Source organism: Triticum aestivum, chromosome 7A (genome assembly GCF_018294505.1).
Source record: "Triticum aestivum cultivar Chinese Spring chromosome 7A, IWGSC CS RefSeq v2.1, whole genome shotgun sequence".
NCBI lineage: Eukaryota > Viridiplantae > Streptophyta > Magnoliopsida > Poales > Poaceae > Triticum > Triticum aestivum.
In genome coordinates this window covers 596684926-596755750 of record NC_057812.1, presented here as the reverse complement: position 1 = coordinate 596755750, position 70825 = coordinate 596684926, and the positions used below count along the sequence as shown (strand labels likewise).

The window sequence follows — 70825 nt, the reverse complement described above, 5'->3', positions numbered from 1 at the left end:
GCGAAGGGGTGGAAATATTGCTTGTCACAACGGATTGGACGAGCGTGGGGGAGGAGAGTCATGCATGCAGATTTTTTCACACGGGGTGGAGTGGTGGGACCGCCGGAGGGAGAAGGAGAGTTTGGCAAGCATATTTTTTCATACATGGAGAGGAAAAAATTTGGAGACGAACGGGCTTCCTGCAGGTATGGGGAACGGTGCATAATAAGTCATCTTGCATGCCGGCTAGGTATAGTCTCAAGTCATTAAAAACAAACACGCCCCACACATGTTCATATTTCAAGGTGCACTAAATTATTGCATGCGATGATTAAGGCTGGCCATAATGGTGGTATCTTAGCTGGTATCATGCACACGGGAATAGCAAACATGCTGATGTGGCAAAGAATTAAAGAAGAGAGGGGGGTTAGAGTAACTAGAGTTCATGCATGCATTGGTAAACACATTTTTTGTGGAGAACGACAGCACTAGTTGAGTACTTTTGCAGACTTCAAAAACTATTCCACAATGTGTCAACATTCACAATGTCAAATCAATATTTTTACACTCATTATAAAATGTAGTTCTTATACTAGTACTAGTTGAGTACTCATTATAATCAGTACTCCCTCCGTCTAGGTGAGCAAGTCATCTTAGATTGTGCACTATGACCAAGGAGGAGGGGAAAACAAGAGATCTTAATGTTTATAATCAGTACTCCCTCCGTCTAGGTGAGCAAGTCGTCTTAGATTGTGCACTGTGACCAAGGAGGAGGGGAAAACGAGAGATCTTAATGTTTATTTGCTAATTAATAGCATTGCATGCAATGAACTAACCACTGCATGTCGTGTTTGGTAGTCTCAGGTCATTAAAAGCATGCACACCCACATCTCCTATTGGTTGATATGTCAAGAAACAATAAACGAGGTAGAAGTTAATGCACCGCGCCTAAGTGTTTTGGGAGTATTGTAGATATTGATATTTTTAGTATAAATTTGGTCGTGGGATTTCATTGATGCCTGTCAAAGCGTTGACAGGTCTGCTATGCGTGACCTGAAGATGAAAGTGTTGAGCATCTCGAAGTTGATCAACAATCTTCAATTGTCAAAGATTAGCCGTTCGGCCAATAAGGTGGCACACTTAATCGCCAACTATAGCTTTGACAATAGATTAGATGGTATTCTTGTAAATAACATACCGCCCTGTGTGGTGAATATTGTATCGAATGAGTGTACTAGTGTGGCTGGTTAATTAATATAAGGTGGTGTTCAAAAAAAAGTATAAATTTGGTCAAGCACTTTGCAAACGGTTGACGGGAGTAAAAAGGACCAGAGGGAGTATCATGCACGCGGAGTAGGCAAAAAAATTGCATGTCTAAAAAAAGGCAAAAAAAAGTGCTCATTTATAGCCGGTCGAAGTCTCAAAGGGCGCGACCGCGCGAGGGAGGCGAAGGTCGTGGGAGGCGCGACGTTTGACGGAATTAAGTGAAGTTACATCCACGCGCCGGCATGGCATGCGAATAGGCAGAAGCTATACCGTCAGGCCTACGATATAGGTCTAGTAGACATTACATCTAGTGGGTCCCGCATAGTTCTCGAGAACTCTTTGGGGGCTTGGGCCGTTTATCCACCGGGCAAGCCAGCAACCCCACGCCGTTCGCACGCCCTACACATCCCCGTCTTCTACCTTACAACAGTTCGCTCCCAGTCATCCCGTCCTTTCACATTAGTTCGCTCCCAGTTTTTTTTGCGGGGTACAACAGTTCAACTTCTCCTAACCCTCCTCCAAAATCCATGGCCTCCCAAATCTCCATGGTCGCCGCTGAGTACCAGGTTAGAGCCATCACCGGCAATCAGTTCATCGTCATCTACACACGTGGATCCGAGACGGTGAAAGCATGGCTTGCTCACTTCCTACGCATGTTCAAACAGTTCAACGGATGAGTGGGTCGCTGGGCTAGATGTTGAGTACACCACAGTCTTGGGACGAGAGAAGGATCTAAAGGACGAAGAGAGGAAGAAACCCGTCGTGATCCAGGTTTGCGTACATAACGTTTGCTTGGTCTACCACATATGCCATGCCGACGTTGAGTGCCAGGATTTTAAGAACTTCCTCAAGGACAAAAGAGTGAAATTCATTACTGTAGGCTTTAAGAACGACAGTGACGTCCTGCGTCGGATAGGTCTCGTTGTAGGCCAGCCCTTCGATCTCCAGAAGGCAAGCCTGGTGTCCTCCTCTCAACCTTCAATGCTGACCCTAGCAGCAGCCATGATTGATCCTTCGTACGCTAAACTGAAGAAACCTCATCACGAGTTTCATCATGCATGGGAGTTGAAGACATTAGATGAAGATCACATCCTGTACGCAGCAATGGATGCCTACCTTTGTTTAAATATCTACAATGGTTGGATGAAGAAGCAGAGCCCAGTGTCCGGTTCAAGCAAAGAAGCATCGGCGAAGAGGAAGAGGAAGAGGGACGAGGACGAAGTCGAGGACGTGGACTCGGACTCCAAGTAGGTGGCAGTGCCGTCGCTCATGCTGGTTCTACTGTAGTGTCAAGCGGACTAGTTGCTTATTAGTTTATTTTCAAGCATGTGTTGTGCTGAGGCCCCAGCAGAACTATGGGGCTGTTTGGATTGTGACTATCTTTGCCATATGTTGCCACATGATTTTTCCCACATTTGTCACACTTGCCTTACTTGAGTTGCTCAAATTGTTAGCCATACTTTGGCTTGCCTAAGGGAATCTTGCCACACTTTTTGTGTCTATGACATGTGGGGTTCACTGCTCATAAAAAATTCCTTGTCTCAAGTGTGGCTAGAACCAAATACCTACCTAACTTGGTCAAACTTGCCTAAGGTTAGGTGTGGCAAAGTGTGGCAATGTGTGGCTAGGAACCAAACAGCCCCTATGTTTATGTTCTTTCTCGTTATTTGAACTCTTTAGTACGTACAGTAGTACTAGTACTATGTCTTACTACTGTTCTTCTTGCAGTTGGTACTACTGCTCGTATCTTCGTGTTCCTACTATACTTAATATGTTCGTACTAGTACTATAATTTGGGTCAGTCGATTTGTGAAAGAAATTCGACGGAGCGAAGGAAGAAGACGGCAGAAGAGGTGGAAGAAGCCCTTCTAGCCATCCATGTTGCATCAAATGGCTCACATGAGTCGACTGACCCAAATGCTCCTTCAGATTGCAGGATCCACGTGGCATTCAAGGTCTTGAAGGTAGATTCCGCGTCTGCACCCGGTTTGCGGGCTCAACGCGCGCGCGACCGGCTTCCGCCGTGACAGCCACCATATGCGCCTCCTCTGCACGGGCGGAGACGACAATGACACGCTAGTTCCTCCTCGCCAGCGTGTTGGAGCACGCGCTCATCCTCCTCTTCATACGCTGCATGCACAGACGCGGCTCCACCAGCTGCTCGCGTGCTTGGCAGCGCGGCAGCATCGCGAGGAGGGACTGCAGACGACGTGAGCGGGCGAGCCTTCGGCTTCATGGCACAGGGATGGCGGCGACATGGCAGTGATGGGCGAGAAATTGTTGGCCGGAGCAGGCGGGCGCCGGCATGCGCAACGGCGGCGGCGGCATATTGATGAGTGCGCGTGTGGGAGCTTACTTTAGTTTTATATATAAGGTTGGTCAAACTTAAAAGAAAACCGTACTAGTACACGTAAACATTAGACTTAGGCAGCGCTTTTATTAGTTACTAGCTTATGTTCTTGCCCATTGTGACCAGCCTTAGTACCACGGCCATGATACGGAATCCTGTGCAAGTGCGTGAACCGCGGCCGCGTGGTCGATCGAACAGTGCATCACCGTGTCGCGCTCGAAGGACATCCACCGAACCTTTTTGTGTGTGTGAAAACAATCCTCGAATATTACTCAACTTTTTTTCCTGTGAAAGTTCTTGACGCTGTGATATTTCCATATATTTGAATTTAGCTCCAGTTCGTGTTTATTTGGATTTGGACGTTTTTGGTGCGCCCTAGTTTTTTTAATACTGATATTGTGTGTGTGACTGAGAGAGAGCGTGTGTGTGTGTGTGTCCATATGTGTGTTGTGGCGGAAGGGCAATGTGGAGACGGTGTGCGTGTGATACAGACATAGAGAGGTGTGAATGTGCAAATGATCGTGCATGAGTGAGACATAGATAGATGCCGATATGTTGTGTATACATGAGAGAACGGTCTTCTAGTTTACTTGTGTGTGAGAGAGAGAGAGGGGGGGAGAGAGAGACAGAGAGAGGAGCATCCATAACACAACAACCATCTCTCTCGATTTGTCCGTCCCTCGCACGGTCGCATGCAACACATGCATCAACGCGCACATTTTGACACCCTCACCCGGCCCCTGCCCACCTCAAGGCCCGTACAATCTCTTCGTGAATACCCATTTCTCTCATTAGGTTTGTTTTCTCTCAATATATGACACACACACACGCATGCACACACACACACACACAGAGAGAGAGAGAGAGAGACGCAGCACAACACACACACACACACACACTCCCCCGAGCACACAATTCATCCCCATCCAAGGTTATACGGCGACCACTCTCGCTTGTGCTTCTTTGCACCCCAACATGCACAACACCTCAATCTTCAAAGAGGGCGACGAGCAGATCGAAGACGGCGACCACACCACGCTAGAGAATGCGGGATCATTTGGAAGCAGGGTGATGTGACGACGGCTGACTGACTCCTCCCCCCACCCTCTCTCTCTCTTGCACAAAATTACCAATCCATCTCTCCCCCGCACAAAATTTTCAATCCCTCAACCCACGAGATCCTTCCCCTCTCGTCCATGTTTTTCCTGCTCTCTCATCAAACATGTTGTCTCTTCTCCTTCCACGTATACAGAATCCAGATGCACACGCATCTCATGTATATTACATGTATGCATCTTTCTCACAGACCTAACTTCTTCCTCTCTCTTTCTCTCTCTATCTCTCTCTCTGTCTTGTTAGGTTTGTCTCCTACTCTCTCGTCCACATACATACAATCTTTCCCTCCCTATCTGCTCCATCTCCAAAAGCTCTCTTTGCACGTTTCATTCACACATTGGGATATGTCAAAATGTTGCTTCTATAATGGCTGATGTAGAGTTATGGTTGTTCTTGTTGCATCCTACAAAGTAATAACTATGAAATGCATTTAGATTCTCATTTGACTCGGATTATGTGAGTTTGAGCATGTTGTGAAGTACTATAGACCTTGTATACATCTTGGATTCGACAATGATTGTAACTATTGAATTGTATAGACCATTACATTCGAAGTCAATAGCCTAATATATTTATTTCACAATTTCAACAAATGATTAGTTCACTACAAACTAAGAAAACAAATGTGTACTCCCTCCGTTTTTATTTAAGTCCGCGTATTATCATTGGTCAAAGTCAAGTTTTGTAAACTCTCAGAAAACTTATAACAAAAAATATTAACATATACAATAACAAATAAATACCATTAGATTCATTATTGAATGTACTTTCACATCATACATATTTGTTATGGTAAATGTTTATATTTTTCTATAAACTTGGTCAAACTTTAGGAAGTTTGACTTCGGTCAAACCTAATACGCAGAGTTTACTACTACTACTCGCTAGTTGCTTAGCCGAATCACTCAACACGCCACACGGGGAGTCCAGTGTCACAAAATTTTGAGGTCAACGGGAAAATCTCCCGCGACCCTGATTCGAGCATTGGGAAGTTACCATCATAGCCTTCGAAATAGGCCTATGGATGACGCTTGGTAGGGGGCTGTTTTTGTAACTTCAGGTTCACCCTACCCAGCCAACCCCACCCCGGCACCCAGAGTAGTACACCTGAATAATCCCCAATTTCTATCCCCACCGCAAAATAGACTTCTCCACGGCACCGCAGCCTTTGTGCTCCTCCCCTTTACATCGGCGCACTCGTCCACCGTAGCGCATCTGCCTAATCGACGACCTCGTACGCTGCACTAGAGCCGGTCCACCGTCGTCGTTGTACATGGAGCCTCTTCCCCGGCATCGTCTTCCACGGTCTCGTATCTGCTTCCCGGAAGCTGACGCCAAGCGCAGAAGTACCACCGTCATGGACAATGAACTGACTCCCGTTGCCGACCATGACTCATAGAGGCCGTCGCGACCATCGTTCTCCTCCTCGATTGGTAATGTGTGTATTGAATCACTTAGCAGTACATGTGCAGTTCCAATTTTGTTCATACCTACCCTTCAAATTTCCTGGGTGCTATTGTTCCCGTAAAAGTAATTGGTTATAGCCTCCATTGTCTAACAGAATATCAACTTGTAATTGTGCGTCGCTCCTGTAAAGCGTTGTGCTTGGGTAGGTTTTTCATCTGCAACCAGTAGTGTGGCAAATGATGGAAAGGTTTTTAGAACTAGCAAAATGCCCATGCGTTGCACGCATCAAGATGCATTTGTATGAGTAGTTTATCTGGTTGGAGATGCTCTAACATGGCAGACGAGTGCTTTAATGTTGCCCACAAGATGCGCGAGTATTACTAGTAGTATATTTTTCTTGCCATGTTGAGATTTTAAAACCACTAGTGCGAACATGCAGAGGAGCAATGAAGATCAAACACGGGATATTCGGGACATCTTCAATGAGCGTGGCAAGTTAAAGAGGAGTTTCACCGAACCTGTAAAACGAGCTTTGGTAAGTAACACCCTTTCAATTACTCCCGTGTAGCCTCGTGTTCTTCGATGTGTATATGTTGTAGTTTTTATTTCTCTTAAGTGTGGTGTTCTTCGATGTGTAATAAGAAGAGTCTTAATCGTCCTAATGCTTTCGCTTTTTAGCTTGATGTAGGAAGTGGGTGTTCTCACCTTGTAGTCTGTTTTTATTTATTTATTCCTTTTGAATTCACTTCTCTGAGTTCTGTTTATCTGGCTTCTACTAAATGGATCTAGGTTGCTCTGAGTATTAATCTAAAAAAGAAGTAACTTCATGTCAGGATGCAGTTCCTGCGAGGAGGGAAGTATGGTCAACCTCGAGACCACGTTTCCAAAATGAGGCTGGATTACACACAAGGTGCCAGTTCCCTAATGATGCTGGATTAGACACAAGGTGCAAATTCCCAGATGATGCTGGATTACACACAAGCCAGGTGGAGTCGTCAGCTGTTCGTGTCCTCGTGGCATTAGTAAAGGCTGAAAGAAAGCGTGCAGCAGCCCTTGAGAATGTAGCTGAGTTCCTGAAGAAGCGAAAAGAGCAATCAGATGCTCTCTTCACCCAAGCCAAAGAAGAGATGGAAGAAGCCAGAAATAAGCTAGCAGAGGCAGAGCAGGCTAGGCGTCTCCTGCTATCTAAAACTGTTGTCAATACAAAATTTCCTTCATAATAGCTAGGTTCAAATGTTTATCCAGTCAGCATGCCTGTTGTGATGTCCGTGCATCTACTGATGTGGCACAAAATGTTTTTTTCGGGTCATGTAATAACAGCAATTACTTTCCAAACAATAACAGACGAAGCATTGGACATGGTATAGTTCACGCGCAAGCCCGACATTCCAAGTTCAACTTCCACATCAAACTCATGTTCACAGATATCTGCACATTCATACATAATGTCCACAACCATGATTCACTTCAAAGCCAAAAAAATGTGAGGAGAGTTATAAATAAAGAAAATCCTCTACTAGTTCCTGCTACCAGTGCGAGCACAACAAGTCAAGACCATGCGTAAATTAATTATATTGTAGTCATTTTTTGTGTTCTAAAATGCCTGCCGGCTCGCGGAAGGACGTGTTGCCGGCACACGCGCGGATTCAATGAAGGCAGGCGGGGCAGTCTTAAGCTGGTTGCACGCGGCGAGGAGGCGTGCTCAGCCGGGCCTGCAGCGAGTGCGGCCCTCTTGGCCGGCGCGCCGGTTCAATGCCTGCGCTATGAGAGGTCGCGTCCGTGTCAGAGCAATCACTCCCTCCAGTCCTTTTTTGTTTGGGTATAACAAAATCTCGTTTTCCATTCACATTTTAGTGGTAGGAGTTGTGCGTGTGTGTCTGTGAGAGAGAGAGAGGAGACGGTAGTCGGGGTTGTCTGATCGGTAAACAAATGAATAATGTCAGTCTGGGATGGAGACGAAAAGGAGACCGCAACAAATGTTGTGTCTACAGGAGAGATAGAGAGAGTAATTTTAGTGGTATGAGTCATATGTAGAGACATATAGGGTGTGTGAGAGAATCCCATAGAGAGAAAGACAAAGTGAAAGACGAGTGGAGACTGTGTGTTTGGCGGTGAAAAAGAAAGCTTAGGTACCGAGTGATACCAGAGAACAGTAGAGACGTGAGAGATAATGAAAACCGTGTAATTTATAATGATAGGGAGAGTGTGACACTTCTCAAGGGAGACGTCGAGAGACCATGTTTGCGAGGATAGGAGCAACATGAAGTGAGCGTGCGGGTGAGCTGGAGAAAAGAGAGTGATAGCTACCTGAAGGAGCATGCATGCGAGAGAGATGGGCGTGAAAGGAGTGAACAAAAAAGGGATTCAAATATTTGAATTCGAGATGATGATACATGTAATCCATACTCGAACCAAAATTGATCTATCAAACATGCATACTCATATGAATTCACGCACATCTATGTTATTTAATATGTAGATATTACTGATCCATACATTTTAGTAGAACATAATTTGGTTAAAAATTTTCGAATTCAACCTTAAGATTTCGAGATCGTTGTATTTGTAGATCATATTATACATATAAAGGAGCAGAATTCTTTGTTGTGCTTTTGAAAGTATATATATAAAAAATGATGTATATAGAATGTAATTCCAATTGAAAATGGATCCCGCCCGAAAAAAATAGAATACAAACGGGATTCGAATTGAGTTGGCACGGTAAACGTGCACTCTGCAAAATTTGAACGAAGCGGGGAAAGTCGCAGTAACCGCCCGAAACCAAAATCTGCGAGATGGAAATCACTACTGCCTATCCCTGCCACGCAAAGCCTATATGCTGGATTTCTATAGGTTTCGATAGGGGTAGGTTTGTAATTTCACCCAAACGTGACGTAACCGCCTCTCACCCGGATTCATACACGGTGGGCGCCAAAACACAGTGTGTCCTCGGCCGAAATCGACTCCCTCCCCGATTCATATTCATACACGGTGGGCGCCAAAAACAAACTCTCGTCGGCAAATATTCGGTGTATGCGAGATTACCGTCCTATCCCCGACCGACTAGTGTTGCTGTGATGTAGTAGAAATTTGAAACGGGGGCTAAGTTTGTAAATTTCCTCGCATTTGAGACAAGCGCGCCCTGAATACATGGTTCCCCCTTCCTCTCTACCTCCCTTTTCCCCATTCGTACTCCGTGGGCGCCAAAACACCCTCTCCACCCCACCCTCCTCCGTCCGCCGCCGTCCGCCACCCCATCCACCGCCGTCCTCCTCCACCATGCCGGAGCTGATACCCCGACGCCGCCGTCCATTACAAGAGATCGACCTCTCTCATCCACGGCTTCGGACCGGGATCCTTGCATCCCGTCCTCTCGCTTCATCCCCGCCGTCGTCCACCTTGCCGGCGCCGCTCCTACGACCGTCTCGTCCACCGCGCCCCGCCGCCACCGTCTACCCTCCTAGATCTGCTTCCACGCCGCCGACAGCCATCGCTACCGCAGCACCGTCAAATTCTCAGCAGATGCCTACACGGCGCCGCACCAGAGGCGGTACTCTTTCGTATCTGCTCAACTTATTTATCGCAGCAAGAAAATAGATCGCCACTGCTTTACTCTGATTTCTTGTCTTGGTTGCGAAGTTGCCTTTGTCCGGTTTGCACCTTCAGATCCGCCATGGCACGCTCAACACCATACTCGCAATGCTTATGGTTTTCCCCTTTTATATTCCACACTAGTTAAATCACAGTAGACTAAATTTCAAAATTGGGTCAGTCGATTTTTCAGAGCTCGCCGGAGTTCGCCGGTGCGATCGAAGGGGCTCGGGTGGTTGTGGGGCCTCGCCGAACGAAGAAAACTCGACGCGGGTGGGGGTTGGGGTGGGGTGGGGTGGGGTGGCGGAGGAACACAGGCGGTGGGGGCCGGTGGTCCGGCCGGCGGCCCGTGCGGTGTTCTGTATGGGAAGAATCAGAGACGAGGAAGAAGAAGGGTTAGGAGACGTAGGATCTTCATCCAACCGCCTGAAATGGTCGAGAGACAGCTAGGAGTTGCATTCTTAATGCGCTCTGGTTCATCATGTGTGGGCACTGCGCAACCAACATTTTATTATCCAAAATCTGCTTGCTCTTCTTTACCATGTTCCTCTTCCGTTCTTCTTTAATATGTACTCTCTCCGTTCCTAAATACAAGTCTTTGTATAGATTCCACCATGGACTACATATGGAGCAAAATGAGTGAATCTACACTCTAAAATGTACCTGGATACATCTGTATGTGATCCATAGTGGAAATCTCTACCAAGACTTATATTTTGGAACGGAGGGAGTATGATAGTAGTACAGTATGTTCCTTGTACTGAAGATGAGCAGGGACATTTGCAGTGTAGAGGTCTATACGGTCGGTTGTGATGGACACTTTGAGCCTCTTTGATTCGTAGGATCTTGTAAACATAGGAATAGGATTTGTAGTGGCCTGCCCACTTGAATCCTATAAGAATAGCAAGGAAATGCGGGGAGCTGTGTCGCCTTTGAGAGTTACATTGATATTAACAGTACCGCACCTTCACTTGAAGAGAGCTGGTATCCGAAGCCTTTCTAGCCGTACCGGCAATACTAGCACATATATTCCAGCAAGTTCTACTTTGCTGATTTTACTCTGATGCTTAAGGTTTTCCTGTTATATCTACATTATGATCTGTGTAGCTGCTTTGTGTCGCACTAGCAGCAGTCCACTCTTGAAGCTAAACACTGCAATGACTTACAAAATTGGCACCAAGGCATTGAGTGCCATTCTGGATGCAATGAAACTCATACGCTCCCCACCTGTTGATTCTTGTTCAGAATATCATCCTAATGACTATTCTAACCTCGAGGAGTCAAAGGCAGATGGCTTGTCTTGTTCACCCATGAAGGTGCCTGTTCTAATTTGGCAATGTTTATTGATTGCGGGTATCTTGCATATGTTGTCTTGCATTTCTTCTACTTTGTTGCACCGCCATCTGCTTAGTTTACTCATCATATATGTCGAGATGCCATGCCCATCCATTATCAATACATATTCCATCTGTCATCATACCATGTTTTTCCACTCAAATGTTGTTCTTGTGCATCAGACATCAAAAAGGAAGAGGGTGATTGCCGAACCTGAAGGAGCACCAGCAAAGTCCTTGAAAAACGTGGTGGTGCCGGAGAAATCAGACAGCACCCCACTTATATTGGCTGTACAACCAGTGACACAAAATGTAGGACCGACTCCAGCAGACTGTACCCATACTTCACTGGCCACACCACTAGCCCCACCACACAGGACCTGCACTCCAGCAAAAGGTATACCGATTTCATTTGCCATAGCACCAGCTGTACCACAGAAAAATCCCACTCCAGCAAAAAGTACAGCAAGTCCACCGGCCGAAGACCTATCCCAACTGCAGAGACGGCCAATTCCTGCAGATTGGAACCCCATTCCATTTATTCCCAGTTTAAAAGACAATGCTTTCAATGTTGTTAGGGACTACGTGCATATATTCCCATCATGGGAAGATTATTGTGAAGACAAACACCATTTTCACATCTTCCTGTCCAACTTACGTGTAAGTGCTATTATTCATGGCTATTATTTTCCTGTTTTCTGCTGATTGAACACATCAATGATTTACATTACATTGTTGTAACTAGGCGAGGGTCAATCTGGATAGTCATGACGAGCAAAGCTTGCTTGTGCTTTTCAAGGAAGCATTGCAGCAGTATCGGTGTTACCTGAGGAAATCACACTTTGATGGCAAGTCTATAAACGAATTCCTGGTGAAGTCTCCTGTGCTAAATTTAGAAGACATTGAATGGAAAAACCTTGTTATGCACTGGTCTCGTTCCCAGGATGAGGTACTGTCTATGAAATCACATGACAATTTGAACTTCTACTTTTCCGCATGTGCCTTACGGATCTTTTTTGCAGGAAATCTGCTCGAAGAAGAATTCCGGTTTGACAAGAACGACAGGATATCTCAAATATGTTGCCCGCTGCTTTGCTCTTGTTAGTACCTGTTGTCCTGTATCACTGTACTTGCATACATACCTGGTTCATTATGTGACAGCAGTATGCATGATAGCTTGCTTATCAATTGTTCGCTCCAAATTATCTGATCTGTATGAATGGTTACATTAGTGTAGAATATATCCAATGCCAATGTTTTTTTAGCTCTGCATTGTTCTTGTAAGTACATGCTGTCCTTTATCAGTGTACTTATAATGACAGGTAGTTGTTCATGTACCATCACTCTGCAGCTTATTTTCCTTTGCCCTCCATTTTCTACACATCAGATCTATATTTACTCTTACCATAAGGTTGGTACTGAAGAAGTTTAGCTGTGCATTGCTCTTGGCTGTACCTTTTGCCTGTATCGCTGCACTTACATTTATAGCTACTTGGTTATGTAGCATCACTCTTCATCTTATCTTAAATATTCTCCATTTTTTCGTATATTATCACATCTATATTTACTCTTAACAAAATGTAGAATAAAGGCAATGCTTTTGAAGAAGATTCTGTGGTAAACTTCTTGAATTGCCCCCCCCCCATCAGCATGGACAAGGCCTTTATAGAGCCTGTCTTCACCAATAATGTAAGTTTGTCCATCTCAAGCCTTCAAACTTTGTTGTATATATTTGGTTAGGCATGACTGCAACAGCTGTTTATTTTTGGTGTTTGCATCAAATTGCTTGTTTAAAGTTTATTATATGTAGTTCATAAACAAAAGTTCGTCCTTTCTCAATTTAAGTTTTCAGTTGTACAACCAAGTTCCTTCTTCATACCATGTAAATTAAACTATACAGAGCAAGTGATCTTCTTTTGCACTGCATGTATGCTTCTGTTCTTCATCTGTAATCCAGTGGTGTGGTGAACCTACCCACTACAGCACAATGTCATATTCTGCAATGTCTTAACTATGAAAAATGTCATATCATTCTACTATTATTTAAACCGTCTCTTTATTTGCCAATCTGAAATGGTATAAATTGACAGCACACTAACCATTGATACTTATGAGTTCTTGATCTGTAATCCAGTGGTGTCGTGAAGCTGCCAACTCCTTCACAATGTCATTTCCTGCCATGTCTTGACCTGAACAATACCATATTGTGTTAATGCAAATTTAAACTGTGTCACTTTATTCGTCAGTAAGAAATGTGATGAATTGTCAGCACTGATACTTTTATGTGCAAAACCTGTCATCTGTCTGCTTGTTTATCTTTCAGAGTGAGGAAGATATAAGTGTTGAACAAGCGCAGTCTCATCATCTTGCTCAGCTGCTTGCGCTGCAGCTCCCCAGCAGGGCTAACCTTTCTTGAACTCTATTGAAGTGCTGTCGGTTTTGTATATTATTTTGTCGGCGTGTTTATTTGCACTGGTGGCGATCTTTGATGCCCAGTGTATGTAATCTGCTGTCTGCTTGTGCTTTATTATCATAGTGGCGAACTTTGATGCCCAGTGGATGTAATATGCCGTAATTTCTTTATTGTATAGTATAGGTTTTTTCTTATTCACGATGCTGCAGTTATTTTACTGTATATATATCCTGTCTTCGCAGTAAACCGGCCAAACCGTAAAATTACGGTACATAATCGGGCCGTCATGCAATCACGATGTAGGTTGGGCCTGAAACGTGCCGATCAGCTCACGGGCCGGCAGCAGCCCGAAATGAACCCCGGCCCATGATTGTGCGAATCAAATCACGGGCTTTTAACAGGCCGAAAAATTGTCTCGGTCCTTGTTTGGCCCAATCAGATATCGGCTGCGAGCAGGCCGGATGCAAACCGGGCCGTAGTTAGGCCCAACTATATGACGGGCTTTTAACAGGCTGAAATTAATATAGGGCCGAAATGTTAAACGGGCCCTTAACAGGCCAAAACTAATATCAGGCCGAATTACTAAGTGGGCCTTTAGCAAGTGGGCCCAAAAGCATAGTGTCCAGTTGACGGGCCGAATCTGATATGGGCCATAATTAGGCCCAAAACCTCTTAAAGGGCCGGACCTGATCTGGGCCGTAATTTGGCCCAGAACGTGGTAGGCTTTTAACGGGCCGGATCTCATATGGGCCACTATTAGGCCCGAAGCGTGGCAGACTATTAATAGACCGTATCAAATATGGGCCGGCATTTGGCCCAAAACATGGCAGCCAGTTAACGAGCCGACCTACTAGGGTCCTCAAAATCTTGTGGGCCTACAGCTGGGCCGGCCCATTAATGTTGGCGAAATCTCGTGGGCCTTTAGCTGGGCCGGCCCATTATGATCCGCAAGAATTTTGTGGGCCTTTACCTGGGCCGGCCTATTATGGCACACAAAAATCTTGTGGGCCTATACCTGGGCCGGCCCATTATGGCCCGCGAAATGTTGTGGGCCTTTAGCTGGGCCAGCCCATTATGGTCCACAAAATCTCGTGGGCCTTTAGCTGGGTCGGCCCATTATGGTCTGCAAAATCTTGTGCGCCTTTAGTTGGGCCGTGCCACATGTCGACATATCATAGGCGCCTTCTGTCCGGTGAGTGGATGACATCTGTCCCGACGATGAGCCGACACGTGTTTCCTCTAGCCAATGATGATTTTACACGTGGAAAATCCCCATTGGTCGGGACTGTTAACGGGTTATCGGATCCAAAACCCGACCCAATAGCTTAACGGCGTTCCGTTACGGTGGATGCCACGTATCGGTCACCCTTGACGAAAGCACTTCTGTGACGTGCGATTTATCATCATGGAAGTGGACACTTCCGTGATGATAATCTTGGTAATGTCATGGAACACTTCTATGACAGCACAGGTATGACTATCTTGATTCTGTCATAAATTTGTCATGGATGTACATGCATGACAAAAAAAGGGACCTACTGTGACAAACACGTATCATCACGGAAGTGTATTTTTTGTAGTGCTAGGGGCTGTTTGTGGATTCCTCCATCTTTCCGTCTTGCCATCTAGGTGACAACAGGGGGAGATGTTGTGGTGCTTGGTAGGGCTTATCATTTATCCTTATTTATCTGCCTATTTACCGTTGTCGTTGATCCTTGAACCCTTGCTTTTATTTGCCTCCATTTGGATCTGAGCTTGCTATTTGAACCTATTTATGTTCCGTTAATTAATCTATCTATGTGTGAGAAACTTATGGCAAGGAGGTTACATGGCATATTCTATTTGCTCATATTGTAAGAGATATCTATCAGGTATGATTATATCTATATATGTACCCTCACTATGAAGAACAAAGATTAGTAAAGTGTGCTATGTCTATATATCATTCTTGTGTGGGTATGCACAGTGATAGGGGGAGAATCCTCTAACCATGTCATTTCATTTCAAATGCAATCTTAAAATAAGGCATGGGTTGTGTGGGAGTACCTTCCTGTCATTAAAGTTGCTTAATTATGTATATACTTTATGAGTTTACCCTCTCAAGCATTGTTGTCATCTATGTCAAAAGGGGGAGATTGAAAGTGCAATATTGCACTAAAGTGTTTTTGACATTAATGGCAACTTCATTTGTGTTTCTAACCACATGCTCTAAGTGTTAACAGCCCTGATTAAGCTAAAAGTGAAGCATGGATGGTTATTTCCTCTCTTATTGGAAAAAGGAAAAGAGGTGTGTTCAAGAAAAGAAGAGTACCTTAAAGTGTTCTTATTTCTTGAGTCCTTAGGGCAGCCGCACTATTAAGAGGGGGTGCATCATAAAAACATCCGGGGAATCAACTTACCTTCTCACATTGATCTAAATATCCTAGTGCCAAGTCTCTGTTCAGGCCAGAACCTCCGGGACGGCCGGAACTTTCGGGGACCGGAATGTCCGGGCGGGGTCCGGGAAGCTTCCGGGGTACCCAGAGAAACTGCACTTTTTCGTGCAATCTCTCTGTGTAGCCCGGAACCTCGCCGGACCCTGGTTGGAACTTCCATCACCCGGAACTTCCGGGGCGGCCGGAACTTCCGTCCCCTGTGTCAGCAGCTTCTGGGGTACTACTGAGTGGTGCAAACCTTATGTGTAGCCCGGAACCTGTCCGGAACTTGGCCGGAACTTCCGGGGTCCGGAACTTCCGGGCTACGCAGAAATCTGCCTCCAACGGCCAAATTTCATCCCCACCTATAAATAGTCTTCTTCTTCCTCACGAAGGGGTGGACGACTCCATTTCTCTCACCTCCATTTTCAGACCTCGATTTCTTGGAGATCTCCCTCCTTAGCCAACCAAAGCTCTTGATCTTTTGAGAAGCGAAGGAGAAGTGCTCGATCTACACATTCACCAAAGCGAAAGTTGATTCCCCCTTGTTCTTGTGGTGCTTCTTGTTACTCTTGGAGGTTGGAGACTCCTAGGCGGTAGGAGTGCTCCGGCGAGGAATCGACCATTGTGATTTCCCTCGGAAAGTTTGTGAGGGTTTGGAGACCACCCCAAGGTCTACCACTAGTGGTTGAGAAACGCCTTCGTGGTGTTGTCTCAAGGAGAGAATAGGGTGAGCCTTCGTGGCGTTGGTGTGCCTTCGTGGTAACATCCACCTCTCTAAACGGTGACGTAGCTTCCCTCCAAGGAAGTGAACATCGGCATACATCCTCGTCTCTCGGAGTTGCGGTTATTCCTAACCCTAACTCTCTACTTGTGGTTACTTGTCTCTTAGCACTTACTTATATCATCTTGTGCTTGCTTACTCATATATATTTGTGTCACTTGTTTATCTTGCTTAGCTCATTAGTATCATACTTGCAATTGTTAGGCTCACTTTCATTTTCCGCATTATTGCCTAAAATTGCTTAGTAACAATTAAAATTTGTAATTGTACCTATTCACCCCCCGCCTCTAGGTCCATCTCGATCCTTTCACTTGCAGAGTGGGTTGGGTGTCTCGAAATAGTCCTTCTAGAGAAGCAAATGGCCGCTCTCTCGGTTGCGATTCAACGTCGGAGTGTGCCCCGGGGTCGAGCCCTGGAACAACGATCGTTGCCTACTCAGGTAGTCATGGACGACCAACACAACAACCACCATCTCGTCATCGTCCGATGAAGAATCATCCGAGCCGCAAATGAAATTGTGGAAAAAGAACTCGTCGGCGGAGTCCATTTGTACCTTGCGGGCAAACCGTCGAACAACTTGCGGGTGGCGTTGAAGAAGCAGGTCGGCGAAGAGCCGCACACTTCCCTTGGACTAGGTAGCTGGCATGGCGTCGTCGTCGAAGGAGCTGGCCGGGGCACGGGGGGCGAGGTGGTGCTGGTGGCGACATCGGAGGAAGCTGCGGTGGTCCGGTGGCGAGAAGGTGGTGACAGCGACATTGGAAGGTGCGTGTTGTGGGGGTATATGTGGGTACAGACGGCTGGCTAGGACACTGGAACGGGGCGACGGCGGCGACGGGGTTGGGTAGCCGGGTGCTTGCTATGGATGGGAGGAAGAGAATGACGTATGTGCCACTGACTGGAGGGCCTGGGGGGGGGGGGGTAGGCGGGTGTTGCGCACGTCTGCCTCGTGTCTGCGTCGACGCAAATGAGGCCCGAATTTAGGCTTGGAATGGGTCGTCGAGCGGACGAAAAGCGAACACGTGACCGTTTGAGTTGGCACGTTGGGTCGACTTTTGTCTTCGTTTTGATCCAAACGGACACGCGCGAGCAGAATGGGTCGGTGCCTTGGAGTTGCTCTAAGTTTTATGATCAAACATGACTAGATCAGGTAAAATGCTTACCAAGTAAGAAGTCCCATTTCAAATATCATGCTTACCGTGTGAACAGTAAAATCAAAATAAATAATAAAAAATTCAAACAAATCTGATTTTTTTTTACATGAAAGATGCTTGAGTGCGCCAGGTGAGTGCAAAAATTCGTTGGCAAACGACATTCGAGGAGTTCATGCCAGAGAAGACAAAATCGGCTATGAGCAGCTAATTTTTTTTCAAACTTTCTCACATGCCTAAAATTTGTCTTCGTAAGTTTCTCGGCATTTTTTTGGAGATATTTTGATGAGACGTGTTATGGTGGGCCATGCGGTCCGACCGTACTGGCACGTGCGATAAGGGGGTCATGCCTAAGTCAGGGAGAGCGGAATTTCTTATTTGCCGCTCGTTGCCGCAAGTTGCCGGAGAAACGCACAGGCAAGCAGCCGATCAACGCGACTGGGCCGGCTCATTTGAGTAGATCGCATTGGCACTACCCCTTCGGGTTTTTTTTTCTTTCTCTCCGTTTTTTTATTTTTCTTTGTGGTCGGGTTTTTTTTAATTTTATAATTTTCATTTTTCTTTTTCCAGAAATGTTCAATATTCTAAAAGAAGTTCAAATTTTGAAAAATGTTTCTGTTTTCAAATTTTTTTCCTAAATCTAAAAATGTTCCTTATTTTGAAAATGTTCTTGTTTTATCGTTTCAAAAAATGTTTATCAATTGCAAAAAATATTTGTGGTTTCAAAATTTTGTTCACAATTTCAAAAAATGTTCTCGTTTTCAAAATTTGTTTACAAATTCGAAAATTGTTCGGGGAGTTTCATATAATGTTCGGGCTTACAAAATTTGTTCAGAAATTTAAACATGTTCTGCTTTTTTTTTAATTGTTCACAAATTCAAAATACTTTCGTGGTTTCTAATTTTTGTTCGTCTTTTTTAAAATTGTTTGAAATTCCAAATTTTGTTCGTCTTTTTAGAGATGTTTGGATGTTCAAATATTGTTGTTTATTTTACAAAAAATGTTTCAAAATCTAAAACTAATAGAATTTTAAATTGTAAAAATGTTTGCATGTTATGTTTTTTTTTGCAAATTCAGAAAATGTTTACAATTTTCAAAAAATGTCCCTATGTTGAAAATTTGTCCACAAATTCATAAATGTTCATGTTCTTGAAATTTTGTTTGCAAATTCAAAAACTGTTTGGGAATATGAAAAAAATCACATTTTTTTAGTTTTGTTCACAAACTCAAAAAAAATGTTCGGGAATTTCAGAAAACGTGCAAGCTTTTCCAAATTGTTCTCATTTCCAAAAAAAATCAGGGTTTTCCATTGGTTCTCACTTTATAATTTTTGTTCTGAACCTAAAATGTTGTCCCTGTTTTCAAACTTTGTTCACCAATTCAAAAAATGTTCATGTTTTCAGAGCATGTTCTGGAATTTTGAAAAATGTTCACATTCTCAAAAATGTTTTGAAAATTTTAAAAATGTTAATGTTTTAAATAAATTGTTTATAATTGCAAACTAAGTTCCACTTTTTGAGTTTTGTTTACAAATTCAAAAAACATTCACATTTACGAAAAATGTTCGGGAAGTTGAAAATTTTATCATAGCTTTCAAAAGATGATGAGAAATTTTTAAATTCGTTCGCGTGTGTTAAAAAATATTCCTAACTTAATTAAAGTGTTCTAAATTTGAAGCATTGTCTGCAAGGTTTTAAGTAATGTTCCGTTTACGCCACTAAATGTAGTACTTTCGAGATTTAGAATCTCTTTCCGACCAGGCCAGGCCGAATCGGGCCACCACTTGGGATGGGAATGGCTCAGCCACTAAATGTAGTACTTTATGGTTCACTCTGCTAGTTTCATCAACAATGGTCAATAGGTGGACTGGTTAGCCTGACCCATATGCTAGCAGCATGTCTCTAGTTTGAATCCGAGCTCGCGCGACGCATTGTTTTTGCGATTTTTTTTCGCCAGACAGCTTGGTTTGTTCAACTCAAAATGGGCCGTCCCAGTCGGCGCGCCCTGTGCGAAGGGAGGTCTGTTTGCCGCATAATGCGGTGGCTAGGAGCTCCCAGGGAGCGTAACGCATATGCCTGCCCGAAATGACCCGTGCACCTATTGTCCAAGAGATTTGTGCTAGTAAACTAGATTTTTTGGAGTATAAGAAAAGGTCTCAAGACTTCTTTTTTTTTTGCGGGGGAAAGGTCTCAAAACTTTGAGGCTAGCTAAATTTGCTTGGTCTTTAGATGTTGGAAGGCATGTGTGGTTTCTTCAATCACATGAAATTGCAACGATTCCTTTGAACTAGCTTGAATGAAGAATCGTTATACAGCCTCAAAAATAAAAAGATGGCGTGCCTGGGTGGGCCGTGCTGTGCCTGGCACGTATAGCCCAGGTCGGGCCGTGCCGGCCCATTTGGCTAGGTTGTGTTTGGAATATTCCCCGGTCCATTACTCTTCTCCCATTTCTCAAGAAAAAACACTCGTCTCCCCGGTCGGCTCCAAGCCTCCAACCCAACCACAGCGGGAGCGAGCACACGCGCGCGCTCCAATATCCATGGATGCCTGCTGCCTCGTCCGCCGGCATCTTCACCCTCCGCTGCAGCTTCCGCCCCTCCAGCGTCTGACTCTAGGCCGCCGCGGCTTCACCATCGCCGTCGCCTGCTGCTCGACCGCGCCGGACCACCACCGGGAGCGGCCGTGGGAGTCCTACGACCGCTCCATCCAGCCCCACGCGGGCTCCGACCTCGCCCGCTCGCTCCAACTCCTCGCGGACATGCAGGCCGCCGGGATGCGCCCCAGCGCCGCCGCCTACGCGCGCCTCATCCGTGCGCTGGCCCGCGCCGGCCGCGCGCTCGAGGCGGAGGCGCTCCTCCTCGAGATGCGCCACCTCGGGCTCCGCCCGGACGCCGCGCACTACAACGCGCTCCTCGAGGGCCTCCTCGCTCGGGCGCACCTCCGCCTCGCCGACCGCCTCCTCCTCCAGATGGCCGACGACGGGGTCGCGCGGGACCGGCGCACCTACACGCTCCTGCTGGACGCCTACGCCCGCGCCGGCCGCCTCGAGGACTCGTGGTGGGTCCTCGGCGAGATGAAGCGCCGGGGGATCCGGCTGGGCACCGCCGGGTACAGCACGCTGGTGCGGCTTTACAGGGACAGCGGCATGTGGAAGAAGGCCACCGACCTCATCATGGAGATGCAGGAGCTCGGGGTGGAGCTCGACGTCAAGATTTACAACGGCTTGATCGATACGTTCGGCAAGTACGGGCAGCTCGCCGACGCGCGCAGGGTGTTTGAGAAAATGCGTGGGGAGGGGATCAAGCCGGACATCGCTACGTGGAACGCTTTGATTCGATGGCACTGTCGGGTTGGGAACATGAAGCGTGCCCTGCGATTCCTTGCTGCTATGCAGGAGGAAGGGATGTACCCGGACCCGAAGATCTTCATTACGATCATCAGCAGGCTGGGGGAGCAAGGGAAGTGGGATGAGCTCAAAGAGCTGTTTGATAAAATGAGGAATCGAGGGTTCAAGGAGAGTGGTGCAATATATGCAGTTTTGGTTGACATTTACGGTCAGTATGGCCACTCTCGCGATGCCCAGGAATGTGTAGCTGCTCTTAAAGCTGAAAACCTGCAGCTTTCTCCTAGTATCTTCTGCGTCCTGGCGAACGCTTATGCTCAACAGGTTAGTGCCACTGGAAATGGAGCAAACCAATTTCATAGTGGAATGATATGTTCTTTAATATCTCCCAGTGCATGCTAAGATTTCCTGTCAAAACAATGATGTTAAGTCTCCAGAAGAATTAATAACACAAACCGTAGTTCTGGTCCTAGAATAGTGATCGGCTATAAATAATTCACTGGAAATCCAACTTTTTTCTGCTTAAATCGGTTACATCAAACAATAAGATTGCCATGGCAAATAATTACATCTGTTGGGTAGATTTTGTATTTTGTGTTATGCAGAAACATAAGTGAGCCGACTTGCAACTTCTTTTTTGCCATGTGGTACATTAGCTTATCCAAAACAGTATGCCCCAAGAGCGAGTAGTTTGGCATTACTTGCTACTATATGGTTGTAATAGTATAAAAATCTTGAAATATAGCCATTGTAGTTGTTTTCTCCTTCAAAAGAAGCTTAATTAGTACCGTTAACATCAATATATATCTGCCTCTTAGCACTTGAAACTCTGAAAGTTACATCGAGAAATTACAGTACCATTACAGGCAACTATATTTGCTAGGTAGATTTTGCATTTTGTGTTACCTTGAGCTGATTTACATGAACTATTTTCCATCTAATTTAGCGATTTAGCTGATTCAGGGTTGCCTGTGAGTGAGTACTTTGGCATAGCTTGCTACTGTGCATGAATAATTATTTTGACTGAAACTTTGCATGAATATTGAGTTTTGTCAGTTTAGTCGCCTTTTCGCTGATCTCAAAACCATCAGTTCCTGTCTGTCCTTTTCTTCTTGTGCACATCATATTGCTTTGGCTTTCCCATTTCAGGGTTTGTGTGAACAAACTGTAAGTGTTCTTCAATTGATGGAGGAAGAAGGAATTGAACCAAATCTCGTTATGTTGAATTTGTTAATCAATGCTTTTAGTACGGCTGGAAGGCACTTGGAGGCACTAGCTGTATTTCAGCATATCAAGGACAGTGTATGTACTTTCTCCTGAATGAGAATGCTGTTATTTTTTTGGTTCTTGTTTGGGTGCCATGATTTTACTTTCTTCGCACTCTCTCTTACCATGGCTTATTCTTTCTCAGGGTATGAGCCCAGATGTTGTCACTTACACTACTCTAATGAAGGCTTTCATGAGAGTAAAAAGATATGAGAAGGTCCGCCTGCTGTATTTGTAGTTTTGATTACTTCAGTTGCTTAAATATCCATATGCTTTGTTGCCGACAGAAAACCTTGGTAAAAACAATGGGATTTTTTCAGCTATTAACTCTTAACTATAGAAGAGTTCTTTCTGGGTGACATGCAATTGCAACTCTCTCCTTAGCTAATGAAGATTTAATTTTCTTGATACGGTGCCAATTATGATTATATATACTATTGAGATTTTGAACCATTAGAGAAATCTACGTGCCTGGATAATTTGACGAGCTTGAAATAGTTTTCTCATTTTCTTGAACAGGTTTCAGAAGTATATAGTGAAATGGAGCGTGCTGGCTGTACCCCAGATAGAAAAGCTAGGGAAATGTTGCATGATGCGTCTGTTACACTGGAACAAATGGGATGTAAGTGTTTCATTTGCACTTTTGCAGCTGTTTTCTTGTGGTTTTCAAGGATGTATTGGTTGACGCATGCTTTGCCAGATTATTGAAATTGGAACCCCAGCAGCTCTGAAGTGGCTCTTATGTTAATGTCTATAACTACAAGAACCCCTACTTTGCTAGCACATGCTTGATGGATCTCTTGTAAAGTAAAATGTAAGTGCGCTGATTGTATTTACTCTGAAATTTGCATATAAATGGTTCTCCGGCTCTCCTAATCTCGTAACACTTATGATGTCCTTTTGCATGAAGTTGCCCCTTTATATATTTTTTATTTTCTTATATAAGTTTTTTGGGGTAATAGTTTGGATTGCTTACCACATGTGTCACGTGGTTATTTTCTTATCAGTTTTGCTAAAGCACATCTAGATATGCTGAATGAGATGAAAACAACTTAAATAGTACCTTGATTAGGACAAGGAAGGTTAGGCCTCAACTTAATATTATCTTCCAAATTGAGGAGCTCCTGCGCTCCTGATTTCTTTGAATTGAAACAAAAAGTGTTCGAACGGCTTCAACTTCTATGAAGTATAATAAGTGTTGTGCAGATGTTCATTTATCACCTACCCATTTCATATTTGAAGGTATGGTTCTCACACTTTGGCCCTTTTTAAAATGGCAGAACATGAGACAGCAATTACTTTTCACACAGAAAGGTTCTAGTCCACGTGCTGTGTTTCGTGGAATCTGGAGAATCTCCCTCTGGCATTTTCTCCAATGGAGGTCGTTTGTTGTGGAGTAATAATGGGGCCAGCAATCACAAGATTCAGAACAACCGTGATTCTTCCTCAGTTTTAGTTAGACTGGAGCTCTGAGGTCGAGCATAAGTTCAAATCATCCGGCGCCTGCATATTTCTGGCTCCACAATGCAGGTATGCAAACAAACAAACAGCCCATCGCTATTACCTTCATTTACGACGTAGGATCACCTGATATGTGCTTGCCTTTGTACTGGAGTTCAGATTTCATAGTCGAGGAAACAGTTAAAGGAGACTTTCGGGGATCTGGACAGGAAAAAGATGGTGAAGTGTATCATAAGTTTGAAATTCCATTCGTTGCCCTCTTCCTGAACCACACTGCATCGTGGTTTTCAGAATATTAGGTGTACTGAGCTTTGACTTGTATATCATCAGGATAGCTTATGAAAACAATCATCTTTGGAAGTAGACAACTCAGATGATTCTCTGTAACCATTTTCATAGGGCTACTTTTTTTTGTCTTCACTTTACATTCCCTCTGCCTCCGCCAATAGGCTGTGAACTCGAAATAGGATCAAATAATTAGGTTAAGTGTCACTGTCCCTGTGTTTGTCTGTGTGCCGCAATCTCTAGTATTATTCTCTCGCCCAACTTGTATTTGTACTGAATTTACTAATAGGCAGATTATATCTTTGTCAAGTTCTGTACCTTGGTGCATGTAATGGTGGTTATGGTTTGTGATTTTAGACATAACTCGTAGTAAGAATATAAGAAACAAGAACAGAAGATCCAACATTTCCATACACCTCTCTTCGTCTAAAACAGCAGAATTTATATCCCTCTTTCTGAAGTCCAACTCATATATAGCTAGTACTACTATGCATTGCAACCTAAACATCTTCATATATATAGTTTGTGTGTCCAAGCCAGGGAAATTTTCCGAAAAGATGAAGCAGAAGCTTTGGAACACAAGGAAAGCAGAGCAGACATCTCTTCACTTGAGCTCGTCGTCGTCGTCGTCGATGTCGCTGAGCAGGTCGTCAATGGCGTCCGTGTGCGTCATGCGCGCGGAGGCCTGCTTGACCCACCGCGCCATCTTGGCCGTCTCCCTGCTGACTTTGACCTGCTCCTCGAGCGCCTTCTTGAGCTTGCGCTGCTGCTCCTTGAGCTCCGTGACCATCCTCCTGTTCTCGTCGCCCCACTCGCCGGCGTCGATGCCGAGGACGTCGTCGCCCGGCGCTCCTCCGACGCGGTCCTTCCTGCTCCTCGCCGCCGGGGCCCTCTGCGGGGCCTTCTTGGGCGAGAAGGGGAAGCAGCACGCCTGGCGCGGCGGCGGCGGCGACAGGGAGCCGTCCTCGTCCCTGCCCCTGTTCCGCTCCCTCAGCGTCGGCCGGCCGCGCCCTGCCCCGAAGAGCCGCTCCATGTCCTCCTCCTCCTCGCCATCTTCTCGGACCGCGGGGACACTCTTCTTAGGAGGATCAGACTGCGGCTGCGGCGGAGGGCTCTGCTCCTTTTGCTGGCTCGCCGGGGCGACCGGAGCGGGGGAGAGAGGGTCCGCGTGCGGTTGCGGGAGCGGGTCGGCGGGAGGATCGTCGCGGCGCTGCGGCGGCGCGGTGGCGCTCCGGCCCAGGGTCTTGGCGGGCGGCGCGGGGGCGGTGGGGAGGGACTTGAGCTTGCGGAAGCGGGACTCGAGGCTGGACGGGAGCGCCGAGTCGTCGAGGCCGGCTAGGTGCGCGGTGTTGAGCCTGGCGATCTGCTCCAGCGCGACCAGGTCGGCCGCCTCCGCGAGGATGGCGTCCACCGCCGACATCCCGCCGCCGCCAGCTCCCTTGGAGTACGCCATGGCCGGACCCGACGGCGCCGCGAGGTGGGGATCAGGAGTTCAGGACTGAGCTCTCCAGGAGTGTGAAAGAAAAAGAGTGTGGGGTGCGGCCGGTTTGGGCGTGGGCGCGGCCGGTCAGTGTCCGGGCCGGAGAACTTGGTGGGCGAGGGAGGAGGAGGGGGCGCGGAGCCGTTTTGTCACGTCCGGCGCGTGGTGGAGCCCCGGACCACCTTTCCCCGCTCCGCTCCACCTCGGATGCCTCTGGGGGCTTTTGACCGTTGTGTGCCCCGGGCTGTCTACGCGCTGGCTGCGTGGAAAGGCGCCCACCGCCTTCTCCGCCACCGGCAGGGCGCGCTGCTCCGGCGGCCGTGGAGACTCGGTCGGTCTCGTCGCGTGACCCGGCGCCAGCACTCCGGCTTATATGGGCACGATCAGAAGGTCCTTTCCTCGTTCCAAAAAAGAAACTGTTCTTTCCTGTTCAGCGAAGATGAAAATTGGCAGGCTCTCGATACATGCATGGACACATTGATCCACCGTTTCCATGCAATGAAGAGCGAATCAGGCTGCAATTCATCGCGAATTACTGCGCAGGGATTCGGGGCTTCGGGCACGTTTTTATGGGGGAAACATACGTTCTGTTTTTTTTTTTTTGAGTTGGAACATGATCGACATTTGAGAGGACATTTACAACTTTCATATTCATATAAGCCCCCTTTTCAAAGAAGAGAGAAGAGATAATGAGGGGAGAAGGAAAAGTGGGCTTGTGATGAGGTCTAAGCCTCTTTTTTTTTGCGAATAATGAGGTCTAAGGCTGAGTTGGCGCCGTAGACACGTCCGGACTCCCCTATTCTCCCATTAATTTTGGACAAACTAGAAAATTTTCGAGGTCCGAGTATATATGTGGACATTTGAGGGTTAACGTTGGAGGTAGCGAATAGCGTTGGAGATGCCCTTACACAACGACTTGGTAAATGTGTTTGTGGTAAGGTGAGAGCGGACCTATGACAGTGTCTGACATGCATCAATTCTCTTGTTCAGTCTGTCTGATCTGGACAAATAAGAACAAAGTAGGGGATGTCCTTGAAGATGCCATTAGATTCTACTCATCTTTATAGAACATGTTTCTTCTACTCGACCGAATTTGTCTAGATGGTGCTTGTGGGAAAAAAAAGACATCCGGTTGTATTTTATTTATTTTTATATAAAAGAGCCCTTCTCCCTCCGTTTTCATTTACTTGAAACCTTTTTTCTTTACAAAAGCTAGAGCTAAGACAAAAGAAAAAAAGAGTTCAGATGGGAAGGCTAAAGCTCAGCTAAGGGACTACTCCCTCCGTCCGCGAATAAGTGTACCTCTAGTTTTTGTCTTAAGTCAAAGTTTTAAAATTTTGACCAACTATATACAAAAGAGTCATAACATATACTCCCTCCGTCCGGGTTTATTAGGCCTCTCAGCATCACAGCATGTCCCCTTTTATAAGACCCTGCTTTGGAAAGGTGCATGCATGCAACCATTTCATTGGTTGCATTGAAAGCCATTGTTGTTGGTGTCATGGCTGGAAAATTAATACACTTCATGCATGCTTTTTCATTGGCTGTATGCATGTGAGAGAGTGCATTGGAAGTGGAATGAAAAAATTAATATGGGCAAATTACTACTATGTATCTTGGTCTAAGAGAAGTTGTCTTTAGGCCTAATAAACCGGGATGGAGGGAGTATGACATCAAATTTTGGTACATTATGAAAGTACATTTCAAAATAGATATATTAATTTAGTGTCATAAATGCTAATACTTTTCTCTATAAAGTTGGTCAAAGTTTTAAAACTTTGACCTAAGACAAAAGATTAGAAGTACACTTATTCGCAGACGGAGGGAGTACATCCAAATCGAAGTTTAGACAAGCTTAAATGAACCATATCTTACAAGTTCATAGGACAAGAGGTGAAGTTCTTCGGGAAGGAGGAAAGCAGCATGTGTGAGACTTGTATGAGATCTCACATTAGGTGACATCATGTGATCAACCAAAAAAACATATTTTGACATTTAAAAAAATCTGAAATTATTTCACAACATTCATGTGGGGGTATGTCTACAACTTTGAAAAAACCAGCTCCAAACTCGATGTACATTTGGAGATTCAAAAAGACAAATTCGAATGTGAATAGTGGCATCTTTGAGTGAATAGTACTTTGACACTATTCACGTCCAATTTTTTTTCTTTTTTGTTTCTATTAATGTAGGTCAAATTAGGAGTTGAAACTTTTTTAGGTTGAACATCAAACATTGATGTTTATCTAACATTTTTTTAGAATGTTTGAACATGTAGATTAAAAAAAATCGATCTCATTGATCTCACCTAATGTGAGATTTCCCACAAGTCTCCCCCAAAGCACTCCTGGTGCTAGATTCAAACTGAGGATCGACATAGCCTCAGTACACCTGGTCTTCACCCTTGCATCGCCTTGAACATATCACTAGCAATTTGCTCTATTAGTCTTGTTCCCCACTTCAATACCATTGGATTTTCCTGCTTTAGCTACAATATTGATCAAGCATTAATCTAGTAACGAAGCATAGCTATCAATGCAGCGGGATCATTAATTATTTTGCATGTGAAGCATATATCATTTCTACTCTTCCAAATTGTTCGGAACAACAACAACAATTCCAATAGAAACCAAAGATGTAGATTTTTCTTTGGAAAGCTCTTGACCATGGGCCCAAAGCATTGTTTCAAATCATGAGGTACAAATTTAAAATTAGAAGTATGTTACAACAAACACCAAAATAACGTAGCTATTGAACAAGTAAATAACATATGATCTACTCATTAATCTTTGCCAGAAAAGGGCAGGCCTTGCTACCAATCCAAACCCTCCTTAACCAATACATGGTCCACTTGGCAGTGGCACGATGAACGATGACAGTGGCGCGACAATCAGTGGTGCTGCTAAGAGGGCGGGCAGCGTGGGTGGTGGTGTGCGAACGTCGGTGACATGCGGTGGCAGCAGCGGTGGTGCGGCGCGCGATGGTGCACTGAGAGAAGGCCGAGAGAGGACTGGATTTTCGGTGACTACCAATAAGGGAGAATGGGAGCTGCTAGACTTGTTTTTTGACCCAACTTCCCCCTTACCATAAACTTATTGGAGAAAGGGGATCTGTTGGAGTATCTACAACAGATGGCCAAAAAATTGGTGTGTCTCAAGCTTCTTCAACGTTGAAGAGGGGTGCGGGAATGTTTCGACCGGCGTCAACGGGTGTCTGGCCTCGGGGCGGCCTACGGAGTGTCGGTGACAACGAAAATTGGTCGGTGCCGGTAAAGTTTCGCTTTGGCGGAAACCGCCGCAATTGAATTAGTTTTGGCCAACAACAAGTGATGTATATTTTAACAGCAATACCAAATTTAATAGTTGTAATTTTATCTTTAAGTAAAGCATCGAATTTTGATGCACACAATCTAGCCAAATACTCTCTCTTGCTTGACCAGGGTCGTCACTTGTGGCTTATCTCACCCATGGCCTAACTTGTATCCCTCTAAATCTATATCTATATCTATATCTATAACAATATAAAAAGACCCAAATGGGCAGATCCAAATCATCTCGACCGTCAAATCATGTTATCTAGCGGTTAAAATCGCTCCAATGTTGAGCACCAAACACGTTTAACGCTCTAATTATCCACCACTGCCATTGATTATAAACACGTTTGACTCAACGCTATCCCTTGAAATCTGCCATGTAATTAATATCCTACCATTCCCGTGAAAATGTAATTGATATCTTATCAAATACCAACATGCAACAGATATATCTTACCTAATATAACGTGCAACTAATATCCTATCTAATATAAACGTGCATTGCACGTACATTATTACTAGTGTCCAAAACGATTAAGAAAGTTTTGGCTCCCCCCAAAGAAACTAGAAGTGATGTATATTTGCATCACTTGTAGCAAAAATTTAGGCATATTTTTTTTACAAAAATTGAGCACCAGTATAGGGCATGTATCAGAGGCTTTTTTTTTGGTTTCCAATATGACCTAGACGTGGTCTCGGCTATTTTATCTTTGTTACAGTCAACCAAAGGACTCCTCTGGAAAAAAAACACCGACCCCTCTCCCCTCCCCTCCTCTCTTCTCGAGCCTCGACTCGTGTCTCCTCTCCTTCCACAGAGAGACAGACCACCACCGCCGCACGGCCCGCGCGACCTCCCCCGCGCTCCCCTCCGCCGCCGTATTGATTCCGCCGCGCTGCTGGGAGCCATGGCAGGCGGCTCTAGGGGCGGCTTCCCCGCCTGGATGACCGCCGCCGCCGCGCGCATCGACCTCTCCGGCGGCGCCGCCGCCACGTCCGGCTCGCAGCCTCCCCAACCCGCCCCTCCGGCCGCGGTGGTGGCCGACCAGGAGCTCGGGATGGCCGAACGCGCCCTCTCCGCCGCAAGCGCCGCCTTCATCTCCGCCATCATCGTTAACCCTCTCGACGTCGCCAAGGTACGGGCTCTTCCCAGTTTGTCCATTATCTGGGGGTTAGTCCTTTTGTACGATTCGTGATGGCTAATAGGTCGTGGTTTTCGTCTCCCCGTGCAGACGAGGTTGCAGGCGCAGGCGGCGGGGGTGCCTTACTACCAAGCACCCCAGATGGCGGCGCTCGGCCCGGATGCGGTGAGCAATCCGACCCCTTCTGTAGGCTTGTGTTTCGTTTTTGCTGCCTCCAATTTGAAGTGTGGATGATACAACCGATTCTGCAAGAAATTTCTGTTGGTCCCATAATATACCCCTTTGAAGCCAGAAAACAGAAGTACCCATGACAAGAGGCGTCGTGTGTGTAAGCCTCTATCATTTGTAGATTAGGTTTGTGTGCTATCACTGTGGGAGTTGATGTGTCAGTTGGTGCGATCCAGTGTGTGTATTGATAGTTATATTTTCAATGTAGGAGATTGCTTGGTTTTGTTAAATTTCGTCCTTGGCTAGCACTTCTGGTAATATTTCTTGTGTTGCGGATTAAGTTTGCTATCAGAATCGCTTCGCCAACGTAGACCACATGCATTTCATTAGATGTCGGAAATTCTATACATCTACTTATTTCTCTTATTTGTTTGTTCAACAAGCAGTGGTGATAATTTTCATTAGTGCACTCTGTGGTTGCACAACGTGCTATTTGGGGTGGGTAGCCTTAGCCATGTTCTGTTTGGGAATGAACTACGGGTGACGAGAATACATATAGCATTCACTATATCATTATGCTTGAAAAACGACCGGATAAGCTGTACCACAGGCTGGCAGGAGAGGTTATGATAATTTTGACAGGTGATTTAATCCTCCACCGATAAGCAACTGGAGTTGGGATGTGAACAGTGTTGCAGATACTGGGAATGGTAGCCAAGATGATTGTTCTCAATAACGGTGCAGATTTGATTCTTCCGTAGGTAGATAAAGCATGTTGGTTTTGTCACCTTGTTGCTGATTTTGTTTGCGATTGGCAAATTCTATTATTTCTAATTACATGCATTTCAAATCTACTGTAGTGTTTCCTGGAATGTAATCTGGAGCGGGGTTGTGCATAAGAAGAAAATGGGCATTAGAAATCTCTTGAAACTGCGATCATATTCCAGAACCAAAGTTATTCATGTTTACATAATAATAATTTTTCATTAATTTAATGCTTATTCATGTTAATCGTCTGAATGAACTCAACAGTTCCATTGTTCTAGGTTAGCCATCAAACAAATAACCTATTTATTTCTTGTGCTTACTAGAGGAATGCTGCTTATGCCTTCTTTCCAGATACTGTCTGAGTTGCGATGCTCTCCATCATGCACACGTGGTATTGTTTTGGGAAGTGAACCTATTTGCCCACCTGATTGCTTTCAGTACAAGGGAACAGTTGATGTATTCTTGAAAGTTGTTAGACAGGTAATGCAGCGCAAATGCCGTTTGCTAGTTTCTTATGTTAGTATTAACATCCTGTGGATACTGATACTTGATATATTTGCTCATCGGTTGTTTCAGGAAGGATTTGGTAGATTATGGAGAGGTACAAATGCTGGCTTGGCATTAGCTATACCAACTGTGAGTCTCTTGCTCTGTCACACTGCATTCTGTTGTGCTTTTTGTTGCGTTATTATTAAAAAAAACTTCTTCTGTGAAATCTGTATAATCATGTTAGTACCTCCAACCTCTCAGGTATGTGTGGAGTAGGCAATATAGCTTGCGCTTCTCCATGCCATTTGCACCTGTTTTCAAGAACAAATTCGGTGTTTTTACAGATCTGCTGATACATGTAAAACTCATCTTAATAGAAGAAGCCATATATGAAACTGTTATTAATCTGCATATGTAAATAATAGTTTGTATGAGCAAATAATTCTGTAACCTAAACAATGTAAACACTTTCATTTTTGTCTTCTGTCCTCAGACATTCTGTCTGTTAAGTAAGGCAGATATCATCTAGCCTGCACATCTCTGTTTTTAAGGCGTCCCGCCTTGGACGCTTAGGCGACGCTTAGGCGATAAGGCGCCCCGCCAGCGACTTACAAATATGCCCGCCTTAGGCGCTTAGGCGTCCGCCTTAGGCGCTTAGGCATCGCCTAGGCGATAAGGCGCCCCCCCAGCGCCTTAGATCGCCTTACCGCCTTAAAAACATAGCTGCACATATTTGTTGATCGTTTTCAAGGCGTCCATAAGGCGGTGCTTGAGTGGTAAGGCGCCCTGAAATTTTTTCCGCCTTAGGCGCTGAAGTATACATTAGGCGGTAAGGCGGGGGTTGACCGCCTTTGGACGCCTTGATTTACTCTCAGTTTATCATATCTTAGTGAATGTATAACACACCCTAAACTAATGTTGTCCATGATCATGTTTTTGATCTCAAACAGGTTGGAATATATTTGCCTTGCTATGACATATTCCGCAACAAGATTGAAGATTTTACAAGAAGCAATGCTCCTGGGTTGACACCATATGCCCCACTAGTAGCAGGATCAGTTGCACGTTCACTCGCATGCATTGCTTGTTCCCCAATTGAATTGGCAAGGACACGGATGCAGGTAAATATCCAGTTAGTATATTTCATTTCATGTCAGATAAATAATCTTGAGGACAGTTTTGTTTGCACAATTTTAGGGGCCTATGTAATACTCCCTCCGTTCCTAAATATAAGTCTTTGTAGAGATTCCACTATGGACTACATACGGAGTAAAATAAGTGTTACACTCTAAAATGCATCTATATACATCCGTATGTGGTTCATAATGAAATCTCTACAAAGTCTTATATTTAGGAAAGGAGGGAGTACATATTTTTTCTCGTTTTATAGAAAGTAGTATCAAATAGGAAGATGGTGTTTTGGTGAGCAGTAATAAACTAAAAAAAGTAAAACAGTTCAAAAGTCATACTCCTATATTTTTTTTACAACAAACATGTTTGTGTCTTCTAACCGCGTGCAAATTTTTGTGAAGAGACGGCATGTTTTGATCTGGGCAAAAGAACATCTGTTTTGAATATCCAATCAAGTAACTATTTATGTTAACAGGCGTATAAGGAATTTCAGCCTGGAGTAAAGCCTCCTGGAATGTGGAAAACATTGCTTGGTGTTCTTTCACCACATGCAAGTTCAAGTCAGAATGGTATGTTGGTATAATTCGTTCTCATTTTGTATTAGCATATTGGTTTATGTTTTCACATCATAATATCAATCATGTTTTTCATTTTTAAATTTGTTATTTTCCAGTAGTCTGTTTTGTTTTCCTCATTCCAACAACCTGAACTCTTTATTTTTGAGGCAAGAAATTGTTCTGATTGATGAATTAATTAATGCTGAAGCAGTGCAAAACTATCGTGTTCTATGGACGGGTGTGGGGGCACAGCTTGCTCGGGATGTTCCATTCTCTGCTATATGCTGGTCAACGCTGGAGCCGGCAAGTCCATGTTGTTCATGTTTTAGATATGCTAAACCATTTAACAGTTGCTTTGGTATCCATCTAATCTTGTTGAGGTTACCATGCAGATTCGAAGAAAGCTGCTTGGTCTTGTTGCAGAGGACGGTGACGCAGCTAGTGTGTTGGGAGCGAACTTTGCTGCTGGCTTTGTAGCAGGTAGTCTTGCTGCTGGTGTTACATGCCCTCTTGATGTTGCCAAGACAAGGAGACAGATAGAGGTTTGTGTATTTCATATTTTCTGTAGTCTGTTTTCTGTGCTATTCTGGAAATAGTCATGAGAGCATTATTTTCAGGTTTGCTCCACACACCATGACCCCCATGAAGCACCATCTCATTTTTACCTGCCATCAATTTCATATGTTCTATTTTTTTCATTGCCTTGCTTTAAAATTTGCGTATGTTTTTCCATTTCAGAAGGATGCCCAGAAGGCAATGAGAATGACCACGAGGCAAACATTAGTTGATATATTGAGGTATGTCTTCCACATACTGTGAAGTTTTAAGAAGCATTTTGTTCCAAACCAGTAAAAATTTACATTTCTGCTTGGTAGCCGACACGCAACCTACAATTGTCAACTGGGCTTGTATGTTAATTAGAGCCATGATTTAGTCAGCTGTTTGAGTTGGGCTTGGGCTAGCTTGCTGGGTCGGGCAATATGGGTCAGTCAGAGCATAATATAAAAGCATCCCTGTATTTCTACTGAACTTTGACAGAGAAGCAATAACAATTTCCACTTGAAAAACCAACCAGGTCTCATAAACTTAACAGTCGTCAGTGCCCTCTAGTTCACATAAGGAGCTGTTCTGGACACCGCTTTCCCCGAAAAGCTACATGAAAGTATGAAACACTAATTATTGGAATATATTTACAAAACCTAACAAATTTATATTGTGAAAATAATTTTCTAGATTTTTTTACATATCATGATATGTATCTAGTGTAAATAATCAAATAAATATCCATAGCCGTGGTCCGTGGACATATGCACTGCATTGGGCACATCATATTTACTAATGCACTAGCTTGCCAAAATACACATCTGGAAGTCTTGAAAATATTTGGAAGAAGAAAGAGGCATACACAATGCACTTCAATCATGCTGCATAGCTTTTAATCCAAATCCATCATAGCATGATGTGGGGAAAAAGACAATTCAAACTGTTAACAGCAATGAATAGTACCATGCTCGTATAATTGATTGTTAGATTTGCCCTTTTTGCTTGAGCTGTAGATGGAATTCGGATTCAACATTTTGAGACATGACGGATGTATATTGTGCTAATGTCGTCAAATTTTGTTTAGAATTTTTCTTTACATACAAATGATCAATCCACACCCTCTGGCCACCTCTTAATTTTTGTGGAAGCTCCTCTTGTGGGAGACCCATAGCCTTGCAAAGGGTTTAGGATCAGTTAGCTAGTTATGTTCATGATCCAATTTGCCTAGTACAAAATCATGGCTTGCTTATTTATGATATATCCCTTGAATCCTTGAACGAAGATGAAGTGGATTGGATCAGGTTTCATGATTGCTCTTGTTTTCTGTTTCTCCAAAATTTTGGTGCAATGTCCTGTTGGAGCCTTTTCTTGTGTTGCCTTTCCAAGTCATTAACCTAGAGAGGTCATGACTGGGGAAGTTATGTTCATTCAAACTTTGTAGCTGTAGTCATAGAATCATCCTTCACATATTGTAATCCGCTCGCTGTCCTTTCCACTCTGATCTATTTTATCCTGCTAGGTCTGAAGGTCCAAAAGGCTTGTTCACTGGTGTTGGTCCACGCGTCGCTCGTGCTGGACCATCAGTTGGTATTGTCATTTCCTTTTACGAGGTCGTCAAGTATGCTCTTCACCAAAGGAACATGTCATGACCAGGATTTTGTCCGGAAGATAAAACCACCACCTTCTTTTGTAGTAACATGACATTCCCCAGATCTGTCTAGTTTATGCCAGCCACTCGAGCTTTTGGCAGGGTAGGGTGTGGTAAAGGCTCAAATTAGAGGATCAAAGTGAGCAGCAATCAGGCATTATTTTTCCTGGACGAGGTCCAGTTGTCTCCTGGTAATAATGTTTAAAGGCTTTCAGTTTTGCTGCGGAGCGAGCTCCAGTTTTGTCAGAGGGGAATGGACCATATAACTTTGATTAACTTACGTAGGAAGATGAATGTAGTGTAAGATGTAGCATTGATGATGATCAATAATACCTTGCGCTTTGTACGCTTAAAACTACAGAATAATTTTGTTTTGCCTTGTCTCAAATGCTGATGGATTGCCCTGAACCGGTTGCAAGGAAAATGTTCACTGGTTTCCTAGTTTCAGCAGCAGTTAAAATCCAGGACATCAATCTTGATACTAAGAGATGGGATGGGCTGCATGCTCACCTTGAATTGCCGTCACGATCAAGATTGTTAAGAAGAAAAAATGTTCAGGATCTAGAGCTTTGGTGGCTGCTATCAATTCACTTCAGGTTCTCTATGCCTCCTTCCATTCTATACTTGGTATGGATGCAGGCGGATGCGTCTGCATTGGGGCCGGAAATGTATTACTACTTTAAAGCTTGTGCTATAATTAGAGCGAAGTGTTGTTACTTAAAGTTCGTGCTAGCTTTACTTAAAATTCCTAATATTTGGTCACCTCTTGAAAGAGAGAACGGTCCAGTAGAGTAGATGGAAAATAGCGCAAGTCTCGTGTTGGAGCATGTTTTCTTTTGCACTTTATATGTTGGCGCATGTGGCTTTATGGGCCGGAAGCCCAGAACAGGGTTGGGAATCCTCTTGCTAACTCTGTGCATTCGATTTACTGGTTCGATTTATATGGTTTTTCGGTTTGTATGGTACTAATACTTTGCTAAATACGGCATGATATTAAAGATGGTTTGGTTCCAGTATATACCAAATTATTTTGGTACGGTTTAGGTATATTATATACCATAAAACCAAATTGATGCAAATTTGAAAATGATGTGTAGTAATGTACAAAATTATGACTCAAAACACATACCTATTTATACAAAGAGTATAATATAACTATATACAAGTATGTATGCATGCATGGATTCGATGGTTATGTACGTACTTAGCATTCTTTGAAGATAAATATGACTACGTTACAAGAAAAATGGATGTGTTTAACAGGAATCTGGTTGATGTGTAAAAATTGGCTACTTATATGGTTGGTTGACTCGAGAAATATAAATATATTTTTTGCTTTCGTTTATTTATTCGCTTAATTGTTCGGCTTCTTGGTATATGCCATGAAAACCGAAACTCGAAACTATATGAAAAGTTCATACCATACCGAAATCATAAATCATAATAAACGTAAAATTGGTTTGGTTTGGTTCATTTTCGGTATGTTTTCTTGGTTCTGTTTTGAAATGCAGAGTGACCTCTTGCGAGTAGTAGAGTAGTTAGGTGGCGTTTGGTGTGGACCGTGGAAACACATGTGCACAGAAGCTCATTTTAAAGAACAAAATCAATGTGTGCGTGTGTGTGTGGGCGACCGAATCAAATCAAGTGTCCTCTTTCTTGTCCCGCTCATCGAATCAAATCAAAACAATAGACAACCAGCTGCTCCACACGGACCATTCCGAGTTCCTTTTGCACGCGATCTTTGAACCAGAGACACAAGTTACACGGACGCAGCCGTGCGACCGTGCATAAAGCGGTTCGGTGTGCTAGTAGTACACGTACTACTACCTGGTCTTTTATTAATTCCACTTTTACCGGTAACCTACCAGACCCCGGTTGTTAGGGCTGATCGAACGGCTTACGGTCTCGGACGGGGGGTCGTACCAGTTCGACCGTTTCGTCCAGACGGGGTCGTGGTGCCACCGACGGCTGTGATCGATCGATCGGTCGGTCGGTCCGTAACGGGAAAAGGATCCCCACAACGTACAACGGGGATGTCAGAGCGCATGTCAGCTGCGTCATCGAGTGCGTGCAGGCAGGTCAGGGTGGGGGCGGGCGACGGACGGAAAGGGCGCAGATTGAAGATCGCACTCGCTCGCTCGCTCGCTCGCGCCATGCGACTGCAAGCCACCAACGCAGCGCGGGATTGAGGGACGAAAGCGTGCAGAGGAAGGGAAGCTTCAGCTGTTTCGGCGAAGAAATTAAGGTTGCTTAATTCCGGATTACGTAGGTGCCACCGGCCATGACGGTGGTCTCGATGGTGATGATGATACCCTCGTCATTGTTTTTTTTTTCTGAAATCTCTATCTTTGAAAGCATCTCTAGCATATCCCGCAAAAAAGCCATCAGACGAGCTCGTTTATTCCGCCTGAGTATATCCTGCAAAATCGGCCGTCCGCTAATTTTAATTTTTTTACGGGGTCCTGCAAAGTCCATGTTGTTTCCGCTATATCTATGGGATCCCTCTTTTTTACAAAGACCCCTAAAATAAGAAACGGTTGGCGGGAGAGAACTTTTAGCTCCCGCCATGGTCTCCTGTCACGTGAACTGTCGTAGTTGGTGCACAAGGAATTAACTCAGAATGCAAATCAGATATCAATGGGGATCATAGCCCTCATATCCAATTTTGTAAATGCATCATCTCAGGTAGGTTTATTGCAGGAGGAAATGGAAAAATTGACTAATGTGCGGATGTTCTGATGGCTGAAGCTTTAGCACTCAAATTTGACCTAACACTGGCGCAAAGGGCGGGGTGGAATCGCATAATCATCAATTCAGACAACCTGGAGGTGATAGAGACGGAGGACAATCAGCGGGTGCGGCGGCGGCAATTTTCAAGGACTACTTTCACTATGCATGTGATCTTGTCATGACTAGATTCGAACGTTGTTATAGAGAGGCAAATAAAGTAGCTCATGAACTTGCTAGATTAGCTGGAATTTCTTTGACTTCAGACTATTTTGAGGAGCCTCTAAATGAAATTGTAATGATCTTCACAAACAATGTAACGGTTATCTCTAATGAATAAGGTTCGGTTTTATTTCAAAAAAGGCAATTTTCCGATTAATTTAATCCAGGAATAAAACACTAGCATGACATTGACAAAATTAATAACATACTGATATTGGATCACACAAGCACATACTACGCTAATGGCAGACACATCTACGTATAACGCTAGCATGGCTATAACAGAAAACAGTAGGAGCGGGATAAATGAGCTATACCCTCCAGTAGGCCAGGCAGAAGCTGTGGCGACGGCAACAGCGGCGTCCTCGGCGGACTTGATGGGGTGAAGGGATAAAAGAGTGGATTTGTACGTTAGTTGTTTTCTTAAAATCTATTATTTCTTTCCTAAAGCAAATTGCATCGATGGGATGAATGGATTGGTTGATTTGGGTAAATTAGAAAAGTTATATCATTGATCTTTTGTATATTAGGAAAGTGCTGATTTGCAAGGAAAGATAACCAATGAGAGTTGGTGATGGGAAGTGAGGCAAAATAAACCAGACGAAATGGTTGGTAGTAGGAGGTGAGGTGAAAAAAACCATGGAGAAGAAACTAAAGCCCCCTTTAGGAATAGAGATTGTTTTCTATGGTGTACGATGCATCATGATTTACATGTTAGTTTACGTCAAATCCGTTATTCTTTTTCTTGATATCCATTATTTGTTTTCTAAAGCAAATTGCATTGATGGGATGAACCAATTGATTTGAATAAGTTAAGAAAGTTACATCCGTGATCTTTTCTACGTCAAGAAAATGTTGATTTGCTAAGAAAGAGTGAATTTGTACGTTATTTGTTTCCTAAAGCAAATTGCATTGATAGAGGTTTGGTTGATTTGGGTAAATTACGAAAGTTAGATGCGTGATTTTTTGTATGTTAGGAAAATGCTGATTTGCAAGCAAAGAGTGAATTTGTACATTATTGTTTCCTTAAAATCCATTGGGACGGGTTAGTGGGAGGTGAAACAAAAATAAACCAGTGGGAGCGGTGGTGGGATGTGAGACAAAAATAAACCGGTGAGAGGGGGTGATGGAAAATGAGGTAAAAATAAACCACACAAAATGGGTGGTGGTGGGAGGTGAGGCGACAAAAACCGTGAAGAGAATGCTATCAAGTCGCATCATGATTTACATGTCAGTTTCATTCAAATTTGTTATTTATTTTCTTAATATCCGTTATTTGTTTCTAAAGCAAATTGCACTGTTGATTTGGATAAGTTAAGAAAGTTAGTATACATTAGGAAAATGCTGATTTGGTAGGAAAGAGAAGATTTGTATGTTATTTATTTTCTTAAAATCCCTTATTTGTTTCCTAAAGTAAATTGCAAATTGCATTGAGGAGGGTCTGACAATTGATTTGGGTAAATTAGTAAAGTTAGATATGTGATTTTTTGTACGTTAGAAAAGTGCTGATTTGCAAGAAAGAGTGGATTTGTACGTTATCTCTACTTCTAATGTCTCAGTTGGTAGTCTCCGCGGTTAATTTTCATTTCACCTCCCCTGGTTTTTTTCGTCCTCCCTCCCACCTCCCAATTCCCCCGCAGTGACGATCCCACCTCCAAGTTTCGTCTTTTTTTTTCGTCGGGCTTTTATTCACCCCCCTCCCACTGGCCGGACAAACACAACATTTATTTGGTAACACAATGAATTCACATATGGTGATTGATTTCTTCTTTGGTAACCCAACTAACGAATGGTAATCAATCTTTAAATACCAAAACCAAACGTACAAGGCAACAATCAATTCACGTATCACAATCAGATTCTTCTTTAGTACTCAGCTTAACTCACGGATGGTAATCAATCTCCAAACAAAGGAAACAATTAACTTCTACATCTCGTACCCAATAAGATGGATATGTGTGTGTGTTAGAGAGAGAGAGAGAGAAGGGGGGGGGGAGTGAGGAAGAGGGAGGGAGAGTGTGTGTGTGTGTGTGTGAGGATTTAATGGTAAAAAAGATCGCCAATGTCACTTGATATGAATGAGAACATTAAATGTAGTATTAACTTGATTAATATTGAACTCTTAAAGTTAATGTGGCCCCGCTGCAACGCACAGGCGTTCTTCTAGTTGTTCACTAAAAATCCAGTGTGATGGGTAGTGGGAGGTGAGACGAAAATAACCAGTGGGGGAGGGTAGTGGGAGGTAAGGCGAAGATAAACCAGTAAGAGGGGGTGGTGGGAGGTGAGATGAAAATAAACCAGACGAAATGAATGATGATGGGAAGTGAGGCGAAAATAAGCCGTGATGGGAAGCTACCGGTCCTCTTTAGGAGTAGAGATTGATATTTTTGGTAACTCCAATCAATGTCGTACAAAAAAAGACCAACATAAATATATTAATTTAGAATAATCTAAACCAAATCGATAGTTTTTCAAAACCACATCCTGCATTAACTCAATGAAATCAAAACAATTTTATCATATCTCAACTAAATCAAAACTCTTTTGTCTTCCTTACCCATATTTCTGTCAAATTAAATGTTAGCAAATTTGATATAAGGCATATATGGGACAAGATTGATGCTGAACCACTAAAATAAGTGTCGTTACAACAAACTGGCAATTAACTACTATGATTAAAACTAGTACAAAATCTGACTTTTGGCCAGTCGTGATGTTGTTACACCTCACCACGCTTTCATTCCTTAAGGATGCAACTGTATGATCCTATAGTACAAATACTGTTCAAGTAAGATCGTACAACGTTTTCATTCAATAGTGCTCGATCGGCAAAAGCTACCAACGGCCGCATTAAAAAATCTGAAAAAACAGTCTTTTTTTTGAAATTCTGAAAAAACATTCTTAAAAGTACCCGTAAGCTCTAAATTTGTTTTTTTAATCAAATCCAGTTTTGTTTCCATTTGTACATTTAGATGAAAGACGCACATTTACAATGTCTCATGAAGAAATATTCCAATAGTTAGGCTACAAAAATGTGGATCGGTAACATGAGATCCACATATTTGTATTTTATGTACCTAGAAATGAAAACATTCATTAATACTCCATCCGTTCCAAAATAGATGACTCAACTTTGTACTAAAATTAGTATAAAGTTGAGTCATCTATTTTGGAACGGAGGGAGTACAAAATATGGACATGCATGTAGAGCACATCATTTACATGCGAGTTATATTTTTGTTTTTCGATTATCATTCTTGATAGTGGAATTTGGTCAATCTAGAACCACGTGGATAGAAAAGAAAAACATTCAAGACTCTTTTCCAAGACTTTCAATTATAATTTCAAAATTTGAAAAATAACAGGCAACTCCATGGAGCTTGTCCACACACCCCAACTTGTCGTCGTCATTACTCTACAACAGATAAGGACATGCAGTGACCTGTCGAGAATTGTAATTTTCCTGGAAAGTTTTGTGCGGATTGAGATGATGAAGATGATTTGTTCATGTCATTCTCACACCGTGACTTTCGAATAGTAGGGTTAGTGTGATTTTATCGCACATTACACGTGATGTAGTTGGTTATAATAACAACATAACATGTGACTCTTCATTGGATCACATGTTTTTAGCCACTATACTCTACCAATTCTTCTAAAAATTCTTGATTTTTATTCTGATGAAATTTTAAACTACTAGTAGATATGGCATTTTAGGTAGCCACCACAGTACTGAACTGAGGTTGGTATTGCCAAGTCTTTGAGAAGGCAAAATCCATGCAAAATCCCTAGATCACACATTCACACATCAACCAGGGCAGTTGGTCCACCGTAAGGTCAGATGAGGTGGTTCCTTTTCTTTTCTTCTTGTTTTGTAGCCAAGCTTGACAGTGGTAACACGATGACAAAGCTAAGCAGAAAAGAAAAGGGAACATCACGACGACGACGAGGAAGAAGGAGCAGGAACCGGGAAGAAAGAGACGTGGAAACGGACCATCAGGTTGGACCGCAGCTACCACTACCACACCAGATTGGACCCCTTCGGCCTCCTAATCCACCCCCCCTCCGTCCGTTTAATCTTCCCTCGTCTCCGGTCCAAGTTCCAGCACAAAAGGAAGCCAAGCCGCTCGAGTCCTCCTCCTCCCCCTCGCCGCGGTTCCGGCCTCAAACCCCGCCCTTTAGATTACCTGCGGCGTCTTCTTGGGTACGCGTCAAGAATCCTGCTGCTCTAGCGGAGGCGGAGGAGGTTCTTGCCGGAGGAGGTTGTGGGTGGGCTGCCGCTGGCCGGTTTAGGATGACCGAGGACGCCAGAGGGCGGGCGGTCAATCCGGCCTGCCCCAACGCCGCCAACCCCTTCCACCGCTGCGCCGAGTACTGCCCCGTCGCCGCCCCCGCCGGCAAGTCCCCCCCGCCGCCGCCGCAGCCTGGCCGCGCCGCGGCGCAGAACGGGGCTGGACCGCGTGGCGACGGAGCGGGAGGGGCGAGGCAGCAGGCGGTCAACCCGGACTGCCCCAACGCCGACAACCCCTTCCACCGCTGCGCCGGGTACTGCCCCGTCGCGCCCCCGGCGGTGAAGTCGCCCCCGGTGCCGCCGGGCCTCGGGGGCCAGAACGGGAGGACGCACAGCGACGGCGACCTGCAGCCCAGGACGCGCCGCCGCGACAGGGCCGGCGGCTCCGCCGGCGGCCTCCCCCTCTATGTCTTCCGTGAGCAACCAACCCCTCTCTCTCCCTCCCTGTCCGTCCCCAAATTCTTAATCATAGATAGTTGTCGTAGAAGCAGTACTGTTCATATCTAGTAGGAGTAGTAGTAGTATGAAATTGACCAATTGCGAACGATAAAAAACTGATTTTTTTGTTCTCATGCTACCGCTGCAGTGCGTGAAGGCTCCTCGGACGGGGAAGGCAAGAAGGTGGATCCCCGGTGCCCCAACGCGGCCAACCCGTTCCACGTCTGCACCAACCACTGCCTCGCCAAGATGGTCGAGGGCGGCCGCTCGTCGGAGGGTGGCAAATCCCCCATTTCCCTCTTCTCCCGCCACTCCGGCCGCTCCACCTCCTCCTCGGAAGGTTGTTCCTTTGCTTCACTTGCTCCTGCCCTCCTTGCATCTACGTATGTGCTAGTTGTCATCTCGAGTTGATGCACTTCGGTGCTCAGAATTACCATGATCTCTCGGTTGATTGCGTGCAGATGGCAGCGTCAAGTCCGGGGGCAGCAAGAAGGCGGATCCAAAGTGCCCGAATGCCGGCAACCCTTTTCATGAATGTGGAGAGCATTGTACCGTCAAGATGAAGGAACTGGAGAAGCAGAAGAAAGCCGATAAGAAGTCGCCGCGCAAGAAAGGTAGAACAAATATACTACTAGTACCGGGCTTCCTCTACTCATATGGATTTGCTTTGTCTTAATTTGTGGGATCAGTGGGATTGCAATGGCATGCTGAATTATAATGTCTATATTTCAATAACAGTTCTGGTGATTCTCGTATGAGATTTCATTCTTTCTAGCTGCAGATGCTCAATTAAGTTCTGTTTAATCGTCACATTTTGGGGCTTTATTGTTGTAACTGACACCAGTGCCCTTGCAGGTGGGAAGGATGGCGCCGTGGTGCAAAATTGGAAGGTCGATCCGAGGTGCCCAAATGCGGGCAACCCATTCCATATATGCGCCCAGTACTGTTTCGATCATTTGAACGAAGCGCCATCAACACCTACAAGCAAGCCAGGTGCGTTCTTTTAGTCACCTGAACCTGCTAGCAGTGTATGTATGCATGGATGTGAGGCTTTGGTTTAAGGTCCACCTTGACAACCATATTTATGGTTTTCTGTGTATCTGTTTATCTTCAGACTCAAGAAAGGGAAAGGCTGTCATGAAAGCAGAGCCAACGGAAGAAATCAATCCTGATTGTGTCAATGCATCCAATCCGTATCATAAATGTGGAGAATATTGCAAAAGAAATGGCAACAGATAGAGACAAGGTAATGCACATTCGTATGTTCATTCTTTATTGTGAAAGAATAATTAATCTTTTGCGTGAATTGAAGTTATCTTACTAGTACTCCGTATTTTTTTATCAAGCCATGGTTTCCTAGTTGCATTCTCAACACGCTTAGTCATTTTGACAGAGTTCACCCTTTAGTTTGAATACCTGGTGGGTTAAAATTTGGTGGTTGTAGAATGTCCACTGCCCAAATTCCTTTTGACATGGTCCACCCTTTATGGGGTTGAAGAAATGGTTTGAGGAGATCAATAGACATATCTCTTCTTGTTATGAATCCAGATTTCCTTTACTCCACATTGAATGTGGCTTAGTAGCAGAACTTCGTTCGATCATCTACACCTACTTTATCTGATTTTCCTGTAGAACTTAGTTAGTTACCCACTTTATCTGATTTTTCTTTGGTCCAGCTTTGAAGTTTCTTATGAATTACTCATACTGAGTCGATCGTCTGTATCTTTTGTGTAGCAACCCCCAAAACAGCCCTACTTTTCTTTGTGAAGTCAATTCAATCAATCTCAGTGTGTTATCTGATTTTTCTTCTTCTAATGTATCATCATAGTTAGGCATGAAAACATACATCAAAGTGCAATAAATATTATTTCGAATAATCTCAACGACTATAAACATTAGTAGCGCATGCATCGTGGTAGTTGGATAAGAAAACAAACTCTGAGAACAATAAACATTATTTCATATGATGCAGACGGCAATAAGCATAAGTAGCCCAGGCATTGTGGTGGTTGCATGTAGGGACAAACTTCTGATGAAATTATACATATTTCGTACATTAATGTCAACAGCAATAAGAACATACATATCACACGCCTTGTTTTATTATCTGCTTCGATCAACGTTTGGTTGAGACGTCCATTTTTTGGTGACACCTCCTCCTCCTTTCATGCTTCCAGGCTGTCGAGATATCGTCTCTCGAGATGAATAGATGATGATGGTGCAAAATAAGTGATGCTCGCGACATTAGCCCTTTTTAAGTTGCAGTAAGTAGTAGCTGTGCCTTGTCCGGCTCATTTTGTAGTTTGGCTGCAGCGGCCCCGTCTTCCCGGTGCCTGCGTGTATATTTTTCTACACCCATACTATATATATATATATATATTCTTCATGGTGTTCATACCAGATTAACGAGTTTGCATATGTAGGCCAGTGTAAGGTATTGCCCGAATACGTATAGTAGTCATATTCTTTTGTAATATATTGGCATTAAGCATGTTTTGCCCCTTGCGGATGTTTGTTGGCACTGTGTGTGGGCACTTATGTGTAGTGTCCACATCAATTTTGGGCCGTCGCTGTCGTCGCTGATGATGAACCGACGAGGGGCGGCTCATTATGTGATCAGCTGTTTGACAAGTGTATATGAATGAGCCGCTCTTCCTGGTTGGGAAAGCCGGTTGCGCCAATGGAGTCGTCTTCGCTTCTGGAAGGTGTCATGCTGATGGAGCCATCAGGGTCAGCGACTCAGCGGCCATTGTCCTGGCACTGAGATGAGAAAATTGGTGGGGTGCAGGGAGCCTGGAGGAATTCTGAGGCGTGCTGCGTGGGGTGGGAGACTCGGAGGAGCTCCCGTTTCTTTTGATTTGACCGTGAAGAGTTTCTTGATGCGCGCGTTGCTGATGATGTGATCACATGTTCGTTTATGGTTCATTTACATGTACTCTCTCTGTTCCAAATTACTCGTCGTGGTTTTAGTTTGAAAGAGTACCACGCAGCGGTGTGAGGACGAAAGGTAGGTCGCCGTAGGAGGGCTGGTGGCTGCTTTTGATCCCCCCGTCCTTTCCTTTCTGGAAGCTTTTGTGCCCGTGCTGCGTTGACGTCTTGACGACGACGGCACGAGGCGTTTCCGCAGCACGCACGGGCGTCGACCAGGGCAGCGTATAGTTGGGACATCGTTGGTTGTATGCGTGATCCCCGGCGTCGCCGGAAGGCTGGTCGCGTTTTCTCTTGCGGCTGCTTGTGGGAAACGGATTCTCCCTCGGTCTAGGATAGGAAACGGGCGGCAGAGATCAACGACTTACATAAAGGGCACCTCCTCTATGACAACACGCGCGGCGTCATATATATAGCACCCAAAAGGACAGAGGAAAGAATAATAAAGCATGACGAGCTGGCCAACGCTAGGCCCAAATTCCGGCTGGTCGCCACGTGGCCGTCAGATTCAAGCGCCCCCGCGCCATTGGATTGCCTCTAGAATCGTTTCCCAATTGTCATGCGGCGAACACACCAACATGCACCAGCAATCTCTAAGGCTGGTCATAGTGGGAAGTAACTTAGACTAGTGTCATATGTATGACACTAGTCTAAGTTACTCCCTCCGTAGTGCAAAGTATCTTAGTAGTAGTGTCATAGTTTGTTTCATTTATTGCCTTATAGACTCATTTTACCTCAGGAGTCGCTATGTTACAGTAACATATTATGTTACTTCAAGCACCTCTCTCCTCATTAAATAATTGTCATATAAACAAAATTATCTTGGGATGTGTTAAGTTACTATCTAAGTTACCCCCACTATAGCTAGCCTAACTCCAACCTTCCGGTTTTCACCAACAACCCGGGTGTGTTCGTTTGGTCTTCAAACAACGGCTCCACCAGCTTCTAGGGGCTGTTTGGTTGGCTTCCATAAAAACCTGTCACTCGGGCACCAATCCTAGGCGTTGGATTTTGTAGGCTCGAGGCCAGGATCGTTGCCAGAGTAAGGACCTGCCTATTAGGGCTCCATCCAGACAATCCCTAAAAGCCGGAGCCCAAACAAACCGGCTCCAAGCAGCCATGATTCGGAGCGCTCCACGAAATAGGCCCAGAAGCCACAACTGCCATTTCGGGCTTCTCGCAGCGGGAGCTGGCTCCAAATTGGCGAATGATGATTTTACCCTCCCACTAAATTACTATATATACACCAAATGCCACTACTAGTTCATTCTATTCCCTTCTCCTCCACGCCTTAGAGCATCTCTTGCAGATCCCTTAAACGCCGGCGAACTACGCTTTTCTGGTCGATTTACGGGACAACCCAAAAATCCGGCCAGAGCAGATCCCGCAAAAACGGCCCGACCCATATACCGCCTTCGCATCCGGTATATATGCTGGCGCCCGGCCGATTTAGGGTATCTGTCCCCTTTCTCCCCTTTCCATCTCCGCCGCAAATCCTTCCCCTCTGGCAGCATTTTGCCGTGGTTTGCTCGACCGGATCTTCGTGGCCATGGCGACAACGGGTGCGGGGCGTGGTGGCAATAGGGGTTTCGACGCCCGTGGGGGCTTCGGGTACCGCAGTGGGTTCGACACTCGCAGCGGCTTCATCGCCCGCAAGAGTAGAAACGATGACAAGGCAGGCGGCTCCGACCTCCACCCTCCCGTGCCAGACAGGCAGAGGGAGGCGGAACAATGCTACATCTACGAACGAGTTAACGAAAGGCTACATAATTAGCCACATGGTAGATTGTGATTAGGATGGGGGGAGGACGGGCACACCCCACTTAAAATCAGGGGGCCGAAGAGAACTATCGAAGGGAAGTTTACGTAGCCTTTCGTAACTTGTTTCGTAGGTGTAGGATTATTGGAGGGAGGCGGTATGCAAGCGCGACGCCAAGACCTGCAGCGCCGGTGCTTCGGCTTGGGCCAACTTCTGCCGCCTCGGCGACATCTTCGATCCGGCGCTGCAACGCTGTAGGGAGGCGAAGCTCGCTTGGTTCCACGCGAAGGAGGCCACTGCAGCGGAAGATGTAGTTGCGGCCGCACGCGTGTCGACGCTCCTGGAGGAGTTCCAGCTACATGCCATTCTCTGCTCCACGTTGATCTACAACACTCTCCATGGCAACGAGCCCCCGCCCAGCGACAGCGGCTTCGACAAGAACTCCAGCGATGAGTAGATCTACGCTATGATTTTTAAATTTTGGTTATGTTTAATTACAATTTGTACTAAAAAATCCCCTAAGCTATGCGTGTGATGATGAACTCCCCTATGCTATGCTATGTTATGCTTGTTGATAACCCACAAGTATAGGGGATAACAACAGTTTTCGAGGATAGAGTATTCAACCCAAATTTATAGATTCGACATAAGGGGAGCCAAAAATATATATTTTCAAGTATTAGCAGCTGAGTTGTCAATTCAACCACACCTGTAGATTAATTATCTGCAACAAAGTGATCAGTAGCAAAGTACCATGGTAGTTTTGATAATAGTAGTAACAACAATAGTAACGGTAACAGTGGTAGCAATGATTTTGTAATAGTTGAAATAGTAACAACAGCAGTAGTAACTTAGCAAGAACAATATGTAGAAAATTCGTAGGCATTGGATCGATGGATTCGTTGGATGATATTCATCATATAATAGTCATAACCTAGGGCGATACAAAACTAGCTCCAGTTCATAAATATAATGTAGGCATATATTCCGTAAATAGTTATACGTGCTTATGGAAAGAACTTGTATGACATCTTTTGTCCTACCCTCCCGTGGTAGCGGGGTCCATAAGAAAACTAAGGGATATTAAGGCATCCTTTTAATAGAGAATCGGAACAAATCATTAACACATGGTGAATACATGAACTCCTCAAACTATGGTCATCGCCGGAAAGTATCCCGACTATTGTCACTCCGGGGTTTACGGATCATAACACGTAATAGGTGAACATGACTTGCAAGATCAGATCTAGAACATAGATATAACGGTGAAAACATAAACGGTTCAGATCTAAAATCATGGCACCCAGGCCCAAAGTGACAAGCATTAAGCATGGCAAAGTCATAACAACATAAATCTCAGAACATAATGGATAGTAGGGATCAAGCCCTAACAAAACTAACTCGATTACATGATGAATCTCATCCAACTCCTCACTGACCAGCGAGCCTACGAAGGAATTACTCACTCCCTGTGGGGAGCATCATGGAATTGGCGATGAAGGAGGGTTGGTGATGACGAAGATCGAAGATCCTCCTCTCCGGAGCCCCAAACATACTAGATCTGGCCTCCCGATGAAGAACAGGAGGTGACGGCGGCTCTGTATCGTGATACGTGATAATTCTTCCTCCCTGATTTTTCTCTCCAAATATAGGTATTTATGGAGTCGGAGTCAGGGTCTGCAGGGCCACCAGGTGGGCACAACCCACCTGGGCGCGCCTGGAGGGGGCGCGCCCTGGTGGGTTGTGCTCACTCAGGGGCCCCCTCCGAGGGTTCTTGGCTCTAGTATTTTTTTATTATAAAATAAATCTCCAAAAAGATTCATTCCTTTCCGAGAACTTTTATTTCTGCACAAAAAAACACCATGGTAGTTCTGCTGAAAACATCGTCAGTCCGGGTTAGTCTCATTCAAATCATGGAAATTAGAGTCCAAAATAAGGGGAAAAGCGTTAGAAAAAGTAGATACGACGGAGACGTATCAACTCCCCCCAAGTTTAAACCTTTGCTTGTCCTCAAGCAATTCAGTTGACAAACTTTTACGAACTCTTTTGCTCTTGTTTACATAAATAAGCTTAAGGAGCACCCAGGTTTTCAGCAAAGATCATGACTAACCATATCAGCAATAACTCTTAAAAATATATTGACTCATATCAATGGCATAATCAACTAGCGAGCAATAATAAGATATCTCAAACCCCAACACTTTGTCAAAACAATCATGATATAATATGACAACAGTGGTATCTTGCTAGCCCTTTCTGGGACTGCAAAACATAAATGCAGAGCATCTCCACAGTTCAAGCAGCGATTAATAAACATTGTAATTCATGGTAGAGAAGATCCAGTCATGATGCATCCAACATTAACTATACAGAATGCATGAGGATGGCAGTAGTGCTCTCAGATCTGGCGCTTATTTGAGAAGGTGATGACTCAACATAAAGGTAAATAGATAGTCCCTTCGCAGAGGGAAGCATGGATTTGCAGCGGTGCCAGAGCTCATAGTTTTAAAGACAGAGATAAATGCAATTTTGAGAAATGCACCCTTCCTGTTTACATCACGACCGAAAGTTACCAATATCTTCCATGCTAAACACATCAGTGACGGTTCCCAAGCGATAAAAGTAAATGTTTACTCCCCCTCCACCAACAAACACACTCCACGGCTAGCCGAATCCACGAGTACTGTTGGGGATATAACTATTGAGTATAAACCGCCCTGGAGGGGCCGGGTTATGCTCATAGTGACTCACCCGTATTGAAGCCTAAGAAGACATGAAGGATGGCGCTTTACAAGGGAAACTTAATAGCAAGGCCCAAGGCCCAGAGACGGGTTAGGACCCATAGATGTAAACCGCCATGAAGTATATAACTTGTATTGTACGTTAGGAAAGAGTGGATACCGAGCCAGACACGTTTATGAGTCGGCCGGGATTCTGTAAACCGACTGGGCGTCAACCTGTGTATATAAGGGGACGACCCGGCGGCGATTTAGGGACAAGAAACAACACATCGAGAGCCAGGTCAAGCGTATTCGCTCCCTGGTCATCGAAACCCTAGCAATACCACCTCAAACTGGATTAGGCCTTTACCTTCACAGCAAGGGGCCGAACCAGTATAAACTCCTCGTGTCCTTTGTCCCGATTAACCCCTTTAAGCTAACCTCATTGCGATGGCTCCACGACTAAGTCATCAACTAGGACATCTGCCGTGACAATTCCACGACAGTTGGCGCCCACCGTGGGGCCAACGCACAGTGGTTTCGAGTTCTTAAAGGGCAGCTTTGAAGGGATCAAGGGGTACGCTGTGGGCCGGATGACTAAGAGTTGTCGTGGCAAGCTCTACATCGACGGCGCAAGCTGGGGCCCCGAGGCCGGCTCCATTGAGTACGGGTACCGGGTCCCCTTTGGTGGAATTCACGTCTTCATCGGCAAGATCGGCGAACCGGGCCCTGAGCCGGACATCTGCACCGGCATCATCGAGACGGCTCAGCGTGCGAGACCCGCCCGGTTCAGCCTGCCATGAAGCGTGCCTTCGTGGGATTCATCCATGAGGCGAAATCTGAGGATAGATCGGTATCTGGTGGTGAGACCGTCGTTTACTCCGATGGCGAGTCATCTACTGGAGAAACCGAGTAGTTGTATCAACTGCAAGATGGCCAGCTTGGGGGCTATTCCGATGGTGACAGTATTTCGGATCCCTACGAGCCACCGAATCGAGTCACAATCTTCATGGCCGGTACACAGCCAAGGCAGAATTCCTCAACTGCGGCGGCGTTGATTTCCGCATCAGCAGCGGCAACGACGGCCGGTGCAGGTGGCCCTGCGGGCCCGCCGGCTCAAGTCTTGTCCGGTTTACTTGACGCTTTAGCAACGCTGATGACGGCCAAGGTTAGTGCGGCAAACCGGGACGAGCATAATGCGGAAGTCGCCAAGGTGAGAGACCAGATAACTCAAGCCAAGGAAGACCTGGCAGCCGAGGACGTGAGGATGGCCACGATGCAAGCCGAGTTAGAGGCTCAGGTGCAGCGGATTCAATCAGAGTCTTTCTGGCTTATGCTAGATCAGAACACGTTGAATGATGTCATGAGGAGAAGGCATCAAACCCGCCTACCTTTGGTTTACGAGGCAAGAAACCTCTTCAACATGCCCGGAGCAGGGACCAGTAACCAGCCAGTGGTAAACCAGACTGAAACACCAGGAACGGGGGCGCCGGTTCAACCGTGCACGATGGATCCGCCTCGTCAAGACAATAACCCACCGCAGCATGTGCCATCGCCGCCGAGTCATTATTCTAACCCCTTGGATAACATGGTCGCTGTCGCTTCACAATTAGCGGCTCTCCCAGTCGAAGGCGAGTCCCCAATAGCGGTTGAGACGCGGCAGGCTAGAGAGCTCCTTCAGACAACCTTGGCTCAGCAGCAGGCTTATTCGTACATCCGTGAGAGGATTCATTCCACCCCCTCCCAAGCCGGAGTTACAACAGACATATTGATGAGCCGGCCGTGTTGATCTATTGTCAGTACAGTGGGATATTTTGCCCGGACTCCGAGTGTCGTGTTCTCCATAGGGACTAGGCGACAGCAACTATGCTCGGCTAAAGCTAGGTGATAGAATTTAGATGATGATAGCAAGGAAATATAGACCTAAACTAACCAAAGTTGATGACAAACAAAATGAGAATAAGCAATGGAAGGTTCAGATTATCTTCACTGTATTTTTGGTATTTTTGTTTTACTAGAGACAATAAAACACCAACACATGCATACATAGACTACAAAAGGAAATCTACAATAAAAGAACACATATATTACTAGAAAGTATGTAAAAGGGGCAAAAGTAAGATTACGGAACAAGGAAAGAAATTTCACATCACAATCACACTCACATATGACTACATCACAGGTACTTGATATTACAACACAAACATATATAACTAACATACAATGTAACAGAGGGAAGAAGCAATAATGTGACAGGGACAGAAATATATCACCATACAAATATATATTTATATCACAGGTACAAAGCTACCACAGGTACTACAAGATGAACTCCTTTATTCAAGAAGTACAGAACACAAGTGACGGGTTTAACTAATTACCACACATAAGAACAGAGGGTCATATGCCACAATTCAATTTTCAGACCAACAATTTAAAACCACACAAGCTTGAGTCTGAAACTAAACATATCATAGCACTAGAAAAATCTGAATATTACATTCAATCTCAAATCTACAGAAATTTAGAGAGAGGGAGATAGCAGCAGCAGGAGGTTGAGGAAGAAGTAGCAGCAGGTTGGTGGGTGAGGAGCAGCAGAGAGGGAGAGAGAAACAACAGGGGGCGCAAGAAGCAATAGCAGGGGGTGTTTGAGACGAAGAAGTAGCAACAGTAGGTTTAGATAGCAGCAACAGGAACGAGGGAAGGAGCGGAAGGAGTCGGAGAAGAACAGCAGCAAGGGGGCGCAAGGAGAGAGGAACAACAACAAGTTCATGGGAGAGGGAGCAACAACAAGAGGTGGAGGAGAGAAGGAGCAGCAGGGGTTCAGGAAGAGCAACAACAAGATTAGGAGAAGAGGAGCAGCAGCAAAGGGAAGAAGGGCTTCAGGTCCTTGGTCAGTCGATGGGTATGGAGTAGCAGCAAGGTTCACAGGGAATGGCAGAAGAATTCAGATCGGAGGAGAGGAGCATCAGAGGTTTGGGAAGACGACAACAGGGGTGCAGCGAGGGGAGAGGTCGTGATGGTGCTGGTGGTGGGTGGATGGCGATGAGGTGTGGATAGATGGCGCTGGTGATGGATGTCGATGAGGTGTGGATATATGGCGCTGGTGATGGATGGCGATGGTGGTGTCTTGCGGGGCTGATGGATGGGAGGCGCACCACCACGCCGGCCTGGCCGTGGCGGCGGCTGGAGCTGGAGAAGGAGGGGTGAGGGAGAGACAGAGGTGTGGCCAGGCCCAAAGGGGATCGGTGGTTAGCGCTAGGGATTTGAACCCACGATCAGATTTGCCACTTTTTGATTTGGCCCTCCTGCTCACTTCTTTCTTCGCAAGCACATCCCTTCCCTTCTCTAGTTTGGCCCTCGGTTTCTTCTTTCCTTCATGCTCAGGTCCCCCTTCTTTCTTTCCCATCCTTGTCTTGTATTCTTCGGCCTCTTAGTCAGAATCTTGAGGTTTATAGTGCCTTTGCGCACTTTTTTGCAGAAGAAACAAATGGCGAGTAAATGATCTTTTATATGATTTTCATCCAAATATATCACAGTTCATAGTAAGAATGGATGAACATATATCAATAAATGGTGTATATATGTGCCAAATTATGTATATGAAATGTGCTTATCAAGTCCCCCGACACTTAAATCTTTACTTGTCCTCAAGTAAAGGCATATGACAAGATCAAGATAGTGAATAGTGAGCTGACTAGAGAATGCCAAGTGAAGTAGATCTCTAAACAATGCATGCTTCAGACTTAGTTAGTGAAAATTAATAGTTAGAGTGCTACAAAGCAGTAGGATACTAGTAGACTTGACCATTTTAAACTTTTACAATGATAAAAGAAGATTAGAAAGTTCAAATGCTGATTGTGCCAAAAGGTTCCTAAAGAGAGCATGATCCTGAGAACAAAATGAACTGGAATTAAATCTTGAGATCAAATCACTTATTTATAGAGATAAAGCAATGATTATATTATTATTAGTCTCACCATAGGAACGTACCACCGATCCCGAGAACATGGTATACACTCGGCTCGACCAATTATTAGTTTTTTTGTTTGTCTCCCCAAAGGAACATACCACCGATCCCGAGAACATGGTATACACCTGGTTCGACAATTACATATTTATTTATTAATAGTTACTGCCCAAGCTAACCCGATTTCACATGCCACCGATCCAGGGAGCATGGCATGCTACCGTAGGTAGTCAGACTTATCATTCATTATAAGATTTACTTTTTTTAAAAATGAACAACGCATAAGCATAAAAACAGGAATCCTCACTTCTCCATGTCTGGTTCACATGCTACCGATCCAGGGAACATAGCATGCTAATCCATAGTGGTTAGGTGATTGCTCTCAATGGGAACACACTTAGCACAAATTCAGCATCTAAACATGGTGATCTAGGTGTATCATAGTAAATGCAGAAAATGATGAAATTTTCTAGTGTACTAGGGATTTGAGCACTCAAAACTAATAGTTCTCACTAATTTCAGCCAAGCACGCATGGTGTAGATCACTAGTTTACAAGGCATTTAGAAATCAAGGTCACAAATTCACATCAAGCACGATGCCAAAGGTGAATTTCAGCTTGACAACAAGTAATAACTGGCTCAAGCAACCCAACTAGCAACTGATTTCAGCTTGTATCAATAGATGATATATTCAGATTGGGGTCATGAAACAGCTCACCGGGCTTTATGAAGTAGAACTCGCTCGATCATCTCACATCCTCTTGCATCGTGACTCCTCTCCTTTTGCTTCTCTATCCTCGTGCACGCTCCAGCTTTTCTCTTCCTTGTATGTGCCCATTGCTTCTCCTCTTCACCATGCTCTAAATCCACTGGGGTCCCAAGGAATGTCATCTCGAACCTGGTCAGCATGTTGTGAACGGTGCAGTAGCAAAAACCTGAAAGAGCACTCGACAAAAGAGACCATACAAGTGAAAGGGGTAATGCCCTCTAAATCATCAATAGAGTACCCAATTACATAAGCATAGCTATAAAGAACATGGCGAGTATGATAGGAATCAGCAAGCTCAATACTAACATGAGGATGATATTTATCATTAAGCATAGGTTTGGCATGAGGAAAATAAGTGTGATCATCATTAATATGAGCAATGCCACCAACAGTATATGTATCATCATATCCAAGCAAACACTTCTTCAAATCTAATTTAACAGATAACATCATGCAATGCAAGGTAGTAGCAAACAATTCATATGGACGCATGCCATTGAGAGGATTAGATAAACCTGCTATATCACGCTCTTGTATGACGATGGGCAAATGAATTTCTGGTTCTTCATCTTCAACTACAGGAGCTTCTTTTACTTCTTCAGGAGTGATAGGCAATAGATCTTCGTCTTGATCACTTGGGCATTCAAGCTCTTGGTCATCTTGTTCCTTGTCTTCTAGTTCATCTTCTTCAATCTGAGATATCTCTTCCTCGAGGCACTTGCTATCTTCCTTGGCTGGATATGAAGGTGTTGGAACCTCACATGTATCAAGGGGAATCCCAGAAACACTCAGCTCAAGCTGTGAAGAAATAGTGCTGCCAGCGTTGATGTTCTTCTCAATCTTCCTTACTTCTTCAACTAGCTCTTTTCCACTCTTGATCTTCTTCATTTCCTCTAGTATAACCTTCCTAATAGGATCATCCTCGGCACTCCAAGTGAACTCGAGACTAAGCAATGTAAGCTTGTCTATATCATCAAATTCATCTTGTGTGGGCACTTGCACATGCGATTGCTCGGCGGTTGCTGGAGTTGTTGGTTGACCAAATGGAGGACCATTTAACTCCATTGGCAACATCTCCTGGTGTTGAGGTATATGAGTAGGAGCTGAATAAATCTATTGTGGAGCATAGTTGTGGCTCTCCTCATTGTACCTAAATCCCTGCATATGATTACTAGAAGCAAACGGTGAGATCTCGGGGTTGTTGCTCCTATATGACATATTCTGGTTCTCAGGCCACCCATATGAGTAATTGTTTTGGTATGAGCTAGGCTGTGGGGCGAAGCTCATGCCATAAAAATCGGGAGAGTGAGAGTAACCACGCTGACATTCAGCGGGTGAATGGCCCTGAAATCCACAAATATGGCATGTAGGAGCAACATAAGGATGACCTCTAGAATAAGGATCATAAGAGCTAGGCCTATCCTCAAAAACTACTTCTCGCTGTTGAGCTAAATCATCTAATCGATGGGAAATCTTACTTATCAGTTCTTGAATAGTTTCCGTGATGTTTGTAGTGTTCCTCGCATCTCTGAGACAATCTGAATAATATGCCATGACCAAGTAGATAGCTCTAACCTGCAAAAGGAAAAGAAAACAAAAAGATACTAGCTAGAACAGGGGTTAGTGGTTAGAGATATATCACAAATATATGGCACAAACTAGAAAAAGAAGAAAAACCTAGTCTATAGCCTAACACAATCGCATGACGCTAATCCCCGGCAACGACGCCAAAATGATCTATTGTAAGTATAATGGGACATTTTGCCCGGACTGCGAGTGTCGTGTTCTCCACAGGGACTAGGCGACAACAACTATGCTCGGCTAAAGCTAGGTGATAGAATTTAGATGATGATAGCAAGGAAATATAGACCTAAACTAACCAAAGTTGATGACAAACAAAATGAGAATAAGCAATGGAAGGTTCAGATTATCTTCACTGTATTTTTGGTATTTTTGTTTTACTAGAGACAATAAAACACCAACACATGCATACATAGACTACAAAAGGAAATCTACAATAAAAGAACACATATATTACTAGAAAGTATGTAAAAGGGGCAAAAGTAAGATTACGGAACAAGGAAAGAAATTTCACATCACAATCACACTCACATATGTATACATCACAGGTACTTGATATTACAACACAAACATATATAACTAACATACAATGTAACAGAGGGAAGAAGCAACAATGTGGCAGGGACATAAATATATCACCATACAAATATATATATTTATATCACAGGTACAAAGCTACCACAGGTACTACAAGATGAACTCCTTTATTCAAGAAGTACAGAACACAAGTGACAGGTTTAACTAATTACCACACATAAGAACAGAGGGTCATATGCCACAATTCAGTTTTCAGATCAACAATTTAAAACTACACAAGCTTGAGTCTGAAACTAAACATATCATAGCACTAGACAAATCTGTATATGACATTCAATCTCAAATCTATAGAAATTTAGAGAGAGGCAGATAGCAGCAGCAGGAGGTTGAGGGAGAAGAAGTAGCAGCAGGTTGGTGGGTGAGGAGCAGCAGAGAGGGAGAGAGCAACAGCAGGGGGCGCAAGAAGCAGTAGCAGGGGGCGCAAGAAGCAGTAGCAGGGGGCGTTTGAGATGAAGAAGCAACATCAGTAGGTTCAGATAGCAGCAGCAGGAACGAGGGTAGGAGCGGAAGGAGTCGGAGAAGAACAACAACAAGGGGGCGCAAGGAGAGAGGAACAACAGCAGGTTCATGGGAGAGGGAGCAGCAGCAAGAGGTGGAGGAGAGAAGGAGCAACAGCAGGGGTTCAGGAAGAGCAACAACAAGATTAGGAGAGGAGGAGCAGCAGCAAAAGGAAGAAGGGCTTCAGGTCCTTGGTCAGTCGATGGGTATGGAGCAGCAGCAAGGTTCACAGGGAATGGCAGAAGAATTGAGATCGGAGGAGAGGAGCAGCAGAGGTTCGGGAAGACAACAGCAGGGGTGCAGCGAGGGGAGAGGTGGTGATGGTGCTGGTGGTGGGTGGATGGCGATGAGGTGTGGATAGATGGCGCTGGTGGTGTCTTGCAGGGCTGATGGATGGGAGGCGCACCACCACGCCGGCCTGGCCGTGGCGGCGGCCGGAGCTGGAGAAGGAGAGGTGAGGGAGAGACAGAGGTGTGGCCAGGCCCAAAGGGCATCGGTGGTTAGCGCTAGGGATTTGATCCCACGATCAGATTTTCCACTTTTTGATTTGGCCCTCCTGCTCCCTTCTTTCTTCACAAGCACATCCCTTCCCTTCTCTAGTTTGGCCCTCGGTTTCTTCTTTCCTTCATGCTCAAGTCCCCCTCCTTTCTTTCCCGTCCTTGTCTTGTATTCTTCGGCCTCTTAGTTAGAATCTTGAGGTTTATAGTGCCTTTGTGCACTTTTCTGCAGAAGAAACAAATGACGAGTAAATGATCTTTTATATGATTTTCATCCAAATATATCACAGTTCATAGTAAGAATGGATGAACATATATCAATAAATGGTGTATATATGTGCCAAAATTATGTATATGAAATGTGCTTATCACGTGTCAAGTAGTGCGCGGAATCGCAATCCGCCTCGTGGCCATAACCCGGCAGGCGGTGGTGCCGATGCTCAGAACGTGGTGGACCAAGGTAGACCATGATGAGAGGCCGAGCTGGCGGTGTAGTACGCGGCCCGTCAACCTTCTCCGGTTCGTCCGACGACTTCGGTCGAGACAGGTGTAACTTTCAGGACTTCGGGTTTGCCATGTTTGGCCCTGGCTTTGCGTAACGTACAGTTGCCGAAGGATTTCAAAGGTCCCCGTAAGGTACCCAACTACACTGTCGATTTACCTCCTGAAGCATGGATTGAGAGTTACGAGATGGCGGTGGAACTGTTGGATGCTGATGAGGCTGCATGCGCTAAATACTTCACCATGATGTTGGAAGGGATGACTCGTACTTGGTTAAAGGGATTACCGGCTAACTCCGTTGGGTCATGGGCCGAGTTAAAAACCCGGTTTATCCAGAATTTCAAGGACACATGCAAGCAACCCATGTCAATTGTGGATTTGGCCTCCTGTGTCCAGGAAGAAGGTGAGTCGACAACCCACTGGGTGCGCCGGGTTTCAATGATCCTGCACTCATCGGACCGGATCAATACCGATTCAGCAGTCTTGACGTTGGAGAAAAATTGCCGTTTTATGCCCCTCAATCAGAAATTAGGGCGGCTAAAACGCCACTGCAATGACATGGGGACGCTCATGGCGGCTCTGGTAAAATACGCTGACTCTGATGGTACCAAGGACCCCGTGTCTGACGATGAAAAGACATGAAAGGGAAAGAAGAGCAGCAGCACCAGAGGGCAGCAGCATAACCCGGCGGTGAATCAAGGAGGTAATGGTAAGCGCAAAGCTGGTAATAGTTTGGACTTTTTGGCAAATACCAATGCACAGAATAATGGCCAGGGTCGTAAGGGTAGACCACCCCCACAAACTGAAGGATCGGGCATTAATCTTGAGCATCTATTGAATCAGCCCTGCCCAAGGCATGCTACGCGACAAAGACCGTCTACTCATCTCTGGAAGAATTGTTTCATTATGAAGGAGTTCAAAAATTCAAATCTTTTTCAAGGCAACCATGGACCGGGTGGCGGTTCAGGATCTGGTTCTCAGGGTCCGAGTTACGGTGGTGGCGGTTCAAGCTCTGGGTTCCAAGGTCAACAAGGTCATCAAGGTCATCAAGGCAATCAAGGCAATCAAGGTGGCTACCATCAACAGTCAGGTCAGGGGAATCAACAGCAGCAGTCTGGGTATCAGAGTAACCCAAAACAGTTGAATAGTTGGTAGTACCACGTCTCCACCACGAGTTTGTGCAAGCGGGATCAGAAGCTTCATAAAAGGGCAGTAAACTCCATTGATTCGGTTGTGCCCCGTTACTTGCGCTGGTATGAGCAGCCCATTGTGTGGAGTCGAGAGGATCATCCGCCCCGGGTTGATAATCCGGGTCATCTGGCATTGGTGGTTGCACCTCAGGTTGGAGGGTATAAGTTCATCAAGGTGCTCATGTACGGAGGGAGCAACATTAATATCCTTTATTATGAAACCTTCCGTCGCATGGGGTTGACAGATAAGAATCTTAAACCACCGAACACTATTTTCCATGGTGTCGTGCCTGGTAAGTCGGCGTATCCGGTTGGTAAGATAACTCTAGAAGTTGCTTTTGGAGATGATCATGATTCTAGATCAGACACATTGACCTTTGAGGTGGTGAAAATCAAGAGCCCTTATCACGCCCTGTTTGGACGGCCGACTTATGTTAAGTTCACGGCAAGGCCCTGTTATGTTTATCTGCAGCTCAAAATGCCGGGTCATAAGGGGACTGTCACGGTGCATGGGAGCCGGAAAATAGCTTTGGAGTGTGAAGAAGGTGATGCGGCTTATGCTGAGTCGGTTTGTGCAGCGGAGGAGTTGAAGTTTTATAAGGATAATGTTGATCCCGCGGACATGACTTCTTTGAAAAAGCCAACTACAGAGCATGATCCGGCCCTGAAGTTTAAATCGGCTGATGAGACTAAGCTAGTTGTCTTTGTTCCCGGTGATTCATCCAAGCAGTTCAGCATCAGCGCTAATTTGGATCCAAAATAGGAAAGCGCACTCATCGAGTTCATTCGTGAGAACCGAGATATCTTTGCATGGAAACCTTCTGACATGCCAGGTGTACCGAGGGAACTCGCTGAGCACACTCTCAATATTGATCCCAAGTTTAAATTGGTCAAGCAGTTTCTTCGGCGTTTCAATGAAGAAAGGCGCAAGGCCATTGGTGAGGAGGTAGCCTGACTCTTGGCGACTGGGTTTCTTGTCGAAGTTTTTATCCTGAGTGGTTGGCTAACCCGGTGTTGCTACTTAAGAAAAATGGCACTTGGCGCATGTGTGTGGACTACATAGATTTAAACAAGGCTTGTCCAACGGATCCTTTTGCTCTCCCTCGTATTGATCAGATTATTGATGCTACCACGGGTTGTGAGCGGTTGAGTTTTTTGGATGCTTACTCTGGTTATCGTCAGATCAAGATGGAAGTTAAGGACCAGGAGAAGACATCTTTTATAACTCTCTTTGGAGCCTTCTGCTATGTGTCTATGCCGTTTGGGCTCAAGAGTGCCCAGGCGACATACCAGCGATGTGTGCAGAATTGTCTTCATACTTAGATTGGGCGCAATGTTCATGCTTATGTGGATGATATTGTGGTGAAGTCCAGAAAGAAGGAGACGTTGATAGATGATTTGAAGAAAACCTTTGATAATCTCCAGGTTTATAAGATGATGCTTAACCCGGCCAAGTGTGTCTTTGATGTACCAGCAGGCAAGCTCTTAGGTTTTTTGGTGTCTAACACGGGCATCGAGGCTAATCTGGAGAAGATCAAGGCCATCACTTCTCTGGCTAAACCGGTGTGTATCAACGATGTTCAACGTCTGGTGGGTCGTATTGCGGCACTAAGCCAGTTGGGAGAGAAGGCTATCCCTCTGTATTAGATGATGAAAAAGACAGATAATTTTGTCTGGAGTGATGCCGCTAATGCGGCAATTGAGGATTTGAAAAAACAGTTGGCCGAGCCACCGGTTCTTGCTGCCCCCGTTGATAAAGAGCCATTGTTGTTATACGTGGCTGCCAATGCCCGGGCTGTCAGTGTAGCTATTGTGGTGGAACGGAAGGAGACATGCAAAGAATATCCGGTTCAACGGGCGGTTTACTACATCAGTGTGGTGCTTATTGAATCCAAGCAGAGATATCCGCACTGGCAGAAGCTTGTATATGGGGTTTTTATGGCCAGCTGAAAGCTTAAGCAATATTTCCAGGGTCATCCCATCACCGTGGTTAGCTCCGCTCCTTTGGGAGATATCATCCAAAACAGGGAAGCAACTGGCCGGGTTGCTAAGTGGGCTATTGAGCTTGGACCTCACGGTTTAAAGTATGTGCCTCGTACGGCTGTCAAGTCCCAAGCATTGGTGGATTTCATCAATGATTGGAGTTACAGGCGCCGGAGGAAAAGCAAGATAATACATATTGGACTATTTACTTTGATGGGTCCATGCAATTAGAGGGCCCGGAGGCTGGAGTTGTGCTTGCTTCCCCTCGAGGTGATAAATTTTGTTATGTTCTCCATTTGATGTTCCCTTGCACTAACAATGCAGCTGAATATGAGGCCTTGCTCCATGATCTTCGGATGGATAAGGAGATGAACCTAAGCCGGGTAAGGTGCTTTGGTGACTCAGATTTGGTGGCTCAACATGTCTCTGGTACTTGGGATTCCAAGGATCCACTCATGGCGGCTTATCGACGAGAGGTGGATGTTATCGCTGGTTACTTCAAGGGTTATCAAGTTGAGCACGTTGACCGGAGAAAGAATGAAGCGGCTGATGCCTTAAGCCGTTTGGGTTCTCAACATAAACCGGTGCCCCCTAATGGTTTTCTTGACGTTCTTCATAACCCGTTGGTCGAGTTACCCACAGAGGAGGATTTGACTATTCCTGACCCGGAGGCTCAGTTGGTAGCGGCTCTTCATGTTATCCCTGATTGGACATGTCGTGGTTTTGTCACGGCAGATGTCCTCGTGAAAGGACTTAGTCATGGAGCCATCGCTACGGGTTAGCTTAAAGGGGTTAAACCGGACAAGGGACACGAGAGTTTTTATACTAGTTCGGCCCCTTCGATGAAGGTAAAAGCCTACGTCTAGTTGTGTTGGTATTGCTAGGGTTTCGATGACCAAGGAGCGAATCCTCTTTGCATGGCTATCGAGTTGTTGTGTGTTTCCCCTAAACCACTGCCGGGTTGTCCCTTTATATACACAGGTTGATGCCCGCCGGTTTACAGAGTCCCGAGGCCGGATCATAAACGTGTCCGGCTCGGTCTCTATCCTTCCTATTTTACAATACAAGTTACATGAGAAAGTTGGTTTATATCTATAGGCCTTAACCCGCCTTTGGGCCTTGGGCCTTCATAAAGCGCCACCATCCTTACATCTTCATGGGCTTCTAATCTTCATAGAGTTAACCCGGCTACTCCTGGCCGGTTTACATCCAGTAGTAATATCCCCAACATTAGGCCCCAGATTGATTTGAACTTGTTCATGTCAATCTTCATCACTTAGAAAAATTCTTTCCCTGGCACCTTCGCATGGATCTTGTAAACCGTCGTCATGTCATCCTCCAGGATCATGATAAATCACCATGACATCACTTGCTATATAAAAAATTATACCTCTCACCTTCAGTTAATGAGCCTTCAACAATCGAGGCGACCACTCCGTTATCCATCCAATTTTCGGGCTCCTTGATTCTCGCGCCTGTCACCTCTCCATTTACCTTATAAATAGAACCAAGGGTCATCTTCCTTTCCCCCCTCCGTCTCCTCGCTTCTTCTTCCTCCTCGTGATGCCCCTGCACCCGAGCGCCGCCGCCGTCGTCGAGCTTCGCCTCTGCATCTCCGTTGGCTGCTACATCAACCTGGTTGCATCAGAAAGATGCGGCGCATCTCCGCTACCTCAACCGCTGCTGTAAGCCTCTCCTCTTTCCTCTATAGATCCGTTAGGGTTCATGTCACTCTCCTCGTGTTCTTCGTCAACCCATAGATAGTAGAGCTTGATCTTGATGTGTTCCGCATAGTAGCTATGGAACTCCTTATCTCAGCCATTTGATCCAAACCTTAAATACATCGTAACTTGATCTGGACTTTTTGTGAACTGCTTCGGGACCAAACTTTTAAGTGTCAATATTTTTTCTTTTCCTGACTTACGGTAGATCCAAAATTTCAATGCAATCCTGTGAAACCTGTTTCCCTCACTTAGGTATTTTTAGATCTGTACCCTTTACACCAATATAGGCGGTTTAACTTTTTGAAGTATGATAATCTGGCAGGTACCATTAGTCCCCTTTTAAAACGCCAATTTATTTATACTCCGGTTTAACAATATATATATATATATATATATATACCTCTGCCTCTATTCATTCCTTATCATTCATAAATACCCTATCATCGGTTTTCTAATTTGCACATACTTGGATTCCTTTTCCCTGTTGTACCTTATGCATCACTATTAACGAATCGCAAACCGGCATTATTTTCTTCCCAGCTTTTCACTTGCAATGGCCAAGCAGTTTTATTCCTGCAACTGAGTCCCCTTCCGGGTTACTGAGGAGCAACTCAATGGAATGGTCATGATTGGCACCTTACCGAAGAAGAATGAGATCTGGTGGCGAGTTCCTGGGCCGGAAAATCCTCCCACCCCTAAGCAGGGTGAAGTAGTGGTATCCAATATATCGGACCCAACTCGGTATCCAATATATGCAACTTTCAAGTTTTCTGTGAAGCGTACCTACAAGGAGAGCCAACTATTGAGTTGTTCCGCGATTTCTTCCATCTAAACTGTCACACTGAGTTTGTAGATGGACCCAATATTGAACTTGGCGGCGTCTCCATTCATAAAAGGAAAGAAGTTGAATTTCCTCATGCCAAACTTCACAGTCACCCAAAGGAGTTGAACCAAACTTGGTTCTATTGCAGAGACACTTCTCCCGAAGATGAGAACCCTTTGCCAGGTTATCGTGCACACCGGCTTGCTAACAATCATCCCCTTCCGCAACGACTAAGTGCCCAGGAACGGGCCTCGTATGCACCTCAACTCGCCAAGCTTAGAGCCTTCCTAGCCAACGGTTTAACAGGCATGGACTTCGTTCGTTGCTGGATATCCTGGAGCATTGTGCCGTTAAGTCACCGCTCCGGTTTAATGTGTGAGTATATTGGTGACGTAGAAGACTCCCAACGCCATATCAATATTCAACTAACAGATGAAGAAGTCATTGAATCTGTTAAGAAAATACTGAACGAACCAGAAGTTGTCTGCAGCAAGACCGGGTTAAGCCCCTTTTATACGCAAAACAAACCACCCATTGTAAGTATTGTTTGTGCTTCCTCTTTACACCTGATATTTTTGAACTGTGCAATCTTTGAATACCCTCTTCTCACGTTTAAACAGGGTGACGACCCTTTCTGGAAAAAGAAACCTCAAGAGAAAGCAGCAAAGCCTTCTCGTCCTAAGACAAAAGCCGTCAAGAAAACCACAAAGAGAAAAGCACCTGAACGCATCATTTTAGAACTGGATGACGACCCGGATGAACTGGAAGCAGAGGTAGAACTTGATTCACTTGGTTCACTTTTCATGCATCTCATTGACAATGACACTTATCAGAAGGACGTTGAGGGCAGCCAAGCTGGCGATGCAGAGGTAATTATCCTTTCCTCCGGTTCAGATCCTCTGCCAACACAAAAAATCCGTCAAGCAGTCCAGAAAGTAAGATTTTCTCACCCTCTTGCTCACTTGGATCCAACATTTATTTTGAAGAAGCAGCAGCACGAGGCCCGCCGCACAACCCGGCACAACGGCCAAAAGGTTACTTCGACCGGTTTACCGGACACCCCAGTTCGAAAACGCCGATCTGAGGTATCACCCACTTCTGACACTTCTTATCCCAAGGCAGGCTATTTCCGACAACCTCTTATTCCGTCCGATTCGAATTATCAGGTGACACCTCCTTCATGCTTTGGCGAGTCAACAGCGACCCAACTCCCTCCTCTCAAAACCGTGGCTGGTTAAGTATTTCAACCCAATCTTTTGATGTTTCCCACTTTATATGCTATGCTAACCTTTGCATATTGTTTTGTTTAGCGCCAAAGCCAGACCCAGTAAAAAGGCTCGGGTGAACAACCCGCCCAAAGACCATGTGGTTATTGAACCGGAGCAAACCGCAGGACCGGAGGGTCCAAATACTGAAGCCACTTTTGATGAACCACCCCCTCAAGATCATAACGCTGATGAACAAGCAGAAGTTGATACTGCCGTGCCAGATGATGAACCGGCGAATCCAATCCGGACTGACGATAGACCTTCTAGTCCAGTGAGAACTACTGACATTCCATCAACTCCAGAAAAGGCTGCTGGAGACAAAGAAGATGAGGTTATCATTACCGGTATTGGCCACACCTCTCCTGGCCAACCTGTTGCATTGGCGAAACATAGTGCCAAAGAAGAATGTGCTGCCATGGAGAAAGGCAAGTGGAGCACCGATTTATCAAGCTATGCCCACTTCAGTGCTCAAGAACTCCACTCTGGCTTCCTAAACCGTCTGCACTCAAACCGTGACTATGAAGCCGGTTTGATGAATCAAATGAAGGAGCGCTATGAGGTACTGACATAACTTTTCATTTCTTAAGTCCAATTGTAAATACCAACTCTAGTAGCCCCCAAGGGCCGTTTTATGATAGCAATCATAAATCGGGACTTTGTAATATATCAACCCTTGCATGCTTATCCTCCATATGTTTGAAATAAACCGGTATTTGATCGTGGTATCCCTGTAGTTTTCATCTGTATAGCCCCCAAGAGCCGATTTATCTTTCCAAGGTAAACCGGGTCTTTAATCAACGCTTCAACTTTGAACAGATGTACATTAGCCCCCAAGTGTCAAGGATAATACATGTATTGTACTTGGGACTTGCAAAAATTTCTGATGATAGAGCCAATAGGCATTAGCCCCCAAGTACAAAGTGCATAACTTGTTATATGCTTGGTACTTCAAATATACATATCTCATTGATGATTTATCTTGCCCTTTGTAGGCCGAGTTGAATAAGAAGGACGCTCAAACTGCTGACCTTCATGAGAACATTAAATCTCAGCAAGCAGAGGCTTCTAAGGCCAAGGAAGAACTGACAAATGCCTTAACAACCATGGAGAAGCTGAAAGAAACCTTTAATAAAGAGCGTGTAGACTGGGAGACAGAGAAGGCCGGTTTAACAAAGAAGGCCAAAGACACAGAAGCAGCCCTGAAGTCGGTGGTTGAAGAACTGACCAGTTTAAAGCGGCAGATTAATGCCACGACTTCTGCTGTGTTTGGTGAGTACTCTCTCATGAAGTTTTTCTAATTCATAATATCTTACCAATGACCGGTTTACTGAGGCTTTACCATGATAGGGACCCGTATTACTCATCTGGGCTCCGACATGCGGATGAAGCTTAAAGCGGCGTATACTCTAATAGAACAATTGTATTCTGGGTCCCAATGAGCCATCTGTACTGCAGCGTATAACAAGCCTCCTCCAACGCTGATAAAAACCGTCGAAAAGCTAGCCATGCTGCCTGCCCGGTTGGATGAACTGAAGAGATCAGCCGCAAGGTTAGGTGCACTGACCACGCTAATCCGGGCCAAGGCGTGGATTCCAGATCTGGAACCGGCATATATAATCAAAGGCTATCCTAGTGTGAAGGAAGATGGTTCAGATTTCAATAATGATGATCTCCGAAGGCTGACAAAGGAGATGCGGCCTATAGCAAGCAAACTGGCGAATGACACAAATCTATCTCATTTTCAACAGGTTTACTATGTTGAGGGGAAAAGACAGCCTGTGCTGATTCATAATGTAGAAGATCTTGTTCCGCCAATCCGTAAGCATACTTACGCTCCTGACATGGACCCTTCCAACCTTATTCATGAACAAGCCGTGTTTCAAGCCTTAACTGGAATCGATTGGTCAACGATTGATTTCCAGCGACTGGGTAGGGATGAGGAGAATGCGACCGCTCAAGATGACCCTCAATCTTCAAGCCGTCTAGATGAGTAATCATAAACCGGAGGCCGGTTTATCAGTTGCAGTCTGCCACTCCTATTAAAACAATTATTCAATTTGGGTTGTTTAAAGCGCCTTGTAATAGGATAGCGTGAACACTTTATCTGTCATGCCATCGAGCGTGTTTCTTTTGCTTGTTACTGAGAACTTGCCATGCCTTTGGGAGCTATTATATGCATAGTCCATTATGGCTTTTGTTCCTGCATATAAAAACTTGAAAGTGTCCTAGTGGTTTAGCACTGGACGGGTCATGATGCCCCAAAAAATATATACATAACTTGGATAGAGAACCAAGATTGTAATAACCAGATATAAAATAGATGATACCTGTGATATATCTCGTTGGCTGACCAACTGTCAGTATAGTAAGGGTGAAAACACCAATCTGGAGTATTGATGACTCCTTTCCCTCTTGCCGGTTCATATGAAAACCATACTTGGGTATGATAACCACTGGTTTGTTCATATAATGCTGGTGACCTCTAGTCAAAACCAAACCGGAGCAATCTTACTGCCGGTTTAAAACTGATCATGGACTGACAACTGAGCATTGAAAGCCACGCCGGGTTGTAATAAACACCGGTTTATCATAAAATATTCATAAATCTCTTATCAAAAGATTTTAAAACAGCAAATACAAAAGAAATATGCAAGGCTTTTCATGGGCTGCCAGCCCCTAAATCGAGGCTTTTCATGGGCTGCCAGGCCACTGAGTTAAACCATTTTTCAAAGCCTTTTAAGATGGACCTCAATCTTTAACCAATCATCGTTTTAACTTTGACAAGTTCAGGGTCTATGAGATTGACTTGTCAAACGTTCGATGGGTCATACCAGGTTTACCTAGACGGAGTGGCTTACTTAAAAAGGCAGGATAACCTGGGTTTTTAGGTGAATACACCTGGCTTCCAAGCCTGGCTTGATAGCCTATTACAAGGGTGCAAGCTCGTTGTTCTTTGAGAAGCAAGGAGCCCCCAAGTAATATTTGAGATATGCTCAGTGGATACCTATGTTTGAGTTGTGCTTTATGCAATAGACTCTCTTTGGTTACACATAATTTCCTTTTGGCCTTAAGCCTATCAAAAGGTGTAGCTATGGTGTAAATACAACGAAGCCCCCTAGTGATTTCCCTTTTTATCTGTGTGGCTTTATAGGCTGGGTTAATAGAACTCCGCTTTGTAAGTAGAAGCCCTCACGGAACCACACATGATGTAAAAAAGAACAGAGACCCCGCTTTAGCTGAGGCTCCGGTTTATTATATAATATATACATTGTCATAAGTATGTACATAACAAGAGCATGTGGCTCAAGTATAGTAAGGCTGAAGGAGAGCTATATTCCATGGCCGCTGGGTCTCCTCCTCCGATTTGCGTGAGTCTTTGTGCTCTCGAACATCGATAAGGTAGTATGACCCGTTGTGCAGGTTTTTGCTAACCACAAAAGGTCCTTCCCATGGTGGGGATAACTTGTGCATATCAGTCTGATCCTGGATGAGCCGGAGCACCAGATCGCCTTCTTGAAAAGTTCTGGTCTTAACCCGACGGCTGTGATAACGTCGGAGATCTTGTTGATAAATCGCCGACCGCGCCGCTGTGAGATCACGCTCCTTATCTAACAGGTCCAGTGAGTCCTGACGTGCCTTCTCATTTTCAGCTTCAACGTAAGCCGCCACACGGGGCGAGTCATGGCGGATGTCACTAGGGAGAGCCGCCTCTGCTCCGTAAACCATGAAGAAAGGCGTGTAACCCGTAGATCTGTTTGGTGTAGTGTTGATACTCCATAATACGGAAGGTAACTCCTCCACCCAACAACCCGGCGTCTACTTTAAAGGAACTAGAAGCCGAGGTTTAATACCTCTCAAAATTTCTTGATTTGCCCTCTCTGCTTGACCATTAGACTGGGGGTGAGCCACTGACCCTACATCAAGCCGGATGTGCTCACGTTGACAAAATTCCTCCATATCACCCTTGGACAGATTAGTACCGTTATCAGTTATAATGCTGTGTGGAAAACCAAACCGGAATATCACCTTTTTGATGAATTGGACCGCCATGGCTGCATCACACTTACTGACTGGCTCCGCCTCTACCCACTTGGTAAACTTATCAACCGCCACCAACATGTGGGTCTTTTTATCCTTGGACCTCTTAAAGGGTCCAACCATATCTAGCCCCCAAGTTGCAAACGGCCAAGTGATTGGAATCATTCTCAACTCCTAAGCCAGAACATGAGCGCGGCGTGCAAATTTCTGACAACCGTCACACCTTTTTACTAAATTCTCAGCATCAGCATGAGCCGTCAACCAGTAGAAGCCATGACGAAAAGCCTTAGCCACCAAGGACTTTGAACGGGCATGGTGACCACAATCTCCTTCGTGGATCTCACGTAAAATCTCACAACCTTCTTGAGGAGACACACAACACTGAATCGCCCCTATCATGCTGTAATGATGTAACTGCCCATTGATAATGCTCATTGACTTGGATCGCCTGATTATCTGCCGGGCCAAGGTTTCATCCTCCGGTAACTCGCCCCGGTTCATGTAAGCCAGGTACGGGACTGTCCAATCCGGTATAACATGCAAAGTCGCCACCAACTGGGCCTTCGGGGTCAGGAATAGCCAACTCCTCCTTTGTGGGTAGCCTGACCGATGGATTATGAAGTACATCGAGGAAGACATTAGGTGGCACTGGTTTACGCTGAGAGCCTAGACGACTTAAAGCGTTCGCCGCTTCATTCTTTCACCGGTCTATATGGTCAACTTGATAACCTTTGAAATGACCAGCCACTATGTCCACCTCCCGTCGATATGCAGCCATGAGTGGATACTTGGAATCCCAAGTGCCAGATACCTGCTAAGCCACCAGGTCCGAGTCACCGAAGCACTTAACCTGGCTTAAGTTCATCTCCTTAGCCATCCGCAGACCATGGAGTAAGGCCTCATACTCAG

At 45.0% G+C, this 70825-nt stretch overlaps 4 protein-coding genes across 8 annotated transcripts; 3 read left to right on the top strand and 1 right to left on the bottom strand.

Annotated features, from left to right (window-relative positions):
* Positions 1–20254: 20254 nt before the first annotated feature.
* Positions 20255–24465, top strand: LOC123148510 (pentatricopeptide repeat-containing protein CRP1, chloroplastic). 2 transcript variants are annotated; one of them, XM_044567939.1, is made up of 7 exons: positions 20255–21468; positions 22294–22446; positions 22556–22627; positions 22930–23032; positions 23111–23224; positions 23691–23940; positions 24031–24465. In XM_044567939.1, exons 1-5 carry the CDS (start codon positions 20341–20343, stop codon positions 23116–23118), a joined length of 1464 nt encoding a protein of 487 aa, XP_044423874.1. In that variant the 5' UTR covers positions 20255–20340; the 3' UTR covers positions 23119–23224; positions 23691–23940; positions 24031–24465. The 2 variants fall into 2 exon arrangements, with proteins under 2 accessions (XP_044423874.1, XP_044423875.1); XM_044567940.1 differs by having other exon boundaries at positions 23691–24465.
* Positions 24466–24543: 78 nt separating this feature from the next.
* Positions 24544–25841, bottom strand: LOC123148511 (translation initiation factor IF-2). The gene has a single exon (XM_044567941.1). It carries the CDS (start codon positions 25607–25609, stop codon positions 24761–24763), a length of 849 nt encoding a protein of 282 aa, XP_044423876.1. The 5' UTR covers positions 25610–25841; the 3' UTR covers positions 24544–24760.
* A 3834-nt stretch (positions 25842–29675) lies between these two features.
* LOC123148509 (mitochondrial carrier protein MTM1) lies at positions 29676–35738 on the top strand. 2 transcript variants are annotated; one of them, XM_044567937.1, is made up of 10 exons: positions 29676–30082; positions 30179–30253; positions 31376–31504; positions 31601–31660; positions 32464–32634; positions 33120–33213; positions 33410–33504; positions 33594–33743; positions 33940–33998; positions 35264–35738. In XM_044567937.1, exons 1-10 carry the CDS (start codon positions 29855–29857, stop codon positions 35391–35393), a joined length of 1191 nt encoding a protein of 396 aa, XP_044423872.1. In that variant the 5' UTR covers positions 29676–29854; the 3' UTR covers positions 35394–35738. The 2 variants fall into 2 exon arrangements, with proteins under 2 accessions (XP_044423872.1, XP_044423873.1); XM_044567938.1 differs by having other exon boundaries at positions 29679–30082; positions 33413–33504.
* Positions 35739–42300: 6562 nt separating this feature from the next.
* On the top strand, positions 42301–45470 carry LOC123148508 (translation initiation factor IF-2). 3 transcript variants are annotated; one of them, XM_044567936.1, is made up of 7 exons: positions 42303–42712; positions 42887–43047; positions 43219–43410; positions 43532–43684; positions 43926–44063; positions 44185–44316; positions 45248–45470. In XM_044567936.1, exons 1-6 carry the CDS (start codon positions 42636–42638, stop codon positions 44307–44309), a joined length of 846 nt encoding a protein of 281 aa, XP_044423871.1. In that variant the 5' UTR covers positions 42303–42635; the 3' UTR covers positions 44310–44316; positions 45248–45470. The 3 variants fall into 3 exon arrangements, with proteins under 3 accessions (XP_044423869.1, XP_044423871.1, XP_044423870.1); XM_044567935.1 differs by having other exon boundaries at positions 42306–42659; positions 42834–43047; XM_044567934.1 differs by having other exon boundaries at positions 42301–43047.
* Positions 45471–70825: the final 25355 nt, after the last annotated feature.

Coding starts and splice junctions, on each gene's coding strand:
- LOC123148508 (XM_044567934.1), top strand. CDS start 42,636: ATGACCGAGGACGCCAGAGGGCGGGCGGTCAATCCGGCCTGCCCCAAC. Junction 43,411..43,531: donor CTCCACCTCCTCCTCGGAAG/GTTGTTCCTTTG, acceptor GATTGCGTGCAG/ATGGCAGCGTCAAGTCCGGG. Junction 43,685..43,925: donor GAAGTCGCCGCGCAAGAAAG/GTAGAACAAATA, acceptor GTGCCCTTGCAG/GTGGGAAGGATGGCGCCGTG.
- LOC123148509 (XM_044567937.1), top strand. CDS start 29,855: ATGGCAGGCGGCTCTAGGGGCGGCTTCCCCGCCTGGATGACCGCCGCC. Junction 32,635..33,119: donor TGGCAAGGACACGGATGCAG/GTAAATATCCAG, acceptor TTATGTTAACAG/GCGTATAAGGAATTTCAGCC. Junction 33,505..33,593: donor GCTGGTCAACGCTGGAGCCG/GCAAGTCCATGT, acceptor GTTACCATGCAG/ATTCGAAGAAAGCTGCTTGG.
- LOC123148511 (XM_044567941.1), bottom strand. CDS start 25,609: ATGGCGTACTCCAAGGGAGCTGGCGGCGGCGGGATGTCGGCGGTGGAC.
- LOC123148510 (XM_044567939.1), top strand. CDS start 20,341: ATGGATGCCTGCTGCCTCGTCCGCCGGCATCTTCACCCTCCGCTGCAG. Junction 22,447..22,555: donor TTCAGCATATCAAGGACAGT/GTATGTACTTTC, acceptor ATTCTTTCTCAG/GGTATGAGCCCAGATGTTGT. Junction 22,628..22,929: donor GAGTAAAAAGATATGAGAAG/GTCCGCCTGCTG, acceptor TTTCTTGAACAG/GTTTCAGAAGTATATAGTGA.